General features: G+C 60.2%; 1 protein-coding gene, 1 long non-coding RNA gene and 1 other non-coding gene across 8 annotated transcripts; 1 reads left to right on the top strand and 2 right to left on the bottom strand.

Annotated features, from left to right (window-relative positions):
- Nucleotides 1-18,165: 18,165 nt before the first annotated feature.
- Nucleotides 18,166-39,420, bottom strand: LOC129622651 (uncharacterized). The gene is made up of 3 exons (XR_008700102.1): nt 38,523-39,420; nt 33,979-34,051; nt 18,166-18,398 (listed from the first exon to the last, which is right to left on the bottom strand). It is a non-coding gene; the product is annotated as an uncharacterized LOC129622651 (long non-coding RNA).
- LOC129623932 (U6atac minor spliceosomal RNA) lies at nt 39,264-39,389 on the top strand. The gene has a single exon (XR_008700681.1). It is a non-coding gene; the product is annotated as a U6atac minor spliceosomal RNA (small nuclear RNA).
- Nucleotides 39,421-42,623: 3,203 nt separating the features above from the next.
- Nucleotides 42,624-58,789, bottom strand: WDR5 (WD repeat domain 5). 6 transcript variants are annotated; one of them, XM_055541599.1, is made up of 17 exons: nt 58,641-58,789; nt 57,898-57,973; nt 55,708-55,854; nt 55,366-55,525; nt 54,598-54,706; nt 54,362-54,435; nt 53,929-54,018; nt 53,707-53,796; nt 53,498-53,581; nt 49,939-49,994; nt 47,122-47,168; nt 45,969-46,034; nt 45,292-45,367; nt 44,694-44,727; nt 44,384-44,458; nt 43,899-43,986; nt 42,624-43,031 (listed from the first exon to the last, which is right to left on the bottom strand). In XM_055541599.1, exons 4-17 carry the CDS (start codon nt 55,444-55,446, stop codon nt 42,931-42,933), a joined length of 1,071 nt encoding a protein of 356 aa, XP_055397574.1. In that variant the 5' UTR covers nt 55,447-55,525; nt 55,708-55,854; nt 57,898-57,973; nt 58,641-58,789; the 3' UTR covers nt 42,624-42,930. The 6 variants fall into 6 exon arrangements, with proteins under 6 accessions (XP_055397574.1, XP_055397575.1, XP_055397577.1 ...); XM_055541600.1 differs by lacking the exon at nt 55,708-55,854; XM_055541602.1 differs by lacking the exon at nt 45,969-46,034 and having other exon boundaries at nt 58,641-58,787.
- Nucleotides 58,790-69,039: the final 10,250 nt, after the last annotated feature.

Genomic DNA, 69,039 nt, shown 5'->3' with positions numbered 1-69,039 from the left:
CCGCCAGGGGGTTGATAGCATGCTGGTGCCCAGGCCCCGGGGCGGGGAAGCTGGCGCAGCTGGTCTGGGAAGCGGGGGGCAGGGGAGCGCCTAAGAAGTGCCCAGTGCCAGCCTGGGTGGGTTCCCTGTGCTCCTCCAGCCTCAGCTTTCTCATCTGAGATGAGAACGTCCCAGACACAGAGCCGAGCACCAGGACTCAGGAACACGGCGGTCCCTTCCCTCCTCACGTCCCAGGAGCTATGTTCTGCAGCACAGAATGCCCTGTTGGGGGCTGTCAGGAGAGGGGAGAGATGGAGAGGCCGTGGTCTTGCCCGAGAGGAGACAGGGAGAGGGACAAACCCCTCCCCGTTGTGCTCAGACGTGTCCGATTCTGTGTGACCCCCTGGGTTGTAGTCCGCCAGGCTCCTCTGTCCATTGGATTCTCCAGGCAAGAAGACTGGAGTGGGTTGCCACTTCCTTCTCCAGGGAATTGTCCTGACCCAGGGATCGAACCTGCATCTCTGGAATCTCCTGCACTGGCAGATGGCTCCTCCTTACCAGCTGAGCCACCTAGGAAGCCCCCATACAACATTTGATCTTAGCCAAAAAGCTGAGAAGGGTCAATTAAACAGGAGCAAAGGGGAGCCCCCTCCCCAAGAGAGCTCCTGAGGCTTCATTACCATGTTACCTTCCCCACCATCTGATCGGAAAGAAAACCCAGGAGCTGAGTGGCTTTCAGACCCCATCCCAGCTCTGCCCACCCTTTCCCACTCCTGGACTCCTCTGGACTCCTCTGGTCTGTCTGCCTGTTTGCTGAAATTCGAGGGTGCTGCTTTTGCAGGAGGAAAGCATGTCCCCAGAAGAGCCCCGCCTTCTGTCTCCCGGAGACCCCTCTCTCCCAGACTGTGGTGGAACCAGACACTGGGAGGCGGGCCACTGAGGCCCATTCCCGCTGCCCTGGCAGCCAGGCCACCTTCGCCCCAGGGGCCCTCCCAGCCTCACAAGGAGCAGCGGCTCCGGGCCCAGAGCGGGGACCCAGGGGCGAACAGCACAGGCCCTGCTCTGGTGTGGCTGGTTTCCTAGCAGGGTGTCCCGCCTGTACCCACCCCGGGTGCCGACTGTGTCTGGTACAGGGGAAGGGAGCTTTCTTGTCGTTCGGTTTGGGTATAATTTACAGGCAGAGAAACGCGCCCTTTCCTGTGCACCCTTCTGAGAGCCGGGATGCGTCCATGCGGCCGTGTAAGCGTCCAGATCTAGCCCCAACCAGCACCCACACGCCCCCACTGCGCCCTTGACTGTCAGCCCGCCCCACCCCAGCTGCTGGCGGTGGGTCACCGCCCTCTGTGCCCGGCAGGCAGCCCACTGAGTGGAACCGGACAGTGCCTGGTCCTTGGGGCCCAGCCGGCACCAGAGTCTGGGCCCGGCCCTGCAGCCTCTTCGCTGCTCGGAGACGCTCCCCACTGGCCTGGCCTCCGGCGATCTGTTCCCCAGACACGGACATTCTGGCTGTTGCTAGCTTTTGCTTAGCCAAGATCTACAACTGTTTCTCAGCCCAGAACAGGCTTCATGGCCCCCGGCTCCAGCCCCTTGCACATGGGCTGCTGTGCGCTGACATGTGGGCCGCCATGAGAATCCCTGGGGTGGTCAGCAAGGCTCGGGGACCCCGAGTCTCCTGCTGGGGGGCTGTAGGACCCCCACCCCTGCACGCTCCTTTACCTGGCAGGCTGCGGTGGCGACGGGACCACCTAGAATCCCAGCCCTTTTGTAAAGGAGGTGATGGGACCCCAGGTCCTGAGGAGGCCTAAGGGCAGGCCGCGGCCCCCTCGGCGCCCCCCACGCCCCCCACCACCTCGGGTGGGCAGCATGCAGGGGTTGTGCCTGCCCTGGCCCAGGCCTTCCAGCCAGAAGAGGATGGAATGAATGATGTTTCCCAGCAGCCAATGAACTGAGCGCGAACTCGGCCAGGGGACGGGGGGAGCACAGCGGGGAGAGGCCCCTTTCTTAGCCCCTCGGCCGACCAGCAGCCCACGAGCATCCCTTTGCTCCCCAGGGAGGGCTGCCCGCGGGGAGATCACTCAGGCCCCGATACCATCGCTGCTGGACAGGCGGAGATTGGAGTGTCCCGGGTGCCTGATCGCGCCAGCAGCCGCTGCCTCAAAGACATTCGAGGCCAGCGTAATGGCCCGCATTCAGCTCCCTTGGCAGCCCCGTGACCTTGGCAGCTCGGAGCCGGTGGCTGTTTTAATGAAAAATCAAAGAGTTGGGGAATGGCTGTGGCTTGCAGCGGGGGAGAGGGGAGGGCCCTGTGCGGTGGCCCTCCGTCCATCTGTCCACACCGGCTGCAGGCCGCCCTGCCCCTACCACGGGCCAACCAGCCACGGTGGCCCCCTTGTGATGGGGGCTGGGGACCCCTGAAGGGACAGAGATCCCCATGGCCAGGGACCTTGGGTCCAAGCTGTGATGAGAGCTGGGGACATGTTTGGGGACCTCGGTGGAGCAGGGGTAGGGAGGGAGATTGAGAATAGCTGTTATATCGGGGGGTCAGGGAGCCCCACGGGGTTGTCCTCAGCGGGCCAGGGCACTCCGTCCAGCCTGGGCCAAGGTGCCCACTGGCCACCCATTCCCAGCCTCGGTTTCCCCGTCTTGAATAGCTCGGCCTCTCTGGGTCCCCCAGGAAGAACCATCAGCTTCAGTGAAGACCCACCGGTGTGCCCACTGTCCCCCCAGCAGCCCATGACCCCGGGCTGTCGACAACCCATTTTCAGATGAGGAAGCTGGAGTGACCTCCCCCCAACCGCCAGATCGCACGACAAAGGTGAGCACCGGGGTGCAGACCCTCTGCCTGGGCCGGGGCGAGAGGACCCGCTCATGCCCCAAGCTCTCCTCTAGGAGCTCAGGCTCAGCGCCAGGCCCCGCGCCCTCACCGCCATCTCTGAACCCGAACAGGCCCCTCCAGGCCGGCAGCTGCCCCGGGCAGGAGGGGGCTCTGCCCAGCCCTGCTCTGTCTGCACCCACCTCTGGGCCCACAGAGAGTCCAGACCAAGGGCAGAGCCCATCATCTTCCCTGGGGCCCCCTTTCCCCTCATGGCAGCCACACCCCTACAAGCACAGACATCCGGGCTGACCCTGGTGTGGCCCAGAGGGGCGCCCAGTACAACCTCAGGCAGGGCAGGGCCTCCAGCCGGAGCCACTGGCTGGCTGGGAGCTGGCACAGACCTAGGGCAGGAGAGGGTCCCCAGCAGGTGGGCCTGCGCCCACTCTCCTGGCTGGGCTGGGCTGGGGGGCCTTCCTCCCCTCTACGCCCCTTCCCAGAGCATCCCCGAAGGCAGACAGTATCACCAGCGCACCTGGGAAATGAGACCCTGCACTCACGTCGGGGGAGGTAGGGAGAGACAGGGGAGGGCTTTCAGACCCCACCCCCCCCACCAGACCCAGGATGGCGGCTTCTCTGGGCTGAACCCTCTCAGCCAGTATGCCCCCTCCCACCCTCCTGGGCTGATGGACCAGGCCAGCCACCTCACCGGAAGCCTTGGCTCGGCCCCTCCTGCCGCGTCTTCGTTCTGTACTCCCCCCTCCTTGGCCTCTCCCGGGATTCGGGAAAGAAGGAGCGCTCAGATGCACCTGCTCCAAGCGCAACCCAGAAGGGCCGCTGTCCTGATGGCTTGCTGCCTCCTTGTCAGCCCAAGTGACCCCACTCCCTGAGCGTGCATGCACCTGAGCGGCTTCCACGGGCCCAGTCGGTCCCACTCTGAGAGCAGAGAGGAAACAAATGTTGACTAAAAACGATGCACAACTCAAGAGTCGCGAGCCAAGTTTTATTTGGGGCAAAATGAGGGCCGCAGCCCAGGAGGCAGGGCTCCGAGAGTCTGCTCCAAAGCGGCAGTGGGGGAAGGCCAATACGCAAGGTTTTGGCCAAGGGGGAGTTTAATGCCACGAAGCACTCATTTCACCAAAGGTTAGTCATGAGGATCTGACGTCGCCATGAAGGGAGTTCGTGCTTCTCTGATATGAGGAGATGCAAGGATTGAGATCACAAAATCTGTTCCTAAAGACATCCAACTATCTAAAGACCTGTCCCACCAGATTCCCTGGAGCACAGAGCGCCTCCCTCCACCCTGAACGCCCTCGGGGTCGCTGAAGATCAACAGCTATAGCAGCCCGGAGTCCGATCTCCGCAGAGGCAGATGGCAAAGGCCTTTGTCGTTCAGTCGCTGGCAATGCTCTTGGTAAGTGCCAATTTGTAGCTGACACAAAACACCCAGTGATGACGGCCGACAGGTCCGGGTCCTCCCTGGGGGCCTGGACTCCCTAAGGGTCAGAGGTCTGTGAACACCCTGACCCGCACAGCAACCCCAGGATGCAGGGCTTATCATCAGCCCTGTTTTTCAAACCAGAACACAGAGGCACAAAGAGATAAAGCTCCTTAGCTCGAGGTCACACATCTCCCGGGGAGTGGGGCCACTTCCAGAATCCACGCCCTTGACCATCGTCACACAGGCCACGAGGGTAGACCCCTTCCACCTTCCTTTTTCCTGTGTTTCCCCAGTCCTTGAGACCAAGGCACACACCTCTAGTGCCATTCCGCTGATGGGAACACTGAGGCGTGAAGGGCTCCCTTGGCGCCCTGCCACCTGGAGGGAGCCTTCTGGATCTACACCACTCAGACTCCACACCCCGAATATCCCTGAGGACCCCCCACCCACACAGCCCGTGTGCTCACTCCCGTAAGAAGTCTCGGACGGTCCGACCTCCTCCCCCAAGGTGGTACGTCCCTGGAACCGGCATCTCTGTGGTCTCCTTTCTTTCTCCTGGAAAACGGCCTGCAGCAGGTACTCAAAAATGCTGACCTATTGGATAACTTCTGGTGTCACAGAGAGACTGCCCCCACAGGGGAGCCGGACACCAGGCACCCACACGTTCCCGGGGGCCCCAGGAGAAGGGGCAAGCAGGGCTGGGGGAGGGGAGGGAGCCATCACTCACCGGGGGGTCCCCACGGCCTGGCCGAGCCCACTGCTCGCTCTCTGTCTCCGCACAGCCTTCAGGAGCCCCGTGGCAGCTCGGAGGCAGAGGGCCTCCCCAGTTAGAGACCAGGAAAACGAGGCTCTGCTAGGTGAGACTGCTTGAGCAGAGTCTGCAGCCTGCAAGAGGCAAATTATTACTTGGCTCTCTACACCACGCTGCCCTGGCCCCAGGATACCTGACAGGTGGCAGGTTGTCAACAAGCATCAGAGGACAGAGCCCCATCGCAAACACAGCCAGGCCTGCCCCAGAGGGCAAGTCCGAGGCCAGGTGGCAAGGTTCCAGCCTCCCCGCCCCATTCAGCCAGGTCTGGAGCCCTGGGGGCTGTTAATTGTCCCCCGCACAGAGGGCAGATGTGATTTATGAAGTGGGTCTTGGACACCCTCGCCTCCATTTGGTTGATGAATGTAAGGTTTTGGCGCCTCTGCCAGGCTCCAGGGCTTCCCCAGCGGCTCCGTGGTAAAGAATCCACCTGCAATGCTGGAGCCATAGGAGACTCGGGTTCGATCCCTGGGTCGGGAAGATCCCCTGGAGGCGGGCACGGCAACCCACCCCAGTATTCCCGCCTGGAAAATCCCCATGGACAGAGGAGCCTGGCGGCCTACAGTCCATGCGGTCGCACAGAGTCAGACACGACCGAGTGAGCGCGCACGCACATCACGCTGCATGTTTGGTCCAGAAGGACTTGCCCTTGCGCTTCCTGCCGGATGCCCACAGCAGCCCACAGGGTGGACTCACCGCTTTGCCAGGGGCACACCCTTGCCCGGCCAGGCGGGGCCGTCTCTGGACCAGAGCTGGGGGACGCCGCCGCAGCAAGCTCGGGGGCGGCACTGACCCTCCAGCACCTCCTGGCCGAGCGGACTCGGGTGCGGAGCCCGCGGGCCAAGCCTCTCAGAGGAGAGCAAGGAGTGTGCCCCCCGAGCTGGGCGGAAGCAGTGGGCACGAGGCTGTCTCCACCCCTCCTGGTCTCAGAGCCCTCTCCCCAATCCAGAGCCCCATGAGCGGCAGCCCACATCCCCACCCTGGGTCACCTGCACCCCTCTGAGGACCCCCGTCCTCTCCACGTGCCTCCATGGTCACCTCTGGCGCCCTCTCTCAGGGACCACTCTCTGGCCCAGCTCCTGAGTTAGACCCTGAAGCCCAGCTTCTGCTGCAAACCCTCTAAGGCCTCCATCCACCAAGCTGGTCTTGACTCCTCCCCGCCGCCAGGCCGCCGTGGTAGCACGGACCCTTGGACTGCGCCTGGTCCAGCCCCAGCAGAGTCCAGCAAGGGTGGCCTCGGCTTGCCCACGTGGCCAGGGCGGCTTGCGGCAGCAGGGACAAGGGGCTGGGGACGGATGGACATCTCCCGTGAGCAGGACAACTTGGCTCAGACGTGGTGAGGGGAGACTCGAGAGGTCCCGGAGGGAGAGGCCCCCCACGGAGTGTACCCGAGGCCAGGCCCGAGGAACCGCAGACCTCACAGCAGGGGCTGCAGGGGTCTCTGCCCTGATTGTAAGGCGACGCCAAGTTTTTCCTTGCTGGATGAATAGCCACAGAGGGTTTTAGGAGACAGTTGGCCGAGAGTATTGGAGCTGCCTCTAAAGACAAAGACAGTGGGCAGTCAGCATTTCAGGCTTGTTTGCACCCTGGAGAGCATTTCAGGGGCCTGAACGTCAGCCTGGACTTGCTCACCGGCGACGTGCTGCTGAAACAGGGGATGGAGTCCGGGCTCAGGCTCCAAATCCACCGGGAAGGCCACCTCACTGCCGAAGGCCTTGGGGCCAAGTGCACAGCTCTGCGGCGTCGCCGGGACCGTGGGCTCCGTCGGCGGCGGCGTCGGGACCACCGCTACAGCTGTCCCGGGACCCTGGGTATCACCCCGACGCCCAGCACCTCTGTGAGGCCGGGTTAGATCCAGGGTCTCGTGAGCCCCGGTTCCCAGACTGGGCTCCGGTGGCACCAGCCTCTTCTGCCGTCAGCGACAAGCGAGAGCAGGATGCGTGGCGGGGCGTCCTCTGCTCTGACCTCATGCCGCTGTCCCTCCGTGTGGGGAGAGGTGGCCTCTGTGTCATGGACTCGTGGTGGCGGCAGCTGGAAGCCGGGTGTTTGCTCTGCTTGTTTGAGGGTCTTCACTCCGTGACGGGAGAAGCGAGCCGCTGTAGGACCCCAGGTGGCCGTCCACGCTTTGTTCTGGGAGCCCGGGGATCCCGGCCCTGGTGTGCAGCCTGTGCTGGGAATCCTGGTGTCTCACTTGCCACCACCAACACACCAGCTCCTATTGTGACGTGAGCAGAGCAGACTTGCTGCCCTCAGGAGGGAGACAGGTGGCTTCTCTGTGAATAAAGAATACTGTTTCTCGTGAGTGCGGTGGGCGTTTCACAGCAGACAAGCCAGGGAGGGAGGGGAGGAGCCGTGACAACACCCGCAAGGGGCTCCCATGGGGCACGGCAGGTGCAAAGGCCCTGGGGTGGGATGGAGGGGCAAGACGAGGCAGAGGGTGCACGGAGAACAGTGTCTGAGGGTGTCCACCAGGGCAGCAGCGTCAGCCGGGCCGGACGGAGGAGGACACTGGTGTTTAAGGAACGGATGGACGTGGGGGAGACAGCAGGCTTCGGTTTGGACAGGCTGCTAGGTAATCTCACAGTCAAGGTTGTGAGAGGCTGACACTATCGGGGAGCGGACTGGGTGGTTGGATCTTAGGGTGGACTGGAGCCCAGGAGCCTTCTCCACGCGGATGGCATTTAAAGGGCTGGTGGAGGGGCGTGATGGGGCTGAGCCCGGTGCTCCTAGCAGGAAAGAGACAGAAGGATCACACAGGAAAGGCCCTGCCCAGAGGGAGGAGGACGGTGGAGCAAGGGCGGAGAACGCAGAGCCTCCCTGATGAGGGGCTGGTTGACGGAAGTGAGCAGGGGTAGTTTGAAGACATGGGGGGAAGGGGGCAGGGTTGTAGGTTGTTCAGTCAGAGCCCACAGGGAGGGCAGCTGATGGCCAGGCAAGAACAAGGTGGCTTTGGAGCTATGAAAGGGAGTCGCTCAGTCATGTCCGACTCTTCGAGAATCCATGGACTGCAGCCCGCCAGGCCTCCCTGTCCATCACCAACTCCCGGAGTTTACTCTAACTCGTGTCCATGGAGTCGGTGATGCCATCCAACCATCTCATCCTCTGTCGTCCCCTTCTCCTCCCACCTTCAATCTTTCCCAGCTGCTGCTACTGCTAAGTTGCTTCAGTTGTGTCTGACTCTGTGCAACCCCAGAGACAGCAGCCCACCAAGCTCCCCCGTCCCTGGGATTCTCCAGGCAAGAACACTGGAGTGGGTTGCCATTTCCTTCTCCAGTGCATGAAAGTGAAAAATGAAAGTGAAGTCGCTCAGTCGTGTCCGACTCTTTGTGACCCCATGGACTGCAGCCCACCAGGCTCCTCTGTCCATGGCATTTTCCAGGCAAGAGTACTGGAGTGGGGTGCCATTGCCTTCTCTGTCAATCTTTCCCGGCATCAGGAAAAATCTTTCCCAGTCTTTTCCAATGAGTCAGCTCTTCACATTAGGTGGCCAAAGTATTGGAGTTTCAGCTTCAACATCAGTCCTTCCAATGAACTGGAATGGGTAGCCTTCCCTTTCTACAGGGGATCTTCCCAACCCAGGGATTGAACCCAGGTCTCCCTCATTGCAGGCAGATTCTTTACCAGCTGAGTTGCCAGGGAAGCCCAAAAATAATGGAGTGGGTAGCCTATCCCTTCTCCAGCAGATCTTTCTGACCCAGGAATTAAACCGGGGTCTCCTGCATTGCAGGCGGATTCTTTACCAACTGAGCTACCAGGGAAGCCCTGTCTGGGGCCCAGATCTTGAGATCAGGTGCACTTCAGTGCCTGGAGCTACCCACAGCGAGTTTCACACCGCCGCCCCTGGAGCAAGCCGATTTTCAGGTTGGATGGAGACGTGGCCCTCCCCTGCTAAAGCCGCTGTGGCTCCCCGGTGCCCTTAGGTGAAGTCCAGAGCCCGCCCGCCTGCCCTGGGAGACCCACACTCTGGTCGTGACCTCCTAAAGCTCCTCCAGGAAGCTCGCCCCCTCCCACTGGGAGGAGGTAGGTCAGGCTCACGCCTCACTGGGGTCCACTCACCTCTGCCGCCTGCCAGACCTCCAGCTCCCAGAGGCCTCGACCACATGGCCGGCCTGGCTGGAAGTGAGCGCGGAGACGCCGCCACAGGACCAGAGCACAGCACAGCCAGGAGAGACTGCTGGGGTCAGCCAGGCCAACCGCGTGCCCCTAACCCCTCCGCCTCTCTGCTCTGACTGTCCAGCTTCCCCTTGGATGCCCCCCATGACGGGGTGCTCAGCACCACTCATGGCACCGTGTCTCTGCTCTGGTTATTCCCTCCTGGTGTTGGCTCTAAGCTAGAGCAGGGAACCAGGGCCAGCAGGGCCAGGGGTGGGGCGCACACCCCCGCTGGGGGACTCCATCCCTCTACGCCCCCCCAGGCTGGGCGCACGTCTAGCTGCCTGTTCACGGGCAGGAGGTGGACCCGCCGTTGCCCGAGCTCTCAGACACATGCAGTGACACACGTCTCTTCACTTGGACCCCTTACTGTAAACCGCTGGAAATAAAGCGTCTACTGCGCAAAGAAAGAGGCTCACAGGTGTTCCCAAATTCCCTTTCTGCGCGGCCCTCCGAAGCCCGCCCCCCATTCATACCCATCATCTGGGAGAAAAATAATGTCGTTTCTATAATGCACAGCCTCTCCACGGAGACGCTATAAATATGCAGAGATGACATCGTGGGCAGCGTGGCTGCGTGAGTGATGTCATCGTGGGGGTTGCCTAGCAACCGACAACGTTTGGGAGGCGCTAATTCTCGAGCAGAGTAAAGTCACATTTCTGCGTTCAGTTAATCAGCTTCCTGGCAACTCCGCCGAGGTGATCTCATTTTATTCATGATTATTTGATGCGAAATGCACTTTTAGCTCTAAGAGAACACAAAGATTTAATTCAAAACTCTCTATTGCTTTCTGTTTCCAGGGTGTCATTAACACGGCGTCCACGCAAATAACCATGGCAACACATGGGTAATTAGTGCATACGGCACGCGGTGTTAACACGGAGCCGGGGCCAGCTCCCAATCAGCGGGGATTACGGCACGTTATTACTGGAGTAATTACCTGCAGTAACACACAAATTGAACTAAATGGTCAATTGAAGTAAAGTGAATGGCTTTTTATTCTAGTCCCTAAATAATGTGTCTGCTTGCCTGAGTAGTTCAAGGTAAATAAAACTCGCAGATTGATGGTCTCTCCCCGCCCCCCACCCCGGGTAGAGAACTGAGCTCCCTTCCAGACAGGTATTCCTGGGTGCCCCCTGCCGACCCACCAGCTCCCCGCCTCCTAAAGGGCACCCCCCCACCCAGAGAGGGGGACCCCCAGCCCCTGGCTCTGCAGGGCTCTGGCCATTATTTTAAAAGTCCTAAGGCTTCTCGCAGCTGTGTTACTCACCCCGCCGCCCCCGCCACCCCGGGGAGAGAGCACAGAACTTTCCAGATAGAGGATGGGGTGAAAAGGCAACGGCCTTCCTCCCAGGGATGTGTTCTTGCCCTCTGGTAGGTGGGGCAGAATCACTGCTTCCTGTCACAGGATGTGAGGGGGGGAGGGGGTCAAAGGTTGCTTCTGCCTTTATTAACAGAGCGTTTCTCAAATTCCATAAACTTTGCAGATCTTCAAACAGGAAGTCACCCTGGACCCCTGAAAGAGCCCTTCGGGGCGTGCGCCAGAGTGGAGCTGCCTCAGCCTCCCCTCCGAGGGGCAGAGAGGGCAGGCCTGTGAGCGGTCCCCAGAGAAGGAGACCGCGCAGCCAGAGGCCCGGTCGAGGTTACAAGAACGCAAATCAGCAGTCCCAGCCAGTTCTCACCCACAGAGGTAGCGCCCGAGGACGGCGAGGAGGCGGGGGAGCCCGGGCCTGGACTGTCCAGACTCCTGCCAGAGAGATGCGCTGTGTTCCTGCAGCAGGACGGGCAGGGGCCAGCCTTCCCGACTAGCGCCGCCTCCCTGCAGGTTGACCCAGAGCCCGCAAGGCCCCCAGGTGCCATCAAGGCCAAACCAGGGCCAAGGCGGGGCATGGAGGGCGGGAGTATGAAGGGGCCAATCTGGCGGGGGGGAGGGCTTCTCTCAGGAGCGATGTCTGAGCTGAAGCTGGGAGGGCGAGGGGCTTCATGGGGGTGGAGGACAGGGAGAGGAAGGCTGCGGTCAGAGAGGGGCCAGGAGGCCCTGAGTCTGAGCGAAGCTGAAAGAGGCCCCGATCTTATCACCGCCTCCACATGCCACCCGTGCAGAACCGCGTCAGAGGAGACACACGAAGAGGGAAGGAAAACATGAGCTGGGAGCCCACGGCCGCGTCTGCATCCCGGGGTGGTGGGGCCGATTCACCCCATGGGGCAAGACCACCTCCTCTACTCCAACTTGCAGAAACTAAGACAGACACGAGCCGGCTGCATCCCAGAACAAGGGCGCACCCAGCTCTCAGGAGGACCCTTCTCCTGTCCGCCGCTCCAGTGATAAAAGCCACGTGATGAACCCAACAGGCATGGTGGGACGGAAAACGCGGGAACCTCCAGAGATGAGGAACAGAAGGCTGCGGGTGCTGGGAGCCTGGACTCCTGGCGCTTGCTGTGGGGAACAGGTACCTGAGTCCAGGTGGGGCACAGGTCCATAAAAGGAGACAAGAACAGAGCACCGCAGCCCCCACACCAAGGGTCCTTCAGAGGGGCGGCCCCCCGCGGAGGTGGGGACAGAGAGGCTGACACCAGGCAGCAAAGCGAGGAGCCAAGCTGCCTGCTGCCTCCAGGTCTGGGTCTGCTTGATCCCCAGCATCCATGGACACACCTCGGACCTGTCTCTGGGCTGGGGGCATGGGGCTGGCAGTTCAGTTCAGCTGCTCACTGCCGCACGCCAGGCCTCCCCGTCCATCACCAACTCCCGGACTTCACTCAAACTCATGTCCATCGAGTCGGTGATGCCATCCACCAATCTCATCCTCTGTTGTCCCCTTCTCCTCCCGCCTTCGATCTTTCCCAGCATCAGGGTCTTTTCCAATGACTCAGCTCCTCACATCAGGCAGCCAAATTACTGGAGTTTCAGCTTCAACATCAGTCCTTCCAATGAACACCCAGGACTGATCTCCTTTCGGATGGACTGGTTGGATCTCCTTCCAATCCAAGGGACTCTCAAGAGTCTTCTCCAACACCACAGTTCAAAAGCATCAATTCTTTGGCGCTCAGCCTTCTTCACAGTCCAACTCTCACATCCATACGTGACCACTGGAAAAACCATAGCCGTGACTAGACGGACCTTTGTTGGCAAAGTAATGTCTCTGCTTTTCAATATGCTATCTAGGTTGGTCATAACTTTCCTTCCAAGGAGTAAGCGTCTTTTAATGTCATGGCTGCAGTCACCATCTGCAGTGATTTTGGAGCCCAGAAAAATAAAGTCACCCACTGTTTCCACTGTTTCCCCATCTATCTGCCATAAAGTGATGGGACCAGATGCCATGATCTTAGTTTTCTGAATGTTGAGCTTTAAGCCAACTTTTTCACTCTCCTCTTTCACTTTCATCAAGACGCTCTTTAGTTTTTCTTCACTTTCTGCCATAAGGGTGGTGTCATCTGCATATCTGAGGTTATTGATATTTCTCCCAGCAATCTTGACTCCAGCCTGTGCTTCATCCAGCCCAGTGTTTCTCATGATGTACTTTTCATACAAGTTAAATAAGCAGGGTGACAATATACAGTCTTGATGAACTCCTTTTCCTATTTGGAATCAGTCTATTGTTCTATGTCCAGTTCTACCTGTTGCTTCCTGACCTGCATACAGATTTCTCAAGAGGCAGGTCAGATGGTCTGGTATTCCCATCTCTTTCAGAATTTTCCACAGTTTATGGTGATCCACACAGTCAAAGGCTTTGGCATAGTCAATAAAGCAGAAATAGATGTTTTTCTGGAACTCTCTTGCTTTTTTGATGATCCAGCGGATGTTGGCAATTTGACCTCTGGTTCCTCTGCCTTTTCTAAAACCAGCTTGAACATCTGGAAGTTCACAGTTCATGTATTGCTGAAGCCTGGCTTGGAGACTTTTGAGTGTTACTTTGCTAGCATGGGAGATGAGTGCAATTGTGTGGTAGTTTGAGCATTCTTTGGCATTGCCTTTCTTTGGGATTGGAATGAAAACTGACCTTTTCTAGTCCTGTGGCCACTGCTGAATTTTCCAAATTAGCTGGCATATTGAGTGCAGCACTTTCACATCATCATCTTTCAGGATTTGAAATAGCTCAACTGGAATTCCATCACCTCCACCAGCTTTGTTTGTAGTGATGCTTTCTAAGGCCCACTTGACTTCACATTCCAGGATGTCTGGCTCTAGGTGAGTGATCACACCATCGTGATTATCTGGGTTGTGAAGATCTTTTTTGTATAGTTCTTCTGTGTATTCTTGCCACCTCTTCTTAATATCTTCTGCTTCTGTTAGGTCCATACCATTTCTGTCCTTTATCGAGCCCATCTTTGCATGAAATGTTCCCTTGGTATCTCTAATTTTCTTGAAGAGATCTCTTGTCTTTCCCATTCTATTGTTTTCTTCTATTTCTTTGCATTGATCGCTGAGGAAGGCTTTCTTATCTCTCTTTGCTATTCTTTGGAACTCTGCATTCAGATGGGTATATCTTTCCTTTTCTCCTTTGCTTTTCGCTTCTCTTCTTTTCACAGCTATTTGTAAGGCCTCCCCAGACAGCCTTTTTGCATTTCTTTTCTATGGGGATGGTCTTGCTCCCTGTCTCCTGTACAATGTCACGAACCTCATTCCATAGTTCATCAGGCACTCTATCTATCAGATCTAGGCCCTTAAATCCATGTCTCACTTCCACTGTATAATCGTTAGGGATTTGATTTAGGTCATACCTGAATGGTCTAATGGTTTTCCCCACTTCCTTCAATTTAAGTCTGAATTTGGCAATAAGGAGTTCATGATCTGAGCCACAGTCAGCTCCTGGTCTTGTTTTTGTTGACTGTATAGAGCTTCTCCATCTTTGGCTGCAAAGAATATAATCAACCTGATTTCAGTGTTGACCATCTGGTGATGTCCATGTATAGAGTCTTCTCTTGTGTTGTTGGAAGAGGGTGTTTGCTATGACCAGTGCGTTCTCTTGGCAAAACTCTATTAGCCTTTGCCCTGCTTCATTCTGTATTCCAAGGCCAAATTTGCCTGTTACTCCAGGTGTTTCTTGACTTCCTACTTTTGCATTCCAGTCCCCTATAATGAAAAGGACATCTTTTAGGGTGTTAGTCCTAGAAGGTCTTGTAGGTCTTTATAGAACCATTCCACTTCAGCTTCTTCAGCATTACTGGTTGGATTACTGTGATATTGAATGGTTTGCCTTGGAAACGAACAGAGATCATTCTGTCGTTTTTGAGATTGCATCTAACTGCTGCATTTCGGACTCTTTTGTTGACCATGATGGCCACTCCATTTCTTCTGAGGGATTCCTGCCCACTGTAGTAGATATAATGGTCATCTGAGTTAAATTCACCCATTCCAGTCCATTTTAGTTCGCTGATTCCTAGAATGTCGACGGTCACTCTTGTCATCTCCTGTTTGACCACTTCCAATTTGCCTTGATTCATGGACCTAACATTCCAGGTTCCTATGCAGTATTGCTCTTTACAGCTTCAGACCTTGCTTCCATCACCAGTCCCATCTACAACTGGGTGTTGTTTTTGCTTTGGCTCCATCTCTTCATTCTTTCTGGAGTTATTTCTCCACTGATCTCCAGGAGCATATTGGGCACCTACCGACCTGGGGAGTTCCTCTTTCAGTATCCTATCGTTTTGCCTTTTCATACTGTTCGTGGGGTTCTCAAGGCAAGAATACTGAAGTGGTTTGCCATTCCCTTCTCCAGTGGACCACATTCTGTCAGACCTCTCCACCATGACCTGTCCATCTTGGGTGGCCTCACGTGGCATGGCTTAGTTTTGAGTTAGACCAGGCTGTGGTCCATGTGATCAGATTGGCCTGTTGTCTGTGATTGTGGTTCCAGTCTGTCTGCCCTCTGATGCCCTCTCTTAGCGCCTACTGTCTTACTTGGGTTTCTCTTACCTTGGACGTGGGGCATCTCCTCTTGGCCGCTCCTGCACCTGTAACAATTACATGGATTTAATCAGTAAAAACAAAACAAAAAACCACCTTCCTAAATAGAGAAACTCAGGTCACGTTGAATGTAAAAAGAAGCAGTTTTATGTCTTCCTTGCCCAACTCTTTTTTTCTTCACTTGCCTCAGTCCACTGGCAGTACTTATCCTAGAACAGTACTGACAGGAATAATGTCACTGCGTGTCCTGACTTTGGTCCTGATCTTGTGTGCAGGCATGCCAAGTCACTTCATTCATGTCTGACTCTTTGTGACCCTGTGGACTGTGGCCCACCAGGCTCCTCTGTCCATGGGATTCTCCAGCCAAAAATACTGGAGTGGATCGCCATGCCCTCTTCCAGGGGATCTTCCCAACCCAGAGATCAAACCCACGTCTCCTGCAGCTCCTCTGTTGCAGGCAAATTCTTTGCCGCTGAGCCACCTGGAAAGCCCAGTCCTGATCTTAGGGGACCATTAACTTCATTAACTTTCTTCATGACCATTTCTTCATTAACTATTCAGTATTTTATACTAATTATGACATTAACCATAGGTTTTTTGTAGACACCTTTTATAAGATTGAGAAAATTGCCTTCTCTTTCCGATTTGCTAAAATTTTTTTTCATGAATAGATGTCAAATTTAGCAAATGTGGTTTTTTGTATCTATGTAAGTGATGTGGTTTTTCTTCTTTAATCTGTTGATATGATGAATTATATTGATTAATGTTTTGACTATTGAAACAGATTTGCCTTCCCAGGACACGTCTCATTGGTCAGGATGGATTTTCCCTTTGGAATACTGCTGGATTTAATTTGCTAATATTTCACTAGAATTTTTATGTCCAAGTTCATGAGGGATATGGGCTTGTTTTATAGTTTTCTTGTAATGTTTTTGTCAAGTTTTGGTATCAGGGTAACGCTGACCTCACAGAAAGAGTTGATAATTGTTCCCTCCTTTTCTATTTTCTGAAAGAGAAAATATTATTGGTCTTATTTGTCCTAAGTGTTTGTTAGGATTTGCCAGAAAAGTCCTCTAACTCTAGAGGTGGTTGTTGTTGGAGGTTTTTAACATCTAACTGTTTAGTATATATGGGAGATAGATAGATAGATAGAGATATATATATATGCTTCCCAGGTGGCTTTACTGGTAAAGAACCCACCTGTCAATGCAGGAGATGTAGAGATGCTGGTTCAATCCTTGGGTTGGGAAGAGCCCCTGGGGGAGGAAATGACAACCCACTCCAGTGTTCTTGACGGAAGAATCCCTGGGGCAGAGGAGCCTAGTGGGCTACAGTCCATAGGGTTGCAAAGAGTCAGACATAACTGAAGCGCTTTAGCATGTACTCACATGTATGAGACTTTTTCTTGTGTGACCTCTGATTGCTTATGTCTTTCAAGGAATTTGCCTGCTCTGTCTAAGCTGCAGAATGTAGGGCATAAAGTTGCTTGCCATGTTCTTCCTTGCGCCTTTAATGTCTATAGGGCCTGTAGTGATGCGGCCTTTTCTGTTCCTGAACTTTGTGCCTGGTCATTTGTGCCTTCTCTCTCTCTCTTCCCCTGGGTCAGTCTATCTGACTACAGATTTGTCACTTATGCATAATCCTTCTTGTAGAGGCAATTTTGGTTTCATGAATTATTTCTCCCATTTCCTGTCTTCCGTCCTGTTGATTTCTTCTTCCTGATTTCTGCTCATTGTTTCCTTCCTTCTCTTTGCTTTGACTTTGCCTCTTCTTCTAGTTTCTTAGGGTGAAAGCTTAGATCACTGGTTTTTGTTTTTTTTTTTTCCAATGTAAGCATTTAGCTCTAAAATTTCCTTTAAGTTTGTTCTACCTAAAATTTCCTTAAGCAAATTCAAGCTGTAAATTTTTCCCTTAAATATCATTTTACCCACATCACACAAAGCTGCTATGTTGGGTTTTCATTTTCATTTGATCCAAAATGATTGGTACTCCCCCTGGCCCTTTACCCAGCCCTCTAGACTAGCTGTGTGGCCCTGGGCCAATGGGATGACCAGGAGTTTGGGGTGTGTGCCGGGGGACACTTAAGCACAGTAGCACCATCTGGGACTCTGGGATCCCACGTCCAGTATCCAGGCTAAGACTCTACGCTGCCCCAGGCCAATCCCCAAAGTGCTGTTCACTGGGGAGAAAATGGGCTGGATTCCTCGGGCCGTCTCGGACACCCGGCTTCTGCGCTTCCCTTCTCAGGCACCCCCATCTTTGCACATCACAGCCGCAGCCTTCCCGATGCGCTTGCAGCACGTGGCACCCAAGGGCCACTTGACCCGTGCTCCAGGGGGACTTCTCACCTCTGTGGCTCCTTATCCACCAGCTCGGGCAAACACGATGCCAGCAGCCAAGGAGCCCTCCCTTTACCCCAGGACGGCAGGCTGGCCAAGCCTGAGTCTGCGGTGTTCCTTTCAAGGTAGAGTGAGTGTGGTTCCTCCTACTCCACACTCCTTGTGGTCCCCAGGCCAGCAGGGCCCTGGGCTAGAGCAGAAGCCGCAGGTGTGCCTGTGCAGCTCATGGAGATCTCCCGAGACCGTCCGGTTCATTCCCCGGCACGGCTCAGAAGCACCCTGCCCACCAGCACCCTATTTCTTTCCTTCCAGTCTAGAACCTGGGTGGGTGTTGAAGTTGAACTCAAGGGCATGGACGTTTTTCAGCAGAAAAGCTAAGTCCTGAATGGGCAGCTTCACCCTGCAGCCAGCTGGGGCCTGAGCACAGGCGCAGACGCCCACCCGGAGGGCCAGCCCCTCCGGGGGTAGGGGGATCACACACCAGGCTCAGCTCCAGGGCCCCAAGGTTGCTCCTCGTGCAAGGCAGGTGTTAGCAAACAGGGTTCTTGACCTCCCCTAACCTACAGAAGGTGACTAGAGGTCAGACAAGAAATCCAGGCGAGGCTTTATTGGGGCCCCTGCTGCAACCGGGGGTGGGGTGGGGGGTGAGGACAAACAGTAGGAGGAGGAGGAGGGGGCTCCTTGTACGGGCTGAGGCCGAGGGTGGGTCCAGCGGTCCGCGGGAGGTACCCGGCTCTGGGGTGTTGTGTGCAGGGGGCAGGCACCGCTCCAGCGGTCGGTGGGAGGTGCCCCGGCTCTGGGGTGTCCTGTGCAGGGGGCGGGCACCGCTCCTGCTTTGGCTCCCGGTTGTTCAGAAGTGGACACTGGGCGTTGGGTCTCTCTGTATCTTGTTGTCCGCAATTTGCTCCAACTGTGCCTGCGCGGTTATTTCTGGTTCCTTATAGTTTCTTTGCGTTTTGTTGCTGGAGGAGATGCGTTTCCAGGTGCAAGCACTGCAGCGAGGGTCCCAAGGACCCTCAGAGGGAAGAGTGGGAGAGAGAAGCAGAGCGTGAGCACGCGGGACCCGCCCCGGGCACAGGCCACGGGCAGACACTGCCTCTAGCGCTGGCTGCAGGCAGCCCAGCCCGGCGCCCGGGGGGGCGTGGCTGCGGAGGCCCGGGCCCTCCGTCCACCCGCACGCAGAGCAGACCCGGTGCACAGCAGCCCCTCCGTGCCGCCCCCAGCGCCCCCCGCTTGCTGTGCCTGAGCACCCCTCACAATGTTCCCGGCTTCTCCAAGATGCAGGAATCGCGAGCAGCGTCCGTGTTCTTGAACCAAATTAGCCACACTTAACTCAAGTGCCTGCCGCCCGCCCGCCTGCCGGCCCACACGCCACGCCCGCAGCAGGCCTGACTCATTCACCTGCGCCCCTGCAAGTTCACAAGCAGCGGTGGCCCTTGCCTCCACCCACACTCGAGGCAACCAGGCCTGGCCCAGCTGAGCTGCTGTGTGACTCGGGGGCAGTGTGCGTCCCCTCCTGGGCCCGCTCCTGCTCCGTGAAGCCAGGGTTTGGGGCAAACCAGACCTCTTGAGCACAGACGTGACACAGCAACCCGGAGCCCCCCTGCCCGTCGTCTCCCCAGCCCCCTTGCGGCGAGACCCCTGCCCGCCTGGCCAGCAGCTCCCCTCCTACAGAGCGGCTGTCCTCACCCCGATGGCACTGAGCTAGTGGCAGGAGTCCCGCTGCTTGGGGCCAAGCCACAGAGAGAGGGTGGATGTAAGGCAACAGGTTCGGGGGTTTGGGGAGAAGACCTGCCCAGGCTCAGTTCTGCGCCCCATCCCGCCGGCTGTTTGTCCGGGAGCAAGTCCCTTGCCCTCGCTGAGCTTCAGTTTCCTCTTCTGCCACAGGGGCACAACAGTCCCCACACCGCCGGGTATTAGAGTCGCTGCGTCTAACGGAGGCGGCCCAGTGCCTGGCACCACCACGGGCTCCGGGTGTTTCTTGAATGACTGAATGAAGGAACGGACGTGGGCAGGCTGACAGGGCTCTGCATGCCCCGGGCAATGGCGCTGTCGGCCCCGGTCACCAGGGCGCCTCCCGGGGAAGGGACCCGAGACCCAGCACACTGGCTCAGGGAGCACTGGACTGTGAGTCCAGAGCCCAAGTCTGGTCTCCTCCCGCCCGTGACTCCTGCTTCTCTGAGTCTGCTCCTCACCGGTTCACCCTGATTCTCACTGCCGGTAAGGACAGCCGTGCGGGGACGGGGGCCAAGTTCTCAGCCAAGGGGGGCTAGTCCGGAGTGTTCCTACCTTCCTACCTGGCAGAGCGGAGATGACTCAGGCTCTTCTAAAATCTGTTTGAAAAATTATACTAGAAAACGTGTAAAGTCTCACAGAGCTTAGCACTTGTGCCCACTGGACAAAAATCCATCCCTACAGGAACAAGTGAACATTTTTCTTCATTGGATTTCCATTCCCAGGGCAGGCACTAGTGTCCGAGGGCCTCGGGGAGGCAGGTTCAGCACGGGTGGCTCACGGGGGCTGGGAACACGTACATCCTGGGTCACCTTGGGTTGTTCCCACTGTGGGATGTCAGGGACTTAGAGGCGCTGCTCCGGCAGGAAGCTCAGCGCTTCCAGGACCCAGAAAGCCCCGGGGACAGGTGCAGGCAGGCAGGGCCGGGGGGCGGGGTGCGGGGGGCGCCAGCTCAGGAAGGAGCCAGGTGGCAGCCTGGGAGCCTTCCCTCCCCTTGCGGGCAGCTCTTCACCGTTGTGAGCCTGTTCTTTGTTTATTATGCCAAGGGAGGACTTCCCTGGATTAGAATCCTCCCGCCAATGCAGGGGACACAGGTTTGATCCCCGGTCCAGGAAGATTCCAAGAGAAGCCGCCACAACGAGAAGCCCGCACACCGCAACTAGAGGGAAGCCCACGCATCGCAACAAAGACGCAGCACAACCAAAACTTCAGAAAAAAACAGAAAGCATTCTCTGCTCAGGCAGCCCCTCGGGGCCAAGGGGACGTAACAGGGACCCTCAGGTTCTTGGGCCACAGGCTCCCTGATTCCAGGAAGCCCCCAGAAGCCCCTGAAGAGCGAAGGCGCATCATCCGAGGTTCTGGGCTCGCCACCCGCTGGGGACTCTCAAGAGCCCACTGACCTCAATTATAACGGAAAACCAACAGCAGAAGCTGCCCTGGGTCCTCAGGGGGCGGTCACCAAGGACTCAAGTCCTCTTGGTCCCTGGCCCTTCTCTTCAGCTAAGAGCAGAGTGGGGGTGGGGGGTAGGCTTCAAGGTGCCTCGGGACAAGGGAAAAGAGAGACAGGGAGACGGCCGGAAGGTTTTCTCTCCGAAGGTTCAGCCCGCGGGGCACACAATGAGGGGCTCCACAAGGGGCAGAGGAAGCTCTGGCCCCCTTCACGCCGTTCCCCTCGCGGGCCAGCCCCCTGCCTCCGAGCATTCCTCCAGCTTGCCCTCCTCCTGCCTCCTCCTCGCCGTGGTCCAGGCCACGCCCTCTTGGGCGTCCACCCCTGTGGCCTCCGGTCCCCCATCCACTGGCCTGCAGCCCCAGTCCCCTCGCTTCTCACCTGTGAGTTCCTGGGCCTGATTCCTTCCCCCACGTAACGCACACTCAACCCCCAGGAGTCACCTCCTCCAGGAAGCCTGCCAGGATGCTCCACAGACCTAGCCCTTACACGAGCTCGGCCCTCACTCAGTCCTGTCCTGACAGCTACCTTGGGCACAGCCAACACACATGTCCCCTCGACGCAGGTCAGTCCTCAGGACGCATCTGGGGAGTGGGAGGGCGAGGTGGGGAGGGCATGGACTTCCAGTAGTAAGCTCCCCTGCCCGCCTGCATCCCTTCTCACACTTTCTAACTCGAGTCGAGATTCCCAGCTCCTTGGATTCCTGATGGGCAGGTAATCCTGTAGCTCCCGACATGCAGGGGCCAAGCAGGCAGGTCCTGGGGGAACCCAGGGGGCCCCACCTGTCAGCAGAAAAGGGCCTCTGGGAGGAAGGCAGGACCCCCAGATCTCAAGCTCCCAGGGCACCCCCAGCGCCCAGTGCGCCCTCACCAAACGTCACCAGACTGTTAGGAAGCCAGGTCCTGAGGGGACAGCAAGGAGCCGGCCTTTGGAGCGGGAGGGACAGCCTACAGGTGAGACGGAGGCCAAGCCACCCCTCAGGATCTAGGCGGTGAGGGGAGGGCCTCGAGCTCTACTTGAGGGGGCTGGGGCCCACCTGGGGGATTCCAGGTGGATTCCAACAGCAGCAACAAAATAACCACGACAAAATAAACATAACCCAACCCCGACACCCGGCCGCCAGCCCTGCTGTCCGTCCCTCCAAGGACCCAGGGCCCCCGGCTGCCAGCCCTGCTCTCCGTCCCTCCAACCACCCCCGACACCCAGCTGCCAGCCCTGCTCTCCGTCCCTCCAAGGACCCAGGGCCCCCGGCTGCCAGCCCTGCTCTCCGTCCCTCCAACCACCCCCGACACCCGGCTGCCAGCCCTGCTCTCCGTCCCTCCAAGGACCCAGGGCCCCCGGCCGCCAGCCCTGCTCTCCGTCCCTCCAAGGACCCAGGGCCCCCGGCCGCCAGCCCTGCTCTCCGTCCCTCCAAGGACCCAGGGCCCCCGGCCGCCAGCCCTGCTCTCCGTCCCTCCAAGGACCCAGGGCCCCCAAGGCTGGGGCCGGCCTGGAGCTGACCAGAGACGGGATTCCAACTTTGAACTTGGGTTCTCCCCGCACAAGCCTCCTACCTTCCCTCAACAACAGACTTGCCCCCACCCTCACCAAGCCGGGATTGGGCCCGCCCCTCGCCTGCGAAGCTCCCTGACCTGCCGTCGCCAGGACCAAGCGGGGCGCGCTCTCTTGAGAGGCCAGGGCCAGGGCCAGAGCCGCAGCGTCCACCATGGCCCTCGCCATGCTGGCCACTGAGCGCCCGTCATGGGCTGGCCGGGAGGAGGACGCCAGGCAGGAGGCAAAGCCCGACCTGCCCAAAGACCAAGTCTGAACAACCGGCGCTCCAGTCGCCGTTTCCGAGTTATCACAGGCTGAAAACGTGCTGAGATGCCGTCCACGGGCGACGCGTGCGGCTTGGTCGCATCTGACTCTGTGCGGCCCCCTGGACTGCAGCCCGCCAGGCTCCTCCGTCCATGGGATTCTCCAGGCAAGAGTACTGGAGAGGGTTGCCACTTCCTCCTCCAGGGAGGTCTCCCCGACCCAGGGATCGAACCGGAGTCTCCTGCGTCTCCTGCATTGGCAGGCAAATTCCTTACCACTGTGCCACTTGGGAAGATGAGGTAACTCAGGTTACATAAAACATGTTATTGAAGCTAATGTCACCAGCTTTTTTTTGTTTTTCATGCAGCTCCTGGAAATCTAAAATCACATTTGCAACTCCCATGCTGGGTCCCGTGGTGTCTCCACCGCAGGGACAAGGAGCCCAGAAACTTGGAGCAGACTGGGGACCAGGCTGGAGTGAGAGGGCACGCCTGGGGGCGGGGGCACTAAACAGCGGGAAGGAGCTTCCCAGGCTCTGGGTCTTCAACCCCACTGCCCGAGGGGCAGGGCCCATGCCTGGGCTCCCGCTCCCAGGCTCCCTGCTGCAACTGAGGCCTCCTGGCTCATGAGGCTCAAGCTAAGTCTGGCCAGGACTTAGGGCCCTGTGCTCCTGGGCCCAGCCCACGGTTCAGAAGGCCTGCTTTGTGGGGGGTGCAGGAAGCAGGGAGGGCGCGGGAGCCCAGTGCCATTGTCCTGGCCACCCCACCAGTGACTGCAAGGCCAGAGCGCCCCTTGGGGCTGCCACCCCCCGCAGGGCAGACTGCCAGAAGCCAACAAACGGCATTTCCCGCCCAACCCACGACCCCAACTTACGACCCCGACTTACGACCCCAATGTACGACCCGGACCCACGACCCCGACGCACGACCCCGTCACACCTCCTGGGTTTTGCCCGCTCCTGAGCGCCCCTCCCCTCCCCTCCCTCCCCACTCCTCTCCCCGCCACCCTGCACCCCCTCCAACCTGCAGTAACAGCCGCCTGCGAGGGCACAGCGGCGGGGGCAGCCACAAATCCTCCACTCTACACCCTCTCCTGTATTTACACCGGGCACACAGTAGCAATTCAATCTGAAAAAGTGCCGTGTTTTCGGAGGCGTGCAGACCGAGAAATTGATGTTTGTGTTAATCAATCTTGTAGGAGCCTGCGGGGCTCAGAGAGGTGCGACAGCAGAGAATTCTTCTATTGATTAATTGGACTCCGAGCAGGGAGGGGAGGGGAGCGGGGGAATCAAGCACTCCAAGCGCCTGAGAGCTTTGCAGACGGGCGGGGTCCTGTCCGCCCCCATCCCTGCCAGCCCGAGGAGCATCTGGGGGGCCTGGGCTCGGGGGCCCTCTCACTGCCTCCAGCACCAGCTGGGAGCCAGGACTCCTGACTCCCTGGAGGACTTTGGGGTGACCCCCTTCCTGTCTGAGAAGGCTGGACCAGGGCACATCTCTGCCGCACACTGCGCCCTCCACTGCCCACCTGGCTGGGTCTGACCCCGCTGGAGGTCCAGGCCACCACGCCAAGGGGTCGGCATGTGGTCCCATGGCCAGTGCCGACAGGGCCTCCACCCAGCACCCTCACCAGAGAGCCTCGGGGCTGGCCTGGGGCTGCCCGTCCGCTGTCTGGGCTGTTAGGAACGAGGCAGGCACTCGGGTCTCAGAGCCAGTCTGCGCCCATTCGAGATGGCCGGCCGTAAATCCTAAGGGCTCACCTTCTGGGTCCAGCGGTCCAAGTACCAGGCTCTCTGATGTTCCAGGAGCATCAGTTGACCTCTGGGGCCCGGGAGAACCAGGAAGTGGCAGGTGGGATGTGCAGGGAAGTGACCGGACACTCTGCGTCTGTAAGGCTGATGCAGACACCGAGTCTGCCTGCCTCTCACTGATGGGGAGAGCTGCAGACCCATCTTACAGAAGAGAAGACTGAGGCTGGAGAAGGCATGCCAGGACCAGAAAGCGGTCTCAGGACCCCAGGGCCAGGGCTCTGTCCTGAGGCCGCTGGTCCCCAGGAGTCCAGGGCCATGACGTCCTCCCCCTCATCACCCAGGGAAACCGTGGGGACACACCAGGTAGGGCCACTCCCAGGCCTCCTGGGGAGGTCGGCCATCTGACCTTCCCGGGTGGCTGAAGATTTGTTCGGGAGGCAGGGTATGTGTCCCAGCAGGCCCATCACGAGACCATGACTTCATCCCTTCCTGCCCAGGCCGGGGCCTCAGGGACATCACTCACATGAAAACAGCCACAGTGGAAAGCGCGTTCGACCCCTTCCTCCTCTGTCATCACAGCACCTGCCATTTGCCAGCTGCTCTATTCTCAGCTCTGAGGGGATCTTTGCGAACAAGGCCCTAGCCTGGAGGCATCTGCCCCGTGTCTCCCAGAGGCAAAACCACAGCTGAGCAGCAAGAGGGTGTCTGCCTCCTGAACAGTCATCCCCAGGCCTCAGCTTCCCCATCTGTGAAGTGGGTGTGGAGAGAAACCCAGGCAGTGGCCACCACCCAGGGCACTGTGCTGGGAAGCCTGCCAGCCAGGATAGGCTTTGTCTGGAGCAAATGCGACCTCTACCCACTTGATGCAATGTGCTGGAAAGGGCGCGAGGACTCTTGTCCTCGCCTGCCTTTGGGGAGCCCCCGGGTGCTGGGGGAAGCCTGGATGCCTTAGACGCCCATGGCTGCCCTCAGTCAACCCTCCCCTGGCTGGCTGCCTCCCCGTCCAGGGGCTCCCCCATGACTCGGGAGGGCTCTGGGCTCCGGGAATGGCCAGGCCATGCTCTATGCTGAAAAGGAAGTGGAGTTTTAAGACTGGGCAAAGGGCGTTTTTTAAAACTTGCTAATTGGGTAAGTCTTGCCCCATTTCCCTACACAGGCTCGCACGCACACACCCATTCACATATCTCTGATTTTCCCACAAACAAACAAAATGTAATCTCTGTTACTGCACAGAATGTCCTGTTTAGGTTGACGTGAGCCAAGAGGGATGACCCCAGACTGTCCCACCACGAAATGCTCTTCCAGGAAGAGCTTGATGACACAGGGGCGTCCTCCCACTCGCTGAAAGCCCCCAGTAAGCACTATTGAGGAGAGAGCCACTTGAGTGGGTCCAGAAACATTAACGCTCAAACACAGACAAGTTATAGACAAACCCAAAGGACAAAAGAAAAACAAACTTGGAGAAATATTTGCTGCGTGTACAGCCGGAAAGGATTCTCCATTATTAGAACAGAAGAGGTCCTAGGGACTTCCCTGGTGGTCCAGTGGTTAAGACTCTGGGCTTCCAATGTAGAGGGCACAGGTTCAATCCCTGGTCAGGGAACTAAGATCCCACAGGCTTCCCAGCATGGCCGAAAAATAACTAAATACAAAAACAAAATGCACACTCCAGTTCATTAAAAAAAATTGAAAGAAAAAAAGGGTCCTACAAGCACATAATGAGGACGGTTATCCCATCAGGGAAAAGTGGGCAAAGGGCCTGAATACCTATCCGCTTACAGTCAACAAGCATTTCAAACTGTTTAAGTTCGCAAGATACAAATGTTAAAAAAGACATCTCTTGATGAAAGTGAAAGTGGAGAGTGAAAAAGTTGGCTTAAAGCTCAACATTCAGAAAACGAAGATCATGGCATCCGGTCCCATCACTTCATGGCAAATAGATGGAGAAACAGTGGAAACAGTGTCAGGCTTTATTTTTATAGGCTCCAAAATCACTGCAGATGGTGACTGCAGCCATGAAATTAAAAGACGCTTACTCCTTGAAAGGAAAGTTATGACCAACCTAGATAGCATATTCACAAGCAGAGACTTTACTTTGCCAACAAAGGTCCGTCTAGTCAAGGCTACGGTTTTTCCTGTGGTCATGTATGGATGTGAGAGTTGGGCTGTGAAGAAGGCTGAGCGCCGAAGCATTGATGCTTTTGAACTGTGGTGTTGGAGAAGACTCTTGAGAGTCCCTTGGACTGCAAGGAGATCCAACCAGTCCATTCTGAAGGAGATCAGCCCTGGCATTTCTTTGGAAGGAATGATGCTAAAGCTGAAACTCCAGTACTTTGGCCACCTCATGCAAAGAGTTGACTCATTGGAAAAGACTCTGATGCTGGGAGGGATTGAGGGCAGGAGGAAAAGCGGACGACAGAGGATGAGATGGCTGGATGGCATCACTGACTCGATGGACATGAGTCTGAGTGAACTCCGGGGGTTGGTGCTGGACAGGGAGGCCTGGCGTGCTGCGATTCATGGGGTCGCAAAGAGTCGGACACGACTGAGCGGCTGAACTGAACTGAACTTACCCCTCCCAAATCAGCATGACTGTTAACACCTAAAACTAATAAGACGGAGGGAAAAGGCACTCCGTTTTCCTATTTATTGTCCTGGAAGGAAACAGGGCAATTTTCACACACACACACACCATCTCACTAACACACACACACATGCACACACACCAGCACACACATGCACACAGTCACGCGTGGGCACCTGCTGACTTAGGCACCTCACTTCTGGCTTGCTCCATGGAGTGGGTCCTTAGGCTATTTGAATGAATTCTGGCTTTTGTTATGGAAAAACAGTCAAACCGAGGGCTGGGGCAGGGTAAATAAATTATGGTGTTTTTATGTAATGTGACGGTGATGACGGTTTAGTCGCTCAGTCGTGTCCGTCTCTGCGACCCCGTGGACTGTAGCCCGCCAGGCTCCTCTGTCCATGGGATTCTCCAGGCTAGAATACTGGAGTGGGTTGCCATGCCCTGCAGGGATCTTCCCAACCCAGGGATCAAACCCACATCTCCTGCATCGGCAGGATTCTTTACTGCAAAGCCAGTAGGGAAGCTGTATAATGTGACACCTCATGGTTATTTAAAGGCCTGTGGTAGAGCTCATCATGGATACAAGGAACACAAGACGGACATCGTAGAGAGGCACGATCCTAACGACACTTCGGTGCGGATACGTCTCACACACACACACACACACACACACGGGAAAGGCATAAACACCTGTGCCACAGGCCATGCTCTCTGGGTGGCAAAATCGCTTTTTTCCTCACTTTTCTCTTCTTTCGGTTCTATCTCTTGCACACTGAACCTGAGTTTTTTCCCACAACCAAACTCCAAAACTTGCTTCTTTCCAAAGCTCTCCATGGAACCCAGGAAGGAGCCGCAGAAGGTCCCCTGGCCTGCAGCTGACCGCTTGAACTTCATAGGTCGCTGGCCTCAGATGGCACCTGGGGAGGGGGTGACACCTGACCCCCCTGCTCGGGGTCTGAGGGTGAAACTGGAGCATGGCTATGACTTGGTCTCCCAGAGCAGAGGCCGCATCGCCAGCTCAGTTACAGGCGGTGGACTCTGAAACCTCCAGGTGACCGAGTGGCTTCTCAGCGCCTGAACGGGCCGCCAGGGAGGGCCTGGGGCTGGACCGCACGTGTCACCCCGCCACGCGGGCAGCGGGGGAGGGCTTCATGGGCACGTGGGTCCAGGGCCGAGGGCGGCGAGAGGACCCTGGATACGCGGAACAGCAGGGCAGGGCGACAGGCAGAGCGGCAGGAGGACAGCGTTCCGGGTGCGACCGAGCCATGAAGGGGGGGACGCCGCCGGGGGAGGCAGCCTGATGGGGCGGCCGTCAGCCAGCAGACCCCACAGGAGTGACCCGGGCAGGGCGCGGGGCAGGGCCACCCGGTGGCAAGAGGGAAGCAGGCACACGGGCCCCTCCAACCTTCACCCTGGACTGAGAAGCTGAGCGGGGCAAGTGAGGGCCAGTGAGATGGACGGACTCAGGGCCACACGGCAGACATCAGGCCTGGGGACAGCAGCTCCCAACTCCCCGCTCCAGCCTCGGCCTCTGTCCCTCCGGCAAGCTCACCCCCTGCAGGGCCTTGGCAAGCGCCGGCCGGGATCTGGATTTGCTTTCTCCAGGGCCCTGATGTCTGGCTCCGCCCTCACCTCCAGATGGAAGCTAAACCCTAAGATGCCTTCCCTGACCTCCCACCTGAAGTCGGCCCCCGACACCACCTGTCCCGTGTCCCTGCCTCCTCTGTCCCCGTGTTATGACTGGCCTCCTCCTCCTAGAAGCTGACGCACCCACCCACACCAGTTGTCCACTCACCCTAAGAGCTCCCAGCTGAAGGCCCACCCGTGCCCCAGATCCTGAGACGCACTCTCACTCCCACAGAAGCGCCTGCACACTCGGGATCACGCCTCCTTGCACACATCCGGTGGGGTCATCCCCTCTCACAGAGGAGTGCCCAGCCACGCTCAGTCCATGCTCTGCTGGCGGCCGTGGTCAGCCCAGGGCCGTGTGTTCGGGTCCCCCGGGCCCACTCTGGCCACCAGCCCAGAATGGAAGGAGAGAACTGGGCCCAGCATCCCAAGGTCATGGGCCAAGTGCGGAGGATGCTGCTCCCCAGTTGAGCAGAGGCAACACCGGGGTTACTCCAGGCTAAATAAACAAGAGGACGGGGCAGAAGGGATGCATGGACACAGCACGTCAGCCAGCCGACCAGTGGGCGCAGCAGCTGGGCCTGCAGGGATGTGGGCAGAACCGTGGGGTTCGCCTGGCCAAGGAGCTGCGGGCTGGGGGAGCTGCCCGCCTGCAAGCACAAGGCCCACGGTAACCCCCTTGGGGCCAAGGGGCCCTGGGGGAGGCCTGCCTGGCCCCAGCCCCGCCCGTCCTGCCCTCAGACCAGAAGATGGACCCTCGGGCGGCATCTGCCCTCTTCTCCAGGCGCGGCCTTTCGGAGGGGCAGCGGGGCTGCAGCTGGCCTGGGGCAGATGGGGCTGGGGGGCCAGCTGCCCTCACAGCCTCTCCAGCCTCCACGTGTCCTTCTGGGCCCGACGGAAAGCACAAAATAACCCAGATTCTGCAGAACTTTGCACCCCCGGAACCGGAAACATAACTCCATTCTTCTGGGAAACAGGCTTGTCTCAGAGTCTGAAAGGCCTCTGACACCAACGCCCAGCGGGAACCTCGTGGTCTCAAAGATGCAGGAGCAGCTTCCCCAAGGTCCAGAGGGGACAGAGCAGGGCCAAAGCCCAGGTCCAGACCCCCGCGGAGAAGCTGCTTCCCCAGAGGGTCCGGGCTCTGCTCAGCCCCACCCAGGCTTCAAGAGGGGCCCATTCACAGACACAGAAACCGAGGCTGGAGAGGGCAGTGGGCTTCCTGACGGCCCCAGAGATGTGTCCCTGGAATCCTGGAGACATACGCGATCTTATCGGGGGAAGGGTCTTGGCAGATGTAATTACTTACCTTAAGAATCTCAAAATGAATCATCCTGGATTTCCGGGGGGATGGGGGGAGGGAGGGGGGCTACAACCAGTGACCGGGTCCTCATGAGAGACAAGAGGAGGGGCCGCGTGGAGATGGAGGAGGAGATGCGGCCACAAGCCAGGGGCACCTGCAGCCGCCAGCAGCTGGAAGAGGTGGGAAGGACCCTGCCCGGGAGCCCCCGGAGGAGCGATGCCCTGTGACACCGGATCTCAGACCTCAGGCCTCCAGGACCCGGAGAGGGTACGCGTCGGTGGTGTTCAGGCCCCTGGTCTGTGGGGTCTTGTTACAGCAGCTGCCGGAGCCCAGGCAGACAGCTTCGCTTGCCCCCAAGGACAAAACGGAGATTCAGGACGGCGGGTGGGACCTCAGAGTCTGAGCTGAAGGCAGCCATGCGCCGCCCTGGACAGATAGCCCCAGAGAGAAGGACCTGGCCCGCCTGCCTTTACTTAGGCTCCGAACACCCTCTAGCGTCCGGCCCAGCTAAGCGGGAGGTACCCAGGGACCACCTCCCTGTCTTTGCAGAAAGCCCAGGGGCCCAGTGTGGCTCTCGTCGCCTCTGCGGGCAGCAGGCTGAGTGTGGAGCCTGCAGGGAACCAGGGACGTGACAAGGCCGAGGCTCAGAGAGGCCGGAAATAGCAGAGGCCGCTGGGGCAAGGGCAGGGTCGTTGGGTCAGGGCAGGAAGCTTCAGGGAGCCAGGCTGGGGCCAGCAGCATCCAGGAGCCCCCCACCACCGCCCCCCACCCCAGCCCCCGTGGGACCTCCTCAGTCACGCCTGCCTCTGGGGCTGAGCCCTCACTGTGCATGCGAAGTCCAGGCCGGGGCACGTGACCCCAAGGATGACACCCACCCCTGCTCTACCATGACTCCCCTCTCTGGTGCTTGCTTCCTCATCCTCAAAGGGGAGGCCACCCCGACCTCGGGGTTCTGGGGAGGCCTGAGATGGCACAGAGCTGACCCCATACATGGACACTGCCGTTTCCACCCCAGGCTGGGCGGAGGGAGATGCCGGAAGTGGGGCGAGGCAACAGCGGTAACCTCCCCACCTCCGTCTCCTGGGGCGACCCCAGGAGACGCCTCGTGCTCATCACCCAGGGGACCCCCCAGCCCCCTCCAAGCCAGGCACCGTGGTGGCCCAAGCCTGGGCCCCGCCATCCAGCGTGCATACCCAGAGCTGCGAGTCCAAATTTCTGACGTACGCTTCTCTCCAGTGCAGCATCTCCCACGTCTGGGCCAGTGGGGTCCACTGGGAGGAGCGGGCTCTGGGCTGGCCCTTCCCCCGGAGACACACAGGCAGAGCTCACGCCAGCCTCCGTAAGTGCAGCACCTGGAGCCCTGGACAAGGACGGACGGAGGACGGAGGGACAGGGCAGGGGCTGTGAGACCTGGGAGGAGCTCTGAGGCGGAGAGGCTGCTCTTCGCAGTCAGGCCAGCCCCGCATCCCACCTGATGGCTGCAGTCACCCTGGGGGCCACGTCCTCCACGCTGCCCACTTATGCCCTGAGAATCCAACCCAGCCCCCGCCCCTCCCCAATGCCTCTGCAGCCGCCCGGACTCCATCTCTGGGTCTTCCTGAGTGTGTCTCCTCCCTCCCGGTCCTGCCGGGCCCTGGTCCTTCCTGCCCCAGGGCCTTTGCACAGGCTGTGTCTTCTTCCTAGAGCACACTCCTTCTTTCCTGGGCAAACTCTGACTCCAACTCCAGGTCTTGTCCTTCCCTGCCCACTCCCTAGACAAGCTCCCTCAGCCCCCGAGGCTCTCCTGAACCTAACCCAGGAATCATCTGTTCACTGCCGGCTCCCTGGCCCCCACCCAGGCCTGGAGCTCCAGAGTGTGGGGCCACATGTGTTTGAGGAATGTCTTCTTGTGGGGCTGGGTCAGGGAAGACACACAGCGGATCTTCAGCAAGCACTGACCCCCTGAATGAAGGGTGAGGGCTTCCCCTGTGTTTCCACCCACAGCTGAGAAGAGAGGTTAGAGAGGGGACGGTCTCGCCCTGAACTCCTTACAGGACAGGGCTGGACATTCTGGGGCAACTCCCCTGGTGGTCCCAGCGCAACACCCGTCCTCACTGGCCTGCTGGGGGACGGACCTGCAGGCAGGAGAGACCGGTGCACTCAACCTTCCTCCTCCACAGGGCAGCACTTCTCAAAGTGCGTGTCTCCCTAACCCTAACCCACGGGGGCTGCGGGCGCCACTCCAGGGGATGGGGCTTTGCGAAGTGCCGGATGGGTGAAGGCGTTAGTTGCTCAGTCGTGTCCAACTCTTTGCAACCCCACGAACTATAGCCCACCGGGCTCCGCTGTCCATGGAGGTCTCCAGGCAAGAATACTGGAGTGGGTTGCCATGCCCTTCTCCAGGGAACCTTCCCGACCCAGGGATTGAACCTGGGTCTGTTGCAGGCAGAGTCTCCACTGGGTGGGTGAAGGGGGAGCGGAATTCTTTCCCACAGGACCTAGAGCTTTTAGGCCCTCTGCTCACCGGCCCGCGGGGAGAACCGTAAGCAGAACTTCGCACGGGGGTGTTTCTGCACCCCCATGGAGGGCCGCCTCGGTTCCCTGGCAGACGGCAGGGGCTGACCTGGACTGTGCAGTTACCCAAGCGTGTTAGTCGCTCAGTCATGTCCGGCTCTGCGAGCCCCTGGCCTGTATGCAGCCCACCAGGCTCCTCTGCCCATGGGATTCTCCAGGCAAGAATACTGCAGTGAGTAGCCACTTCCTTTTCCAGGGGATCTTCCCGACTCAGTGACTGAACCCAGGTCTCCTGCATTGCCAGCGGATTCTCTACCATCTGAGCCACCAGGGAAGCCCAAAGCTGGCTTCAAACCCCTGAATCTCAGCTTTCTCCTCTGTCACCTGGAGAGAGCAAAGCCCAGGTCCCAGGGCAGAAATCCTCCATGTACCCCCTCCCCTGGTCACAGCTGCACGCAGAGGCGAGGGCGGCTTCGATGGGCCTGAGAAGGAGAGCGGCAGGGAGCAGGTGCCCTCCCCTACGCCTGGCTCAGCCTTGCTCTGTCTGGCAGCCTTTTTTTTAAAACTAAATTCTTTCCAGTCTCACTTACAGGGTGAGTTTTGGTGCCCCCACGCAACGGGTGTGTAGATGTTTCATCATTTTGAGTCCCCCAGAATCCCTGCCAAACTGGACCCACCAGGGCCAAGAACGAGGAGGGCTGTGTTCCCTCCCAGGCTCCAGGGCCACACCCCTGCAGCCTCTGGGGAGGAGCCGGGTGCCCAGGGCCGCGGGGGGTGGCCGCGGGGCCCAGGGGGGACGGAGGCAGTAGGTCGGCGCGTGGACCCGTGAGAAGACAAGGCGCAGCACCCAGCGCGGCGGGAACCGGACAAGGGCGCCCACACGGCCGCTCGTTGGACAGGCTGGCCTGGCAGTGACTTGTGTGAACGTTTGTCTCCCCCTTCTGGAGCCGAGGGCTCGGGCCCGGATGCAGAGGACGCGAGACACAGACACCCCCGTCACAGCCTCCCTGTCCCCCCAGCCACGGGCAGGACTCCTGGGAGGTGGCACCGTCCCCCCTTCTGTCCCACGGACGACTGAGGAGAAGCAAGGCAGAGCTGGCGGCAGCCTCGGAAAGCTCTGGAGCGGCCATGAGCCGGCCCGCGGAGAGCAGATGACCTGTGTCCGGGTCCCGCCTGGTTCCCCCCTCGGGGCCTCAGGACGCTCGCAGGGAGCTGGTCCTGGGATATTTATATCTGGGAGGAAGGGCAGCCCCACACTTGGTCCACAAGGAGCTTCCTGTCCATCGGGGCCATGGGGGCCAGGGCGGGACCAGAGAGCCCGAGAGGCCAGCCAGTCACGCACGAAAGGCCTCGGGCCAAGCGCCAGCCCTGGGAACGCGCGGTCCCCTCCACCATCCGCACGTCCGGGGTCAGCGGTCACTTTATTCATAGCAGCCCCCAACAAGAGGTCACCCGCCCCCTGGACCGGCATCACCCTTCCTGCGGGCTCGGCCGAGCGACCTGGGGGCATCCCCGGGAGGGACGGCCAGGGGACACGGCCACCCTGCCTGCCCGGGGCTCTGGACCCAGCAGAGGGAAAAGCAGGGTTCCTCCTTCCCACCATCAACGGCAAGACGGCAGCAATTTCGTAACAGCTCTTGGGGGGGCAGAAAGAAACTGCACCAACTCTGTACTGTGGCTGAGCGACACGCCCCATCCTCAGAAACACGACGCTGAGCGACAGGGTCTCAGAACCACACAGGACATCCTGTCTGAAAGCATCTGGGCCATTAACACTCAGAGAAAACCCTGGAAAGTCAGCCACTCACCTGGACCTTCCCTCCTCCCCTGCACAGCAAACCTCTAGATGAGTCCTCTACTGCCAGGAAAAGTCGTGAGAAACTGAAATTCACACAAAAAAATAAATAATTACTGCTGGTCCTGCCCCGGGCACCCCCCAAGTCACTGAGAGGCCATTTCACGTGCAGCAATTAATAGGAAATATGAAATCAGCAAAAATGCAAGAAAGTGTGCTGATCAGAGTGGATGGTTGGCAAGAGTAGGGTTACTTTGCTCCTGTGTGGTTTTAAATGCACAGGCAATGAGGAGGTTTTCCATGTATTATGAAAAAAAAGCGGACTTTTTGAAAGAATTAACTCCAGGAAAAGCGTCCAGGCTACACCTGGGTAGAGATTTTGTGTCAGGAACCCCACAAATCTGATGCCTCCCCCACCGGCACGGCCACCAGCCCCCAGCATCCTCTGGTACCTCCTGGCGTCTCTGGGGCCCAGGAGCCTGGGCTCCAGACCCTGCTGCCCACAGCAGCTGGGGTGCCCCCTGCAGGCACTCTCGAAACGCCCTGAACCTCCGTCTGTCTATCTGGCAAAGGGGACAGTAACAGTCACCCACTACTGAGCCCTCCCTGGGAACCAAACTCTGAACTCCAGTCCCGTCGGGGAGGAAACTGAGGCTTGGCCATTAGGTGACCTACGTACAGGGTCCCCGAGACCCAGACTGGACAAGCAAGAAGGCTCCGCTTCTCAGGTTTACAGGAGGTGGGACACAGGCCCTCCGCAGCAGAGAGGAGGAGACAGCCCGCGCCCCCTCCTCCTGGCGCTCCCTGCAGACAGCAAAGCGCAGGCAAGGGGCTGGAGCCCCCACCCAGGGACGACCCGCCAGCCACTCCAAGGCCAGCAGGATGCGAGCCAGCCAACAGGGCCCTCCACTGGCTGGGGCCTGCTGGGTCCCGAAGGCCCCTGCTCCGAGGGGTGGCGGTGAGCAAAGGCCTTGAAGCCGACCCTCGGAACCCCAGCACTGCCTCTGAAACACTCGTGATGGCCCCAGGAGGTTCCCGGGTCACCAAGGCCTTCCGTCCCAAAAGAGCAATGGGTCCTTGGCACCTGTCGCCGTTGCTGGGAATGTCACCGCTCTCCACTGCCCAACCGAGGACCTCCCAGGAAACTGGAAGGGCCGCAGGGGCCAGCTGGTCAGCAGACAGATGGAGGTCTGGGAGCTGGAAGGGAGGGGGTCAGAGGCTAGGCCAGCCCATGGCCGTCGGCCCGGCCCCAGGCAGCCCGCCGATGTCTCCAAGACCAGTCCTGAGTCCAGCCTGAGTTCTCGTCCCACCAAGGCCCGGCCTCTGTGGGATGGGGCTAGGGGAGGGAAGAGTGCCCCCACCTATGGACCTGCCCCACCTGCAGGGGCCTAGAACCCCAAGCTGTGAGACACGCGGAGCCGCCACACCGAGGGCTTCCCGGGAAAGGGAGACGGCTGCTTCGGGGGCCCAAGCTGGCCTCCGGCTTCTTCCAGCCACCTGGCTCCTGACTCTGACGTTCCCCAGCCCAAGTGCAGGCCTCACCAGAGGGCGGGACAACTGAGGCTGTCCAGAGCTCCTGGCCCGCAGGGAAGGCACTGCAGCCAGGGCAGCAGCAGGGCTGAGGCTCCCACCCAGCCTGAGGTGGTCCTCAGTCCCTGCGGTGGAGTGCTTCCGGGGACCATAAGTGGACTCGGAGACCGGGGCGTGCCCAGCGTGGACGCCAGCTGGTCCGGGTGGGCCCGAGGGCTGCTGAGGCCCTGGCCTCCTCTCCTCTGTCCTTGGCCCTTCTCCCCCACTTTCTCCCCTCCCCTGAACCTTCTCTTCCGCGACCTGCAGAACCGCTGTGGATGACTCAGTGCCCACCTCCGCCCCCGACAAGCCCTCGTGTTCACAAACTCCATGGCCCCCCCGCAGGCTTTCCTTTCAAAGAGGGTGGGGAAGCATTCTGCAACTTTGTTCAACACACATGTGCTGTGTGTGCATGCTAAGTTGCTTCAGTCATGTCTGACTCTGCAACGCTATAGACTGTAGCCTGCCAGGCTCCTCTGTCCATGGGATTCTCCATGTAAAAATACTGGAGTAGGTTGCCATGCCCTTCTCCAGGGGATTTTCCCGACTCAGGGATCAAACCTCCATCTCTTGTGTCTTCCTCACTGGTAGGCACGTTCTTTACCTCTAGCGCCTCCTGGGAAGCCCTTGTTCAACACAGAAGTGCCCAAACAAGCTCCTTCCTTGTTCCCACAGGGCATCCCAAGGACTAGAGTCACTAAAACACGTTGGAAGGTGCTTCGTTCCTGGGCAGATAACAAGAGCCCCCCTCCCCTGTTCCTGCAGTTGCCAAATGTAGCAAGGAAAACCCAGGGCAGTATCACAGAAACAATAAATACGCCATGTCCTAAAAAATGTTTGAGGCATCCTTACACTTTTAAATCCTCATCTTTTATCTGAGATTCCAATCCAACCGGAGTCCGGTATTTAATCTAGCAATTCCATCAGGACATTTGCAGAGCAAAGACTCATAGGGGCCCCAGGCTTCACCAGGGCTGGAGGGGACCCCACACTTCTCACCCTCCTCCCAACAACCCAGGCAACAACAGGTGGAGGGGGTGGAGCACACTCCGCAAGCCACGTCTCTCCCGCAGCTTGAGAAACAGGCAGGACTGGGTGATCTCACCCTCTCTTACTTCTGGGACTTTTCTGGGCTTAGCCCCTGATTCCATGCGGGGGCCTTTAGGGATGACCGCTGGGGATGGTCTAGTGAGTTCATTCCTAGGGAACTCAGGTCCGCTGAGGGATGGGCGTGCTGGAGGCACCGGCAGGCCCCAGGAGAAACAGCCGCAGTAAATGCAGTCCGGGAACCCCGGTCTGCACCAGTCCCAGGAGGAAGCTGCTGCCTCCAGGGTCCTCCCCGGTTGGTCCTCGAGACCCTGTGAAGACCCTCTGGCGCCTGCCCTCACAGGCAGCCTTCACTTATTCTGAAGTTTTCCCCGGTCAGTGTCATCACCTCCAAGTCCTTTACATGAGGTGGAGTGACCCAGTCTCCACCCAGAGCAAAGGTAGGCTGTCAAGACGGGGGTGAGTGGGGTGCCCGAAAGGCTTTGTGAATGCAGATTCCTAGGCCTGACCCTGGACCCCCCAGAGTCAGACTCTACCCAGGAATCTGCACGCAGTCAGCTGCCTGTGGGGACCAGGAACCTGGCAATGGGGAGAAGCTGACGTCACCGGGGCTCTGGACCACTTTGGATGGAGCCTCCCATGTGCCCAGACCCGAGGGTCCCAGGAGGCCCAAGGCTGGGGGGTCGTGTGCAGAAGCCCTGGCTGTGGAGCAAGACCGTCTGGCACCAACAGACGCCCCCAACCTCTCACCCTGCAGCCTGGCTGGAAGCCCTCTGCTGCCCACTGGAGGGCTGATGTCCATGTTACACACCTCTGCCCATGTCGTCAGCTAGACATGCGGGTGCTGATGGCACCATCCTCGCGGGAGGTCAGTGGTGTGGGGCCACCAGGGCCTCAACACACAGCGGGTGCTGAGTGAACACAGCGGCTCCTCTCCAGCGGGCACTCGCCCTGCCCTGAAATGCCCCCCAGGCAGGGGGCATCCAGGTTGGGCAGGGGCGGCACCCAGACAAGCCTGGAATACAGAGGAATAGAAGGCGTTCTAACACAGCCAAGGTTTGGAGAAGCGGCCCAGGGCCCTTCAGGTAGTAAGTGACAGCAGCGTGCTGGGTCTGGAAGGAAAATGCTAAGGCGCGGCAGGCTGCCCGTAAGAGCCGCGGAACGCTGCTGAGCATGGCTGGCAGTGGTCTGACGGTGGGTACGAGTCACAGCCCCCGAGGTCTGGAACTAAGGGGGCCCGGCCGCTGGGACTGCGCGGGCAGGTGGACAAAGCACTGACCCAGACAGGGCTGATGCCTCTTGCAGCTGCCCACGGTCCTGATCGGCTCCAGAGTGACAGCCAGGCCTCAAGCTGCACCTGGGGAATGCAGACACGGGGCATCACACCCGCTCCCAGCTGACCCAGTTCCCAGTGGCTGCCCGCCTGTCTCCTGGTCACGGTCTAGGCTATTTTCTCCCAGGATAATTTGCAAACTGGGTACAGCTGTCCCCTGAGGACCCGGTGAGCTCTCCACCTGGAACTAACGGGATCTTCCCGGGCGGTGCTAGTGGTAAAGAACCTGCCTGCCAAAGAAGATTTAAGAGACGGGGGTGAATCCTTGGGTCGGAGGATCCCCTGGAGGAGGGCATGGAAACCCATTTCAGTATTCTTGCCTGGAGAATTCCAGGGACGGAGGAGCTCTAAGGAAACCGGCCAACCTGAAACTTCTCAAGGGGCGGCTGGCTGGCGGGACGCGGCTGGCGTCCTGCAGGCCGAATCCACCCCAGACCGCTCGGTGTCCCCAGGCTGGACCCACCGGCCACACCTCGGGTGCTGTCTCCGCGCACACACACGACGTTGACACAGCGCGCGTGTGGGCGCCGAGGCGCGCGTAGAAACTGGACACGCGGGCGTGTCTGCACGCACGTGCACCCGTGCACACGCACAAATACGTGATTTACCGGAGGCTCGCCTCCCGCGCACACGCGGCCCCGCGCCTGCAGCCTCGGGCCGGGAGCCGCATAGACCGCCGTCTGCACTCCGGGGACGGCCAGCACCCGAAGCTGCAGAACTGTATCTTAAAGCTACAGGCTAAGGGGGGACAGGAAGGGCAGAAGCCGGCACCGTGTAGACCCCAGCGAGCAGCCGGCAACCGACCATCTGCCTTTCGACCCTGAGCATGCGCGGAAGCCGACGGCCGTACCCCGAGAGCATGCGCACAGCGCGCCCCGACACGCCCACACCCACAGTTCCAAGCGCGCGGCCACGTCCGGAAGTTCGTGCGGCGGGCCCTTCCTTCCTCGCCCTCTGATTGGCTACAAACCACTTCCGTTTCCGCAGACGGTTTCGCGCCGTCTCCTGACGGGCCGCGAGGCGTGTCGCGGTAGGAAGTGCGCGCCCGCCCTGTTTTGTTTCCGGGGGAATCTCTTTTCTTTGCGGGACGCTGGGCTTCCGGGTATTCCTCTCAGCTTCTGATTGGCTGCTTTTATGAATATATTAGAGCAAGAAGGCTTTTTTAATTTTTCTCCCTTTTTCGGAAGCAGTCTTTTTTCTTCACGCTACAATAAGTAGAAGTTTAGGATGGGCTTCATCGTGCCTCCATGTTGGATTCAGCCGCCTCCAGCGGCTCGAACGTCAGTCACCATATCCGTAAAGTGGCTGTGCTACAGGGCTTTAAATATGGAGCGCGCAGAGGTTGAGTCGTGTTGTATGAAAGGAGAGAAGGTTAGCACTCCCCTTGACAAGGATGGAAGAGGCTTTCGGGCCTGACAACACGCATACGGTTAAGGCATTGCCACCTACTTCGTGGCATCTAACCACTGTTTTTTTTTCAGTTTGTTTGCACGGCTCGTGGCTGTGCACACAAGGGCGCGTGGTGCGCGTGGGTACACGGCGTGTGCGGCACGCGACTGCACCGCGACAGCGCAGTCAGAGCGTGTAACTCGAGGCTGTGGTACACGTGTGTGCCACGGGGACAGGCACCTATGCGACTGCACTCCCTCCGCTCTTGGAGCTGCTTGGCTTTTTTTCATAATACAAAGCGGCCCACGGCTCTCGTGTACCTGGAGCAGGTGTGTCCCACCTCATCCCCACCCAGCCACAGAGTCGGGGGCACGGCCAGGGACGGACACCGGGCATCAGGACACCCAGGTGGCTTCCATTTCCCGTCAGTACGTCTGAGCATGGGCGCAGGCGCAGGGGCGGGGAGGCTAGGCAGGAGGCCCGGGGGGTCAGAGCGGGTCCTGCAGGTGGCTGTGGTCGGCGACTCTTGTGGCTTCTCTCTCTGTGGCTCCACTCGTAAAGAATCCGCCCGCAATGCGGGAGACCTGGGTTCGATTCCTGGGTTGGAAGATCCCCCGCAGAAGGGAACGGCTACCCAGTCCAGTATTCTGGCCTGGAGAACTCCATGGACTGTATAGTCCGCGGTCGCCAAGAGCCGGACACCACTTTCACTTTCCCTTCAGCATCACAGACATTCAAGGAACAAATAGTAACTGAGCAGCCCCGCTCTTTGGGGAACGGTCCAGGCAGGAGAGGACCCCAGCTCCAGGAGCTCACATCCTAGACCATTCCAGAGTCTTAGTGGACACTTAAGTGGGGCAAGCAGAGCAGGCGACAGTGGTTGGGAAGGTGGGGCCCAAGACAACCCGGGATCAGGACTGAAGGGAGGCACTGAGGAGCCACGGGGGCTTCTGGGAGGATGGTCCAGACCAGGAGAGCCCAGTGCAGAGGCTTTGGCCTGCCCAGCCAGCGTGGCTGCAGAGTGGGGTCAGAGGGCAAGGGCTATTGGCCAGGGTACCGGGGAGCAGCAGAGGGTTTCCCACAGCTGAGGGACAGGGCCTGGCGGCTCGGAGGGCAGGGTGGGAGAAGGCAGGGGGCTGGTCCAGGTGACGAGGAGTGGTCATTTGGGACACATATGATGTCTGTGGGACTTGCTAACAGTGACGGTCGGGCGCAGGAGGAGCAGGTTTGGGGAGCTGGGGGGCTGTGACTCAGCCTGGACTCCAGGAAGAGGGTCTGGCCTGTGGACCTAACGCTGTAACTCGTCAGCACACGGGCCATGTTTAAAGCCATGAGGCTGGTAAGGCCACTCAGAAGGAGAGCGTGGACAGAGGCCAGTGAGGCCTGAGGCCTGGCGGGGCCGTCTCCGCAGTCTCTCGGGGGGTCAGTCTGCTCCCCCCCACCAGCCCCTGCTCTCTGGCCCTCCCACCATCTCCCGAAGGCCTCACCTCCAACCTCCTTGCTCCCCTGCTCCCCAACCTTTTGATGAACAGGTATAATGTCAGGAAAACACATGTGACCTTGAAACAGGCCAAAGCAAGATGGCCAGGTGTCCGGTCCAGAGTGCCATGCAGAGGTCCCCACTGTGGTCTTAGGGCCGTTTCACGACCATCATCGCAGGCTGTCCACAGACCCTTATCCTCAGAAACGCCAAACTGTGCCCCGTGGGATGTCCACATTAGTGTCCTATGGATTGTTACCAGTTTTGAATCCCTCTGCAAATCCACGTCCTGTTGCCTGTGTAGAAATATCCTCTGAACCCGTCGTTGCCTCGTTCAGTTTCCTCCCTGACTTGAGTAAAGCCCCCGCCGAGGGTGCGCTGGTTGAGTGGTCGTTTGCCTTTGTGCCACCCCTGCCCCCTCACACCCCGGTAACAGCTACATGTTAAGAAGGGTAAGTGCTTCTTTGGGAACAAAATTACAAGACAGGAAATTCTTTATTTTCAAAAAGAGAATGCATTTTTACATAATTCTACAACAGAGAATTCAAATGTAGAAAAAATAAACTATATTCAAGGACACAGCACTCTGCACACATGCCCCTGCCCTGGGGCAAGTCTGACACCAGAACCAACAAAACCCAAAGAACCTCAACCTTGGTCCAGGGAAAACCAAGGCCGCCACTGCCATGGGGCCTCAGCATCTCCCGCCCAGACGCTCAGGCGCTGCAGGCTCGGGGGTCCCTGCGCTGGAGCGGTTCACTCCTATGACAGCCAAGCCATCGGCATCTCTGCTTCGGAAGGGGAGGCTGGGGGAGCAGCGCCGGGCTGTCCCGACACCTGTGGCTGTACGTGCTGCCTCAGCAGCCGCCGGGCGGCGCCTCCCGCTTCCCCACCTGCAGGGCTCCCTGGAGGCCAAGCACTGGCCTCGCCACCTGGGCCCAGGCAGGGGACACGCCTCCACCGCAGAGGCCTCGGGACGCCAGGTGAACCCGCTGCAGAGAGGGGCCCCCGTGGACGGCAGCAGCTGCCTGACCGCGCTGCCCTGCAGTCTGCGCCCCCAACTCCCACGGTTCCACTGGCAGGAAGAGGCCCCCGATCAGAGCCTAGGTGGGCAAGGCGGGTGGATGACACCATCTCCCTGTGAGGAGCCGGCTCCTGAGCCCACCCGTCCTGAGGCTGGTGGCGGGTGGACCAGACCAGGGCTCTCCGCCCCTGCCCTCGCCAGCGTCTGCCATAGACCACGAGACACCGCAGGGACCTGGGCGTCTCTGCAACAAGGAACCCTACTGCCTGCCTGCAGCCCCACACCTGCGCGCCGCGAGCCGGCAGGGCACTGGCTAGTCCTCTGTGGTCCTGGGCTCCGCGGGATGGAGTGGACACGTCATTTGGGAGATCTGTCAAGAATCCTTTCAACCTCCTGCCGACTGTGAGACTTCTTGTAAAAGAGCCACACAGAGAAGAGCGCCAGGTGAGAACTCGGCTGCCACGCGTTCACACACGTGCTTGGCTGCCTTCAGCACGGCTCAGGGTGCTGCTTGTCGTGTGACCAGCCGTGGGACCAAAGGAAGCACTGAGGGTGGTCCCCACGCCAGCATCACGGGGGCAACGACCCCAAAGCACAGGCTTTTCCATGGCCATCACACAGTGAGTGCTCTGTGCTCCCCAGACAGACTCAGGACACGTGGTCACAGGCAGGACGCTGTCGCCAGAGCATCACTGAACACACGCAAGGGGCGGCCTCCGAGGCTGGCAGCCAGGACCCGTGGTGGCGACGGCACAGCGCTGGCGATAAAATCGCAAAAACGGTGCAGAATAGTTACCAGAAAAAACACAACTCATGATAAATTGAACTTCACCTTTTTGTAATAAAAAATTAAAAATCTCTGTGGACTCTGAACACAATATTTCTGTGGACTCTGAACACAATACAGACTAGGAACTCTTCCCCAGACGGTGAGAAAGGGATTGGCAGAAACGTCACCAGCAACCTCCAGACCCTCAAGTGGGAGACACGCCCCAGCCAAGTTTCTTCAGAGGCAGCTCAGGGCCAAGCCCCACAGGTCCCCGGGCTTGGACCGGGAGCCCCTCCAAGAGCCGCGCTCCCATGAGTCCGGGTGGACTTTCCGGCAGCGCCCGGCACCTTGGGCCTAGCAGTCGCTCTTCCAGAGCTTGATGGTCTTGTCGTTCTCCAGGGCAGCCGAGGCAATGATGTTCTCCGTGGGGTGACACGCCGTTGAGATGACGACGTCTGCAAACAGATGGTCGACGTCCGTTCCCCCCTTGGGCCCGGCCCTCTGCACGGGGCTGCCCACCCCGCGCTCAGCACACAGAGCCGGGGTTCAGGGCGGGAGGACAGCAGGGGGCCCCACCCAGACCCTGGCGAGGCAAGGGGTGCCCCACAGGCCAGGGGCGTGCCGGGGCTGCCGTCAAGCTTGCAGTGCGGAGGTCGCACCCCCCACCTGGACCAGAGCTGCACTGCCCCCCACCCTGGCATGGGCCCTGATGCCCTGTGGGGCCCGCTCTGCAAGTCCACCCAGGGCGGGCACAGCAGATCCCGTTTTGAGCTGGCCCCAGCATCAGGCAAGTCAGTGCGTTTATAGCTTTTCAGGAAACGGAGCCCCAGCATTTCCCCTCTGGCTGGGGCGGCTTCAAGTGAGCCTCTGAGTGTCCCGGCCACGCAGCAGAAGCCACAAGCTGACAGTGGAGGCCAAAGGTGGGGGGCAGGGGCAGGCCCTGCTCCCAGGGGACTTGCGTTCTTAGGGAGAGGGTGTCGCCCCAGGCAGCTAAGGGCTCTACACTGCTGGCCCCTGAGCGCTGGGGAGAGGAGCATGGTGCGGGGGCCCGGGAGGAGCCCAGGTCAACGGAACCACCTCCACATGGGCCCCGGCCACTCCCGGGAGGCCACGGGCCACAGGGACTTTAGAGCTGGGCAGCCAGCTGCCGGGAATGAGCGGTTAAAGCTGAGGCCAGACCGTCCCCCCACAGCCCTGCAAGGGGAGGCGTCACACCATCCCCCGACAGCCCTGAATCCGGAGGCACTGCCCTGGCACCTGCAGACGAGGAGGGGCTCCCAGAGCAGCTGAGAAGTGACGGCAGCAGCAGACGCCCCGCTCACCTGTGTGGCCCTGAAGCTTCTGCACGATCTCCTTGGTCTGCAGGTTCCAGATGTAGACCAAGTTATCCTCCGAGCCCGACACGATCCACTGGGTACAGCATGGGGCAGGGGCGCGGGGACAGAGCCAGGTCAGGCACCCGTGCGGCCGGACCATGGTCTGCGCCCACGGCCCCGGCAGGGCATGCAGCCCCCAAACTACCCCCATCCAGACGCCGTCCCACCGCCTGCCGCTCGCCTCGGGGCGGCTTCTGGGACGCTGGCCGTCAGTCACGGCCCAGCTGCTCATCACAAGGCTCCTGCCTGAGCCTGAGGGTCGGGAGAGTGCCAGTGGGGCCCAGGCAGAGGGAGCAGGACGTTCCCAAACCAGCAGTCTGCAGAGGGGGCCTTCACACCAGTAACATCCAGAAAGCTCCCGCCTGTTCTGTGGCTCAGGACCGGGCCACCTGCAGGAGGGGCCGGGGAGCCACGGGGGGCAGATGACTCACCTTCCCACCGGTGACAGAGAAGTTGGCGAATATACAGTACTTCTCATTCTTGTGGCCCGTGTACGTCTTCAAGCACTGAAACAGCCATGGCCGCCACTCACTCAGGGCCGCCCTCGCCGCTGGTGACCCCCCAGCCACGACGGACAGCTCTGTGAGCACCGTGAGCCCCACCCACAGCCCACCCAGGCCCAGTTTAACCCACATCGTGGGGACATTTGCGCCAAACCAACTCCACAAAGTCACACTCTGTGCCCTGCGGCCACAGCCCAGGACCCTCAGGAGCCCAGGGACCCTTGCTCTGGTCACCCACCTTGCCTTTGCTGTAGTCCCAGAGCTTCAGCGTGCTGCAAGGCAGAGGGGCCGGGTCAGCACATGGTGGGCAGGGGCCCCGCGAAGCGGCCGGGGGTGAGGACACCCGAGCGGACCGTGGGAGCCCCAGGCACGCCAGTAAGGGGTCCTCAGGGCCCCTGAGAAGGGCAGGGGAAGCCCGTCCAGCACAGGTGTCAGCTACGGTCCTTCTTCCTCCCGGGGCGGACCCTGAGAGCCCACCTGCGGGCAGCCCTCTGTGCACAGGAGGCCAAGCCCCAACAACCCCCAGGAGGGCAGCTGACGGGCGGTGACACCTGCCCCCATCTTGTCAGGGAGAAGCAGAAGCAGTGCCCAGTGGAAGTGGGAGCAGTGCCCAGGGGAAGCGGGAGCAGTGCCCACCACCCCTCTCTTAGAGCGCCCAGTGGGAGTAGGAGCAGTGCCCACCACCCCTCGGACAGGAGGGTCCCCGGTAACCATGGAGCCGAGGATCTGAGCCCCGGCTGCACAGATGGGCCTCCGGCGTGGCCCCGGCAGGGAGGGACGGTCTCGGGCTGGGGCCTGGCCACACACCCACCCCGGGCGGGCACGGCAGCGCTTACTTGTCCAAGGTGGCGGCCAGGATGTACTTGCCGTTCGGAGAGAACTTCACGAAGGACACGGGGGGGTTGTCGTCATCTGCATGGAGCACAGACGTGGCTGCCGGGGGGCCCTGACTGCCGGGGGGGCTCCCCCACCACCGCCCAGTGAGGCCACCGCCACGCGTGCCCACGCTGCCACCACCCACCACTCATGCAGCGTGAGAGCCGCTCCGCCCCGTGACCCCCGGGCAGGAGAGCTTCAGGAACAAAGGTCCTGTGGCCACTCGGCCTCAGGAGGCCGGGCCTTCAGCCGCCCCCGGGCTGCTTCCACTCAGGGCACAGAGAAGGCCTCGGGGTGGCCGTCTCGCACGGGGCTTGCCCAACCCAGCTGCCCTGAGGACACGGCCGGCCCGCTGAATCGTGGCGGCCATTCTCCTGAAGGTTTCGCTGGGTCAGCGCAGGTTCTCCCTGGAAACCACCTAGTGATGCCATGCCCACACCCCCGCTCCTGACACTCGGGGTGCAACGCGCCCGGGGGCCCTGGGGAGGCGGGGCGGAGCTGCTGGCTGGGCAGGGCCGGCCTGGGAGGCATGTGGCCCGGTGACCGCGCCGCCCCCGCCTGGGGAGGAGCCCGAGTGCACCCTGGTGAGGGGCCACGTGGCCCTGGGTCCCGAGCACCGGGGTGGCCCACCCATTACCACCTCGGGGGGCCCAGGCCTGCGCCCCGCACGCGGGGGGCCGCTGCTCCCTCTGCTGGGCGGACGCTGGAAAGGCACATGGGGGGGCGCATGAGGGCCGCCCCGCAGCTGGGACAGGCTCGTCCGAGGACGGCCTAAGGGCCTGACGCCCCAGAGTTGAGGTCAGACGGGGCGGGATGCAGCTGCAGCTGCCTGTAATCTTGGGCCTCGGCTCCCGCCCAGCCGCGGGGCGGCCACGAGCTCAGCTAGGAGCCCTCATTCAGCCACGGGCACGAGGACACAGCACCGGTGGGGGCGCCCAGACCCAGGGGACGGTGCCACAGGACACACAGGGCAACGTCTCAGTCAGAGCGCGCAGAGCGAGAAAACCTCCAAGGCCACCGGGGGCCCACCCCGCCCTCCTGGCCTAAGCCTGGCCGCGCAGACCGCGCCTCAGAGGCAGGTTACGTCAGATGAGGCAGCTGGGCGGGCTGCGGGGGCCAAGCCGATCTGACCAGCGTCCTGTGACCTGCAGGAGGAGGTGAGGACGCCCACAGAGGGCTCGCGGGGAAGGCCACAGAGAGGGCCCAGGCGGAGCCAGCCCTGCCCATGCCCTGACCATGGACTCCAGCCTCCAGACGTGGGCACAGGTTTCTGCTGTTGAAGCCACCCACCTGGCCTGCAGACTCCTGTGATGGTGGCCAGAGCAGACCCTCAGAGCCACGCCTGCTCCCATGACAGCCCAGGGCAGGAGGCAAGCCTGGCCCATGGAGCCCGCCAACTCACCCGACACAGCAGAGGCCTTCCATCAGGACTCAGAGATTGGCCTCCCTGACAGTAAACCCTCCCCACCCCTGTCAGCCTCCCAGGCCTGAGGCCCTGGGGGCCCCTCAGCCACCCTCTGGCCACACACACACCCTGCCCGGCGGCGCCTCTGGCCACACACAGCACGCTGCCTTCCCACGGTGCCACCACCCCCGGCACAGCCCCACACCGTCTGCGGAGACCCTGGAGTCCCCAGCCCTAGCAGACAGGGCTCACTGAGGGCCCCAGCCAGGCTGGACGACAGAGCTGAGCAGGAAGGAGCGGGAGAGGAGGGACGGCAGCAGAGAAGGAGCCCCTGCGGGAGAAAGGGTGTCTGTGCAGGACGCGGCCACAGGCCGCCCCCACTCACCGATGAGCGTCTTCAGGCACTGGCCCGAGGCGGTGTCCCAGATCCGACTGCAAAGCAACAGGCAGAGCGGTGACCAGGGGGCCCGGGCCCGCTTCCCGTCCTGACGCCTCGCTCACTCGCTCAGTCTCTCTCAGCGCCACGGGGAGACAGTGGAGGACGGCATGGCCGGCCCGCTCCGCACCCATGGCCACCGGCCCGACCTGCCCCACCACAGGCTCTCCAGGCACCGGCACGCCAAGCACGCAGCCCCGGGGGCAGCGCTTCTCACACAAACAGCGTTATCATGGCACTCGTCTGGATGGCCTCTGGTTCAGGGACAAGAGAGCCTGTTCTAAGAGCCGATACTCCCCGGCTGGACATGCAGGCGTCACGCCAATCCAGCCTCGGTGCGTGTGCGGTTTCTGCCAGCACGACACCCCATGACCTAGAGATCAGCCTCGATCCACTTCTCACGCGATGACCTTCTCATCACGTTAGCTGGAAATCCCAAGTTGCACTGAGTGATGAAGGAAACGGGGACATGCGGACTGTCCACAGGCCACACGCGACTCCTCACACGCAGCACACACACAGCCTGCGGCACGGTCAGCCCTGCCGCGCCCCGGGAGCCCTACTGCAGAGCCGCCGCCGGCTGAGCGTGCTCACACACACCGGGTCCCGCGTGGCCAGGCCCTGGCGCAGCCCCGGCCGGTCCTGACCCCCTTGGCCTCCTGCAGCTCCACCTGCTCACCCCGGCTCAGCCCCCGTCTCTGCCCGGCCCACCCACCCTTCTCTCCCAAGCCTGGACCGACGCGCCCTGTTTCAGGTGTGTTTCTTGAAAACAAGCGGTCAGAGGGCTTTGACCCACACTTGACAGCTTCTCCTGCGGGGCGCAGCCAGGCCCAATGGCACGCAGCGCACGCGGCGCGCTCCGGTGCTGCCACGGTTTCTTACGCACATCACTTTGTTACTCTAGCTTCTCTGTTATTGGCACTAAGCGTGGACAGATTTCTCAGGCCGCTCTCTCCCTCGTGGCTGGAGGTCCCCTGCGGGCCCGGGTCTGGCCAGTGGCTGCTGTGACAGCAGCCTGCGCCCAGCCCGCCCCGACGCTCCGCACGCACGCGCTGCGCCCAGCCCGCCCGGCGCTCCGCACTCACGCGCTGCGCCCCGCACGTCCCGACGCTCCGCACGCACGCGCTGCGCCCAGCCCGCCCCGGCGCTCCGCACGCACGCGCTGCGCCCCGCACGTCCCGACGCTCCGCACGCACGCGCTGCGCCCAGCCCGCCCCGGCGCTCCGCACGCACGCGCTGCGCCCAGCCCGCCCGGCGCTCCGCACTCAGGCGCTGCGCCCAGCCCGCCCGGCGCTCCGCACTCAGGCGCTGCGCCCAGCCCGCCCCGACGCTCCGCACGCACGCGCTGCGCCCAGCCCGCCCCGACGCTCCGCACGCACGCGCTGCGCCCAGCCCGCCCGGCGCTCCGCACTCAGGCGCTGCGCCCCGCACGTCCCGACGCTCCGCACGCACGCGCTGCGCCCAGCCCGCCCCGGCGCTCCGCACGCACGCGCTGCGCCCCGCACGTCCCGACGCTCCGCACGCACGCGCTGCGCCCAGCCCGCCCCGGCGCTCCGCACGCACGCGCTGCGCCCCGCACGTCCCGACGCTCCGCACGCACGCGCTGCGCCCAGCCCGCCCCGGCGCTCCGCACGCACGCGCTGCGCCCCGCACGTCCCGACGCTCCGCACGCACGCGCTGCGCCCAGCCCGCCCCGACGCTCCGCACGCACGCGCTGCGCCCAGCCCGCCCGGCGCTCCGCACTCAGGCGCTGCGCCCCGCACGTCCCGACGCTCCGCACGCACGCGCTGCGCCCAGCCCGCCCCGGCGCTCCGCACGCACGCGCTGCGCCCCGCACGTCCCGACGCTCCGCACGCACGCGCTGCGCCCAGCCCGCCCCGGCGCTCCGCACGCACGCGCTGCGCCCCGCACGTCCCGACGCTCCGCACGCACGCGCTGCGCCCAGCCCGCCCCGGCGCTCCGCACGCACGCGCTGCGCCCAGCCCGCCCCGGCGCTCCGCACGCACGCGCTGCGCCCAGCCCGCCCCGGCGCTCCGCACGCACGCGCTGCGCCCAGCCCGCCCGGCGCTCCGCACTCAGGCGCTGCGCCCAGCACGTCCCGACGCTCCGCACTCACGCGCTGCGCCCAGCACGCCCCGACGCTCCGCACGCACGCGCTGCGCCCAGCCCGCCCCGGCGCTCCGCACTCACGCGCTGCGCCCAGCACGCCCCGGCGCTCCGCACTCACGCGCTGCGCCCCGCACGCCCCGGCGCTCCGCACTCACGCGCTGCGCCCAGCACGTCCCGACGCTCCGCACTCACGCGCTGAGCTCAGACACGTCCCGACCCTCCGCACTCACGCGCTGAGCTCAGCTCAAAACACTCTCCCTACAGCTCCCCGCACGTCTCACAGCGTCCACACAGCACTTCCACTCCAAGCGTCAAGGCCACGGGCCTGACCTCAGACAGCATGCTCTCGAGACAGTGCCCCACCTCCCCTCCCCCACCCGCCCCCTGGGACGGACCTGGGCTCTCAGCACCTGCTCAGGACCAACAGGGCACTCGAGGATGCGCACGTTGGCACACCTTTCCTCCACCACGCCCCTTACCGGGGCCACAAGCTTAGGACGCCCACCCTCCAGGGCCCACAAGGAGCCACGTCTGGGACAGCTGCGCCTCCCCGACCCCACCTGCCCCACAGCCCCCGCTGGACGCCGAGAGGCACAAACGGTGCAAGGAAAGGCCTTTAAATGCTCACTGGCTCAGTCAAGTAAGACTGTTACTTACCAGAGACCATCGTAGCTACTGGAAACTATCAGGGATCCGTCTCGGTTAAAGTGAACCTGAGGACGAAGGAGAGGGAGGGGGAGACGCACTCTGAGGTCAACACAGACGCGATCATCAACGCCGACTCCCGCACTCCAACCCCACAACAGACACACACACGGAGCAGCTCTTAACTCCCCCGACTTCCTGAGCCTCTAAGAGACGCACAAGCAACAGGGATGAAGTGATCGTTCTCACCTGGCGTCTCAAGCAAGCCTGTTTCATGACGGAAGACTGAACCACACAAAACCAACCCTGAAACGTCTGGGGTCTTTCAATCGTGGACTACAAAACGCCCGGGGAAAACTACAAACGTCCAACCCAGATGCCCTGCTCCGCAGGGAGAGGCCCAGCTGGCCGGAGCCTGTCTGTGGATGTAGACGTGACGGTGGTCTGACCACGGCCTCCATCCAGAGGGAAAAGTCAGGAGAGAGGCCCACCTATTCAGACACTCGCGAGTGTCACTCATGGGCGTACCCCTGCCCGCCGAGCACCCCCCAGAACCACAAGACACCCAGATCGGCTGCTCCGAGTGCCCAGACACCGAACCCCGGGATGCCCGAGCCAGCATGAGCTTTCCAGACAAGGCGGGAACACGACCCAGGCTACTCCAAACCACGTGGCTGGGGAGAGGCAGAGCCCCCAGGTGGGAGGCGGCCGGTGCCATCTCCACACCAGAGACTCTGCCTGAATGCCTGACCCTGCCCACGATGGGGACAGGCGAGACACATCTGATAAGCAAGGGCCACCGGACCAGCCCCGACTCCCAACTGGTGGGTCTTTGGTTCATCCTCTTTCTTTTTTCTGACTGACTCTCTGCTTGAGCGGCAAGAGCAATCCATGTCAGAAGTTCAAGTCCTGGGCAGGACAAGCCGTTTCACAACAAGTGACCCCGGGGGAAACACCATGCTTGCTGCCGCACGCTGTGCCTGCCCTGCGCGAGGGTCCCGAGAGCCTGCGTCTCTCCCACGCTGCCAGCAGAGGCCGGTCCGGGCCCACAGCTGGGAGAACTGCCGTCCACACGGCCCAGGGCCCGTGACGGGGCCGCGTGCGCCCCTTCCGCCCCTTCCACCTCTCAGCCGCTGCGCAGGGCAGTAACAGGTGAAACGAGCCCCAGGTATTTCATTTCACCCAGTGTCCCCTGGAGGACATGGCAGCCCATGCCAGCGTTCTCGCCTGGAGAATCCCATGGACAGAGGAGCCTGGGGGCTACAGTCCGTGGGGGTGCAGAGTCAGACATGACTGAAGCGGCTGAGCACACACACGCCTGCATTTGACACACTTCAGCACACACCAGGGTTAGAAACCACCAGCAGCACCTGACTCTCCCTTTGGTGCACGGAGTCCTGGAAACCTGAGAGGCTCGCTTTCTCACACTCCCTCACACCTCAGTCGGGACGCTGCCCCGGGTGGCCGGGGGCCTCCGTGTGGACGACGTGGCCCCTGAGGAGCCCTGGTCGCTGGCCCCGCCCGGCTCCCACCACGATCTCCTCAGCCTCCCAAACCGACTTTCTCTCAAACTCGCAGCACCTGAGCTCATCACACTCAACCCTTTGAACCTGTGAACTGTGATCTGATGGAAACCCCTTGCAGGTGATGCTGAGCGGGCCCAAAGCCCGCACGGCGCTCCGCCCTGCTCCTGACCACGTTCAGAGGGCACAGCCAGCAAACGCAGCGAGGTGTCCCTCTGCACCAGCGCTGGGTGAGGGCACGACAGCCACAGTGCGGGCCACACACCAAGCGGCATGCAGGCCCGGGCTCTGCCAACACCTGCCCAGGGGCGCCGCGGCACGAGCGTGCCGACCTGGGCTGCACCCCTCTCCATGGAGTGAGAGCCACCAGTCAGTGCCCGTCGGGGGGACCAGCACAAAGTGTCGGCCACCGGCAGGCACAGAGCTGGAAGGAGCCCCAGACCCTCACCCCAGCAGGCAGAGCTGGAGCAGAGCAGGGGTGCACTGGAGAACATGTAGTTAAAAACTGCAGTGGGCACCCTCCTTGCAGCCCCAGGCACGGGTCACGACATGGGGCCAGCAGGGCCATGCCCGAGGGCCAGCACCATGCCAGGAGCTTCAAACAGCTCATCCAATTCAGTTGCTCAGTCGTGTCCGACTCTGCGACCCCATGGACCGCAGCATGCCAGGCCTCCCTATCCATCACCAACTCCTGGAGCTTGCTCGAACTCATGTCCATTGAGTCGGTGATGCCATCCAACCATCTCATCCTCTGTCATCCCCTTCTCCTCCTGCCTTCAATCTCTCCCAGCATCAGGGTCTTTTCCAATGAGTCAGCTCTTTGCATCAGGTGGCCAAAGTATTGGAGTTTCAGCCTTAGCATCAGTCCTTCCAATAAATATTCAGGACTGATTTCCTTTAGGATGGACTGGTTGGATCTCCTTGCAGTCCAAGGGACTCTCAAGAGTCTTCTCCAACACCACAGTTCAAAAGCATCAATTCTTTGGCGCTCAGCTTTCTTTTATAGTCCAACTCTCACATCCATACATGACTACTGGAAAAACTATAACCTTGACTAGACGGACCTTTGTTGGAAAAGTCATGTCTCTGCTCTTTAATATGCTATCTAAGTTGGTCACAGTTTTTCTTCCAAGGACCAAGCGTCTTTTAATTTCATGGCTGCAATCACCATCTGCAGTGATTCTGGAGCCCAAAAAAATAAAGTCTGTCACTGTTTCCACTGTTTCCCCATCTGTTTGCCATGAAGTGATGGGACTGGATGCCATGATCTTAGTTTTCTGAATGCTGAGTTTTAAGCCAACTTTTTCACTCTCCTCTTTCACTTTCATCAAGAGGCTCTTTAGTTCTTCTTCACTTTTTGCCATAAGGGTGGTGTCATCTGCATATCTGAGGTTACTGATATTTCTCCCAGCAATTTTGATTCCAGCTTGTGCTTCATCCAGCCCCGAGTTTCTCGTGATGCACACTGCATGTTAAGTTAAATAAGCACAGTGACAATAACTAGCTCATTATGTGTCCCCAAAAGGTCAAGCCCTGAGCACAGCATCAGCAGGACATGGCTAAGAACGCTTAAAATCGCTCAGCTACAGGACTTCAGAACCTGAAAAGGACCAACCATTTGGTAACAACAGACAACCTGTTTATACATGACTCCTTCTACTTTTCAAAAGGTAAACTTGGCTAAAAAACCATTTCTGGCTCCTTGTTGACAAAGAGACACTTTGCCTCATTTGTACATTGGGCAGTTTATGACACGTGAGTAGTTTAACACTTGCACACTCACCCCGCACACGGGGGTGCCCAGAACAGTCACTGTGGACCACGCAGGGAGGATACCTTCCCCCCGTCTCCCCACGACTGGCCACCACGACCCGGGATGCTCTACCCACTACAGTCACCCCCGTGCCACACTCCCCGCACCAGTGGTCACACCTGCGCCGCTCAGCCCTTGCAGACCCGCTCCCTGCCTGCCCTGTGAGACCCCCCCCACCCCCCGGGCACAGGTCCCCGAGCATGGCCTCTGCCGCCAGGGCGGCGGCGGGACTCACGGCCGAGACAGGATCTGAGTGGGCCGGCAAGGTCTTGAGGCACTTCCCTGTCTTCACGTCCCATATGCGCACGCTCTCGTCAAACTGAAGGCAAAGGGGCAAGTGACGGCGGCTCTGCTGGGCGGAACAGGGGGCAACCCCCCAGCCCCGAGCCCCTCAGCGAGCAGCCTGGGGGCCCCCACCCCCGCCCAGGGGAGCCGCACACTTACGGAGCCCGAGACAATGAGGTTGGACTGGGGGTTGAAGTTACAGCAAAAGACGTAATTGCTGTGTCCCTTCAGGGTTTTCAGACACTTTCCCTAAAATAACATCGTTCCTGGGGATTATTTCCCCAAATATCGGTGTCAGGGCGACCCCGCCTCACCCAACTCACGACAGTGGCCAAGCGCCTGGCGACACGCCGCCGCTCGGCAGCCACGCCCGGAGCTTACCGAGCTCACGTCCCAGATCTTCAGGGTCTTGTCATCTGAGGCGGAAACAAGGAGGTTAGAATCTGACGACCAGGCCACGTCGGATATGCCCTGCGGGAGGAGACACACGGTCATTGCTTTGACAAAACGGGACCAGCCAGCCAAAGTCAGACCCCCAACGTCCAACTGAAGATAACCGGACATCATGCCCTCAGCTCGGGAGGACCGCACAGATGGACACACAGGCCAGGCCCAGAAGCCTGTTCCCTGGGGCTCTGCCAGGCCTGCAGCCAGGCACAAACGCACCTGAGGAGGTCAAAGCTGGGAGGCAAATCCCCACCTAAAAAACTGGGGAGGAGGCCCGAGCGGGGGGCTCCGACCCGAACCTGACAGGCCTGGGAGTTGGGCCCCCCACGCCCAGCAGAGCTTCAGTCGGGGCGGGGCAGAGACCTACCAGCTTGTGACCAGAGATGGTTTTCTCAAATTTCCCATCATATGCTCCCCAAATCTTAATGAGTTTATCTGCAGCTGAAATAAAGGAATGAAAGGCAGTCAAGGTCTCCAGTCAACACCTGGGCTGCCCACAGCCGCACCCGAGGAGCCGCGTCCTCAGCACCTGTCACCAGGCTCCCCCGCCCCGGCCCGTCTCTGCAGAGTCTCAACCAGCAGTCACAGGGCGGGGGCACCTACACGAACTCGCCAGCCACTCCCCGTTGGGGCTGAACTTCACAGAGGACACAGCTTTCGTGTGGCCGGCCAGGGTGAATTTAAGAGCATAGTTTGGTTTCACCGGTGTGGGCTGTTAAAGAGAGAGTACTGGTCAGCCAACAGTTATCCCACTGCCCACTGATCGCCAGTCTGGATGTGATGCCCAAGGTGTAAGGTCAAGCTCTGGACAATGCCTCCGAGAGCCCTCATCCGGCTGAACACACATGCCTAACCCTGAGCCCGGACTTCCCACACCAGCCCTGCTTCTCCCGTGCTCTGCCATCCAGACTAGAAACACGGGGATCCCTCCCGGAAGCACCTGCCCCCGCACCGTGCAGCTGGGAGCCCCAGCAGCACCAGCCCTGCTTCAGCAGCCCCCACCCGTGCCAAGCTCCGCCCCCCACAACCTCCCCTGAATCCTGCGCCCCTGGGCAGACCTGCCTGTTGCCTGCGGGCTACCTCCACAGGGAAGGGTGGGACCAGAGTTGGGGAGCTTAACAAGAGACGTTGTCTGAGTCCCACAGAGACTCTTACGATCAAGACCAAGGGCTGACAAAGCCCCCTCACCAGGTGACAGGGCGGGCATCCCCAACATGGCCCATAAAAGCACTGGCCGGGGATGTGGTCTGGAGTAAAAGCCGGCACTGTTTCAGTGGGGAGGAAGAACAGGCTTACGCACTTGAAATACCATTTCCGAGCATCTCGCATCCTCCATGCCCTGGCCGTTCCCTGGGGCCCCCAGGGACACACCTTGCTCTGTGTGGCCGAGGATGACGGGGTGGGCTGTGCTCGGGCGGCCTCCGTCTCCGGCTTCTTCTCCTCCGTCGCCATGGCTCTGCAGCACCCCGGGCAGAGAGGTCACAGCCCCAAGTGGAGAACGTGCCGTGGGAGGGCGTCTGCTGGTCCAAGCCTGCAGCGGGGGACGGGCCAACACACAAACCACGCTGCAAAGATGGGTGCCCTCCAGGGACCCGCCGGGGGTGCCAGAGTTAAGAGTCTGCTTTTCCACGCCTGGGGCCACGGGTTTAATCCCTGATCGGGGAACAAAGACCCCATATGCTGCATGGTCCAGCCAAAAATAAATAAACTTACAAATAAAATATATTAGACAGTTAGTGTCCAGGAAAGAGAACAAACAGCGCTGGCCTTCCTGAGCCCTGCAGCGGGCGCTGGTCCAGGCTGGGGTCTGCTCCGCCCCTCCTCGCTAGTCCTTTTCAGACACCGCTGCTCTCGCCCCACCTGTGGATCAGAGCCCAGGACCCACCTTCAGCGGCGTTTCCTGCTTTGTTACCCACACATCTGCAGAAACACAGCAAAGTCCAGGCAGACAAAAGGCAATTCTCTTCAAAGATCCCCTGATACACTTAAAACAAATCAGGGCTTCCCTGGTAGCTCAGTGGTAAAGAATCCGTCTGCCAATAAGGAGTCACAGGTTCGATCCCTGGTCCGGGAAGATCCCACGTGCTGCGGAACAACAAAGCCTGCGCACCACAACTACTGGGCCTGCTCTGGAGCCCGGGAACCGCAACGACTGAGTTCACGTGCGGCAGCGACTGAAGCCAACCACTGAAGCACCCTAGAGCCACGCTCTGCTACAAGAGAAAGCTCATGCAGCAAGACTCAGCAGTGCTAAAAATAAACAAATGTATTAGTAATAATAAAAGTAGCCAAGGATCTCTTGATCAGGGAACAAACATGCCAAGTGACAGGAGCTGAGCTGCAGGAACACATCCAAGCCCCCAACAGCACCCCAGTGGCGCAACAGGGCCCACAGCAGGAGCGCAGCCCCCGCGGCCCTCCTCCCGGCTCCAGGGCTGCCGAGTGCAGGCTGCAGACACATGGCCCCTTGAAGAACGCTAACAGCGAGAGACTCTCTGTCCCCGGTGAGGCAGTGACCAGGCAGCCGTAAAGCACAGCCCGGAGCTGGCCCTGCCATGGAGTCCCCACCGCCCGGCCTTCCTAGAAGCCTTCGCCTGAAGCACACCCAGACACCTTGCAAGCCAGCTCGCTGCAGAGGATGGAGAGACTGCAACATGCAAACGGGAACCTGGGGAACACCGTGTGGCAAGAGCCTGGCTTCCCCTATCACAGGAGGACATGCCGTTACTGGGATACATAGCCCAGAAGCCAGGTGACTCTGAAATCAAGGGAAGGCATTATTCCAGAGCAGAGCCACCGAGACATCCCACAAGCATCGCGGGCCATCCAAGTCCAGAAGCTGGCACCACCATGAGCCAAGGAGTTTACACACTCTAAGTTGTAGCTCGGCATTGAAAACTGCAGTCACCCCGAGGCGGAGTGGACGGAAGCCATCCACAAGAGCACGTCCCCGGTCTCCTCCAGGAGGAGGGGAGAGGACCCATCTCGCAACATGGCAGTGCAGAGCACCCGGCCGGCCACCTGCTGTGAGGGTCGCGGCCTAGGGACAGAGGTGGGGCACCCAGAATGGGGCAGGGGAGGCCAGGGGCTGGTTGGCAAACCTGCCCGGGGGCAAGGTGCGGGCACAAAGCTGCGGCTCAGGAAGCGCTGGCTACTCAGTGAATACCTTTAGTGCGACCAGGCCCCGCCAATGGACCCAAGCGCTGCCTTCCCCTGGGTGGGCGGCACACTGGGTGGGCAGAGGAGCAAAGGCCCAGAGCTGGAGGGTCTGTTTCACAGAAGCCGACCCCTGAGGGAGCCAGACCACAGCTAGGGCTGACAGAGGGGAAGCCCGAGGCGTGTCCACGCCAAACGCAAGTGGGAACAGAAGAGGCTCCGTTCGGGATGGGACGGCAGCTCTGAGGCCTGAGCAGCTCCTGTTAGCATAAAAGCCAAGACCACCAGGTGAGGTGAGGCTCGACTCCTGCAAACCTGCTGCCCTCGGGTGAGGAGCAGGGATACACAGGGGGTCTCACAGAGAAGGTGCCCGACTCCTCCCAGATCAACCCTTGCCCTACCCTTCCGCCAGCAAATCATTAACTGCACAAAACATCAGCGCACGGAAATCCAGCCCAGCTCTTGCAAATACAATCGCTTGACTCTTTACGTGTGGAGCCAGCCTCCAGAGCAATTAACAACAGACCCCTCTTGGCACCCAGGTGAGCCTGGCCACCCAAGGCTGAGCCAACCGACTTGGGGGGTGGGGAGTGCTCTTGGTCAACCGGTAAAACGCAAAACGCTCGGGGCTCCACCCCAGAGACTGGGCCCCCGCCCGTGGGAAGAGAGAGGGGCCACGAGCCGCCGGAGAGTCTGGGACCCCCCGCTCCCGGCACTCCATCCGGGTTCTCAGACGCGCCAGCTTACCTCTCTGCCTCCTATGCAGCCTCGCCAAGCGCGGAGGCACTGTCTCGCTCAGGACCCGCCAGCGTCGACAGGGAACCTGAGCGGGAAGAAACGGGGTGAGCGGGCTCCGGGGAGCACCTTCCACACCCCCAGAACGGCTCTCGCAGGCCAGGCTGCAAGGGGTCTGAGGCTCCACTGCGGGAGCGCGGTGCGCTGTCCGTGGCCGCGGGCAGCCCCGCGATCCCCGGAGCCCCGGGCCCTCCGGGGAGCAGGGAGCCCGGCTGCCTTGGGCAGGGGGGCGGGAGGGCGGCAGGCTGAGGTGGGGGCGTCTGTGCGGCTGAGGGCACCCAGGCGCGGGCTGGCCCGGTGGGTCGGGGGTCTCTCTCTCTGGAAGCAAAGGGGGCGCCGCGCTCGGCTGCGCTGGGGGCCGTAGTCCCGGGGCCGGGGGCTCGTCACCTGACCGCCGAGGGCGGGGAGGCCCCCAGGGTCCGGCGGCCCGGGCGGGCCCGTTCGCGGCGGGCTCGCGTCAGGGCAGAGGGCCGCCGGGGGCCCGGCGTCCGGCAGGCAGGAGGCGCGCGGCGCGGGCGCCCAGAGGCGAGGCGGCCGGCGCGGGGCGTCCGCGCTGCGAGGCCCGGCGGGGCTGGACCCGGGCCGGGCCCGGGCCGCCGGAACACGTGCGGCGGCCGGGGGCGCGGGGGCCGCCGGCGTCCGGCCGGCCCCGCGCCCCCCGGGACGTGCCCGCCGGCTCGGCGGCCCCCGCTTACCTGCCCGGGGCGGTGAAGGGACTGAGGTGGGCGCTCCGGGCGTCGCGTCGGCCGCCGCCTGGGCGGGAGCCGGGCCGAGCTTGACTAGGCGGCTGGGCGGCAGTGCGCGTGCGCGTGCGCGGGGGGCGGAGGCGGACGGGGCGGGGCAAACGCACAAAGCCGGCCTCTCGGAGGCGAGCTACGGGAGGCGACGAGGGACAGAACGCCTCGGCCTGGCTCACCGCCTTAAAGGGACAGTGTGCCGCGCGCGCCCCCTGCTTTAAGGCGTTAACCCTAGTAGTGGCTCGTTGGCAAAGACCGTGATGCTGGGAGAGATTGACGGCGGGAGGAGAAGGGCGCGACAGAGGATGAGATGGTGGGATGGCATCGCCGACTCAATGGACGTGAGCAAGCTCTGGGAGATGGAGAAGGACAGGGCCTGGCGTGCTGCAGTCCATTGGGTCACAAAAAACCGAACACGACTGAGCGACTGAACTGAACTGGGATTGGCGAGTTCAGGTCCTTCTGCACCTTCTAAATACTTAAGTATGGTGATGCCTACAGGAAGTACTTGCGCGCCCCTTGAGTGTTCACATCTTGAGCGCGCCCTGCAGCGGCGCCCCAGGGAGGAGCCGAGCTCTCCGTCTCCGGGATTAGCGGGGCGCTGGAGGGGTCGCGTCTCTCCACAGCCGCGCAAGCCGGGGAGCGGCGGCGGCCGCGTCCACAGCCCCCGGCCGGCCTAGGCGGTTCTCCGCGTGGCATCTCCATTAATTTCGGGACACCCCTGTGAGGGGCCCTGGCCTGCCAACTTGTAAGAGAGAGGAGCCTTGAGCTTCGAAAGGTTCAGAACCTGGACTCTGGGAGCTGCGCCCACCGGCTACCCCGCAGGACCTGCGGCGGAGTCGGCGGGGCCTTCCCGCCCCTGGGTCAAGAGAGTTGTCTCCTGAGTCCCCAGCGCGGAGATGCGAACTGTCGCTGCGTGCGGGCTACTCTGGGGTCTGCGGGGTTATAGCCCAGACAGGTATTATTATCTCCTCTGGTTACAGATGGGGAAGGGGAGGCCCGGAGCGGAGGGATCAGCGGCCCAAGGAGAACCCGGAGCCGGTGTTCTGGCCCCAAATCCTGTGCATTCTCACCCCCACTGCCCTGCTTCTGCTACCCACTGGGTCTTAGAATCGCGGATGGTCTCCGGAGCCCTATGGCCCCTCCCTGGGCCCTTGGATAGAATTTCGTGCAGTCTCTTATTTCCCAACTAAAAATGGGAACTCCGAATATGACACAGGAACCCGTGCAAACAAAAGGACAGAGCATTTGAAATGGAAATGCCCAGGGAATATAAGTTGTGTGGTTGTCATAGATACAGGAGCCCAAACTGGCAGCTGGCTGGAGTCCAGCCCCTCCCAAGGAGGATGCCAGGGCCGGTAAAGTCCCTGTCTGACCCTGCCTGGCAAGGAGGCTGTGGCTACCAAAGGTAACAAAACCAGCTCTGGATGAAGACGGGTATCTGCATCCACCTGGCTGCCTCGGCCCAAAACGGAGCCCATTAGGAATACCCCTCTGTCCCTGCTCAGACAGCTCTCCTAGCCGTCAACTTCCCTGCCTCCATACTCCACTGCTGCCTCCCAGCTGGCTTTTTCCAAACCTCTCTGAAACACAGTCTGAACTAAACTCTTGGGTCCAAATCGGGTCCAAATCCAGTCTCTGCTGGCTGGGGTGCCCAGACTGGTCTCCATCCTGTAGCCTAGAGCCACCCCCAAACTGTGCACCCCAGATTCCAGCCCCAAGCCGAAAGTACTTCTAACTCTAGAACTCAGACTCAAACCAGGTTCCCAAGTAAATGGGTCTTGCATTCCTCCTCTCCCCACTGGCACCCTACCAACAACCCCCCCCCACCTCCCAGATACAGCCTTCCAGTGAAAATGAGAAAACTAATCTTCTAGATCTCTCAAGTGTTTTTGCAGTCCATCCTGTGGTCATAGCTAAAATCCTGAAGCCAAATAGCGTATTGATAGCAGGTAAAGCAATTTAACGGAGAAGGCAATGGCAACCCACTCCAGTACCTTTTCTTGCCTGGGAAATCCCATGGGCGGAGGAGCCTGGTAGGCTGCAGTCCATGGGATCGCTAAGAGTTGGACACGACTGAGCGACTTCACTTTCACTTTTCACTTTCATGCATTGGAGAAAGAAATGGCAACCCACTCCAGTGTTCTTGCCTGGAGAATCCCAGGGAGGGCGGAGCCTCGTGGGCTGCCGTCTATGGGGTAGCACAGAGTCGGACACGACTGAAGCAATGCAGCAGCAGCAGCAAAGCAATTTAAACAAAGCAGGTGATCTGTTTATTGTCTCAACTTTTAAATCCTTTGCTGCTGCTGCTAAGTCACTTCAATTGTGTCCGACTCTGTGCGACCCCATAGACAGCAGCCACCAGGCTCTTCTGTCCCCGGGATTCTCCAGGCAAGAATACTGGAGTGGGTTGCCATTTCCTTCTCCAAAATCCTTTTCCACCCCTCCCCAAATATGGTCAGACTCAGGAAAATCACAAGTGGAAATGGAAGAGAGGGATAAAAGAGAAGGAGAAAACATTTTGGAGCTTTGTTTCTTTTTTAGAACATTAACTGTGCTTTGGCCAGCAGGAACTAACTGGCCAATGAACTTGTTTCCATAAACATTTTTTATAAATACAGCATATCTCCGGGCTGTCCCCTCAGCCTGAAAACACGAGCATGTCCGGGCACCCTCTCCACTCACCTAGGTCCCTCCACCAGGCTCTCCTGCTCCCCAGGGCGCCCTTACCTCCCCACACAGCCAAAGCCAGTCCACCGGGGCTTCCTCCCCTGACCCTCAAACCTAGTGAGTCTTCTAGCTGTGTTTTCAACGCTCCCAGCTCCTTCCCAGTGGAAACACTCATCTTTCCTTGTAATGCCTAGTTCAGTGTCTCCTGGCTGAGCTGAGTTGGGTTCCTTATCACAGCACTCTGGGGAAGTAGCCCAGATAAGAGGAGGGGATACACTTGAGCACTTAAGTCTTTAGTAAGTTTGTTACATATGTTGCCTCTCTGCACGTTCCAAGCAAGCCACAAGCAAGTTGCTTTCTGGCTTTTCACAGCAGAAACTGAGGTTGAGAATAAGAGAGGCTGAGAAACCGCCCAAGGACATAGACAATTGGCACAACCACGGAAGTCAGGACTGGGAAGGCAGAGGCTGCACTCCCACCCACCAGACTACAGAATGCACACTTAGCGGTGCTTATCAGATGGATGGAAGGGTGGGCAGATGGTGGATGGTTGGGTGGATATGGCTGGTTAGATGGACGTGGTGCTTGGATGGATGTGGGTGGCTGGATGGATGGTGGGCGGTTGGATGGATGTGGGTGCTTGGATGGATGTGGGTGGTTGGATGGATGGTGGGTGGTTGGATGGACGTGGGTGGCTGGATGGATGATGGGTGGTTGGATGGATGTGGGTGGCTGGATGGATGGTGGGTGGTTGGATGGACGTGGGTGGCTGGATGGATGGTGGGCAGTTGGATGGACATGGGTGCTTGGATGGATGTGGGTGGTTGGATGGATGATGGGCGGTTGGATGGACATGGGTGGCTGGATGGATGTGGGTGGCTGGATGGATGATAGGTGGCTGGATGGATGATGGGTGGCTGGATGGACGTGGGTGCTTGGATGGATGTGGGTGGTTGGATGGATGATGGGCGGTTGGATGGACGTGGGTGGCTGGATGGATGTGGGTGGCTGGATGGATGATGGGTGGCTGGATGGACGTGGGTGGCTGGATGGATGGTGGGCGGTTGGATGGACGTGGGTGCTTGGATGGATGTGGATGGTTGGATGGATGGTGGGCGGTTGGATGGACGTGGGTGGCTGGATGGATGATGGGTGGTTGGACGGATGTGGGTGGCTGGATGGATGGTGGGCGGTTGGATGGACGTGGGTGGCTGGATGGATGTGGGTGCTTGGATGGATGTGGGTGGCTGGATGGATGGTGGGCGGTTGGATGGATGTGGGTGGCTGGATGGATGTGGATGCTTGGATGGATGTGGGTGGCTGGATGGATGGTGGGCGGTTGGATGGATGTGGGTGGCTGGATGGATGATGGGCAGTTGGATGGATGTGGGTGGCTGGATGGATGGTGGGCAGTTGGATGGACGTGGGTGGCTGGATGGATGGTGGGTGGTTGGATGGACGTGGGTGCTTGGATGGATATGGGTGGTTGGATGGATGGTGGGCGGTTGGATGGACGTGGGTGGCTGGATGGATGATGGGTGGTTGGATGGATGGTGGGCGGCTGGATGGACGTGGGTGGCTGGATGGATGATGGGTGGTTGGATGGATGTGGGTGGCTGGATGGATGGTGGGTGGTTGGATGGATGGTGGGCGGTTGGATGGACGTGGGTGGCTGGATGGATGATGGGTGGTTGGATGGACGTGGGTGGCTGGATGGATGGTGGGCGGTTGGACGGACGTGGGTGGCTGGATGGATGATGGGTGGTTGGACGGACGTGGGTGGCTGGATGGATGGTGGGCGGTTGGATGGACGTGGGTGGCTGGATGGATGGTGGGTGGTTGGATGGACGTGGGTGCTTGGATGGATGTGGGTGGTTGGATGGATGGTGGGCGGTTGGATGGACGTGGGTGGCTGGATGGATGATGGGTGGTTGGATGGATGGTGGGCGGCTGGATGGACGTGGGTGGCTGGATGGATGATGGGTGGTTGGATGGATGTGGGTGGCTGGATGGATGGTGGGTGGTTGGATGGATGGTGGGCGGCTGGATGGACGTGGGTGGCTGGATGGATGATGGGTGGTTGGATGGATGTGGGTGGCTGGATGGATGGTGGGTGGTTGGATGGATGGTGGGTGGTTGGATGGACGTGGGTGGCTGGATGGATGATGGGCGGTTGGATGGACGTGGGTGGCTGGATGGATGGTGGGCGGTTGGATGGACGTGGGTGGCTGGATGGATGGTGGGTGGTTGGATGGACGTGGGTGCTTGGATGGATGTGGGTGGTTGGATGGATGGTGGGCGGTTGGATGGACGTGGGTGGCTGGATGGATAATGGGTGGTTGGATGGATGTGGGTGGCTGGATGGATGGTGGGCGGTTGGATGGACGTGGGTGCTTGGATGGATGTGGGTGGCTGGATGGACGTGGGTGGCTGGATAGACATGGGTGCTTGGATGGACATGGGTGCTTCGATGGATATGGGTAGCTGGATGGATGATGGGTGGCCAGATGGATGGTGGGCGGTTGGATGGACGTGGGTGGCTGGATGGATGGTGGGCGGTTGGATGGACGTGGGTGCTTGGATGGATGTGGGTGGCTGGATGGATGATGGGTGGCTGGATGGACGTGGGTGGCTGGATGGATGGTGGGCGGTTGGATGGACGTGGGTGCTTGGATGGATGTGGGTGGTTGGATGGATGGTGGGCGGTTGGATGGACGTGGGTGGCTGGATGGATGATGGGTGGTTGGATGGATGTGGGTGGCTAGATGGATGGTGGGCAGTTGGATGGACGTAGGTGCTTGGATGGATGATGGGTGGCTGGATGGACGTGGGTGGCTGGATGGACATGGGTGGCTGGATGGATGGGTGGTGCCTGGTAGGCCTGCAGCTCTCAACCCTGGTCTCCAAAAGCCATTCCTAGTCCTAACTGTGCCACCTTCTGCTTCCTCCCTGGAAGTTCTTCTTCCTCAGTTCCCAGGTGCAGAAAGGGCAGGTAAGACAGGAAGCTGCCAGCTCTGGACCTGGACTGTGGGGTTTCTCTTGATGTCTAATGTCAAGTTCCCTCCTTCCAAAGGCCTTTGCCCAGCTTGGACCCCGACTCCACATCCCGTCCCTTGGCTCCTTCCCTCAACCCCTGCCCCCAGCTAGGAAGCATCCCTTCATCACCTGCCCTCCAGGTGCCATCCTCCCAAAGGTCAGGCTTGTATCTTGTCCGCTCTGAGGAGACTGGCTGTCCAGTTTGCCTGGCTCCACCTGTGTTAGAACCGAGAGCCCTCATCACCAGCACCCCCTCCGTCCCAGGGGAGCTGGGACCGTCACCTGAACCCCACCTCTGCCACTCCTATGGGCTCATAGGAGCAGGGAAGCCCAGCTGGGCTGAGACGCCTACTGGGAGGGGGTATACTACATGCTAGCCCCTCCAACCAATGCTTTCGCTTTCACTTCCTGTCGGATTTAAACACCCACCCCCCGCTGCCCACCCCCCTGCCCCGAGCTCAGGCTTCCCTGCTGGCTCAGAGGGTAAAGCGTCTGCCTACAATGCGGGAGACCCGGGTTTGATCCCTGGGTCAGGAAGATCCCCTGGAGAAGGCAATGGCAACCCACCCCAGTACTCTTGCCTGGAAAATCCTATGGACTGAGAAGCCTGGTAGGCTACAGTCCAAGGGGTCCCAAAGAGTTGGACACGACTGAGCGACTTAACTTTCACTTTCTTTTCAGCTAGTTTGGCTCAGCTGGTAAAGAATCTGCCTGCAATGTGGGAGACCTGGGTTCGACTCCTGGGTTGGGAAGATCCCCTGGCGAAGGGAAAAGCCACCGACTCCAGTATTCTGGCCTGGAGAATTCCATGGACTGTATAGCCCATGGGGTCGCAAGGAGTCGGACACCACTGAGTGGAATAAGTAGTTTGAAAGTCCCCAGTGCAAAGCCCTCGGCCCTGAGCCTCCACCTGGCTCCAGGCCTGGGTGTCTCTGGGCGGGCCCTCTGCAGGTGGAGCGGGGCGCTGCTGGCATCTGTCTGGCCTGGAGCCGGCTGGGCGGGTCGCCCGCAGGAATCCCAGGAATGCAGCGCCTGGTTCCACAACCAGGCCCCACCTGTTCCAGTCTGCAAAAGGTCTGCACACCCGCTCCCCCCACCTCTTGGCCCGCAGAGCTCCCCCTGCGGAGAGAGGTTCCCAGCCAGTGAGAAAGAAGCAGCTCCTGTGACAGAAGAGATGGAAATCAGAGACCCAAAGAGCCGGGGGATTTTTTCAAAGGCTTTAGAGTATTTTTCCGGGTTGGCAGGGGGTGGGGGGTTGGGGGTGGCGGGGAGCGGGTGTGGATTGTGCAACAGCGGCATACGGGGCCACTTTTAAGGAATAGAAGTCTGGCTGCTGGTTTCCCACCTGTTTCCCTGTCTTGTCAAACTATTTCCATTTGTCCGTGTTGTAAACCCCACTGCAGCTGCCCTTCCTGAGCGCCTACTGTATGCCTGTCTGAGTCCTCCTGGTCTGAGAATCATAAGCACAGTCTCCTGAAACCCCGAACGTGGTGGTAAACTGTTCTGATTTTCACAGATGAGGAAGACGGAGGTTCAGAGAGTCCCAAGGCCAAAGTGGACGGCAGAGCTGGGGCTCGACCCGCCCTCAGCCTGGAGTCTACGGCATGTCTCTCTTCCCCGCAGATTTGATTTCCCCGTGGGTGGGCCCACAGTCAGCTTGCAGCCAGCCCCCCTGCGAGGCGCCTGTCTCGGGCTTCTCCCGCGTCACCCCACAAGGCACCCGCGATCCAGTTCCCACAGCCGCCGTGAGCCCTCGGCTGCGAGCTTGGGTCGTTGCCAAGGTTTCATGTCTGCAGATTGTTTCCGTGGGCTAAGATCCAGGATCCCAGTTGGGTCGCAAGATGGGAACATTCTCAGTGGGACACATAACCCAGGAGAAGGGTGCCCTTCGTGTGGGTGAGCGAGAGTGCCAACCCGAGGTGTCTCACCTGGGGTCTCGCCCGGGGGCTGGAGGGGACCCAGGGCTGCGGCAGGGCGCGCAGAAGCCAGGCAGACCCAGCACCCGCCTCGCCGGGGTTCCCACGGCTCGCTGAGAATTCCCTGACGAGGAGCAGTCGGCCTAAAATAGAAAAGCTGACACAGGGGAAACGCCAGGGGCCAAAGTCTGTGCCCAGGCGGTCTTGCTGCAGCCGCTCTCCCAGAGAGCCTGTCCGCTTGCCTCCATCCTCAGGGTCTTTAAATCCCCCCGCAAACAGCTAAGGGCCTGGCATTTGCAGGGACCAGGGACGTGGACAAGACTGGCCAGCCTTTGCATTTCCTCACGCCTGTCTTCTTCTGTGAGTCTGGCCTCAGGGATGAAACCGGAGGCAGAGAGGGCTGCCTGGCCACGCCCAGACCCTTTGCAAGAGCTTCCAGCCCCCAGCGGACAGGACAGGCGTTCCCCAGCTGTGGGCTTGCTCTGGGAAGTTGGAGCGGGCTGGAAACTGGGGCCGTCTGGTTCTGTCTGGGGCAGAGGAAGCGGGGTGTGGATGCTCTGGCTAGCTCTAATCCCAGACCGTAACTTATGTAGAAGCTGTCTGGGGACCAAGGAGGCGGGACTGCAAGGGTAGGGGTGCCGTTTAAATAAGAGAAGCAGTGACTCCGAAAGCTCCAATGAAGAATGGACCTCGGTGCCACGTGAGTGCACAGGCCCCTTCCTGGAATCATGCTCTCCGAAACAGCTGCAGGAGTCTCAGGCTGCCAGAGGATGTTCACGAAAACGTTTTTTTTTTTTTCTGTTTTGGCTGTGTGGCTTTCGAGATCTTAGTTCTCTGACCAGGGATCCAACCTGAGCCCCCTGCAGTAGAAGTGCAGAGTCCTTCCACTGGACCACCAAGGAAGTCCCACAACAACGTTATTTACAAAGATGAAATACCTGGAGACGACACAAACACCCAGCTCTGAGGGAAGAGGCGGATCAGGCACCTCGTGGTTCACTTGCTAAACTGTGTCCGACTCTTTGCGACCCTGTGGACTGCAGCACGCCAGGCCTCCCTGTCCTTCCCCATCCCCTGGAGCTTGCTCAAACTCATGTCCATCGAGTCAGTGATGCCATCCAACCATCTTCATCCTCTGTCGTCCCCTACTCCTCCTGCCTCAATCTTTCTCAGCATCAGGGTCTTTTCCAATAAGCGGGCTCTTCACATCAGGTGGCCAAAGTATTGGAGCTTCAGCTTCAGCATCAGTCCTTCCGATGAATATTCAGGGTTGATTTCCTTTAGGACGGACTGATTTGAGCTCCTTGCTGTCCAAGGGACTCTCAAGAGTCTTCTCCAGAGTACACTGCTTCCTGGAATATTCTGTAGACTCCAAAGGACTGCGGTAGCTGGGGCGTCATGCCTGGGGGATAGCCACACACGTGCAGAAAGAGAACGCATAGGAGACAACACAGAGCTGTGCGAGGAGAAACTGGGGAAGGGCGGGCGCCAGCTCTGGCGGACTCTTGCCTGCGACAGGCGCCTGGGGCGAGGGGACGAGGTAGCATCCTTCCGTTTCCCTTTTATGCCCCTGAGATTCTCCCAACTGATGCCCTTTGCAATTAAACAGAGTAATAATGGGTCTTGTTCATTTCCACAATAGGAGACTGATGCATGGTTCAGCTGCTGCTGCTGCTAAGCCACTTTAGTCGTGTCTGACTTTGTGCGACCCCATAGACGGCAGCCCACCAGGCTCCGCCCTCCCTGGGATTCTCCAGGCAAGAACACTGGAGTGGGTTGCCATTTCCTTCTCCAATGCATGAAAGTGAAAAGTGAAAGGGAAGTTGCTCAGTTCTGTCCGACCCTCAGCGACCCCATGGACTGTAGCCCACCAGGCTCCTCCATCCATGGGATTTTCCAGGCAAGAGTACTGGAGTGGGATTGCCTTCTCTGATGGTTCAGCTAGGCCACTGCAAACATCTCTCCCTCCATCCAGCCTATTCCCTGGCCCCCTCTCACCCACCAGCACCCCTGAAATAGACCCATGTACCCCGTGCTGCCAGGAGCCATGGACGTGAAGCTGTCCCCACAGGGCCCCTGCTCTGAGCCCGCCAGGCCAGACCCACAGGCCACTGGTCCCAGAACGTGGTTCCGGATTCTAGACTAGGCTTCTTGTGGGTTGGTGGAAAGTCAAGGAGGCCTTTCCAGATGGTGTGGCTGCCCTGCAACCAGGATGCAGGCTTGGGAGCCAGGGGGCAACGGGGGCAGGGCGTGGTGAACAGGCCACAAAAACAAAGGCCAGTGACATGGAGGCACAAAGGGCCGATGCTGGAGTGGGGAGTAGGGCCCGGCCGCAAGCCGCGGAGAGCTGGGACCTCGGAGGCAGAGGGGACGAACTCAGAGCCTCCTGCAGCTCAAGGTCGGGAGGCCAGCCTGCAGCCCTCACACCTGGGGTCACTCCAGGCCCGCAGAAGGTCCCGAAGACAAAAGGATGACAGAAACCATGCCTCCAGGGGCAGCAGCAGGAATGGGGCTGAGAGCAGGGCTCCAGGCTCAGGCCATGGCCCCACAGGCTGGCTGGGCTGCCCAGAGTAGCCTGGACAACCACCCTGTGGGCTCTGCCTCCTCTCCTGAAAATGGGGCCAGACTCACCTCGCAGGGCTGCTGCGTGAACAGAGCCACTGTGAGCTTGAGGCGGCTGCCTGGCCCCCAGCCTGGCAGGGAGAAGGAGGCGGGCCTGGGCCGCGCCTGCTGGT

The sequence above is a fragment of the Bubalus kerabau genome, chromosome 11 (assembly GCF_029407905.1).
Source record: "Bubalus kerabau isolate K-KA32 ecotype Philippines breed swamp buffalo chromosome 11, PCC_UOA_SB_1v2, whole genome shotgun sequence".
Lineage (NCBI taxonomy): Eukaryota > Metazoa > Chordata > Mammalia > Artiodactyla > Bovidae > Bubalus > Bubalus kerabau.
The sequence above is the reverse complement of the archived record's forward strand: the minus strand, read 5'-3'. Positions and strand labels throughout refer to the sequence as shown.

Excerpts from the sequence above, each read along its gene's own strand:
- WDR5 (XM_055541599.1), bottom strand. The coding sequence starts at position 55,446 with ATGGCGACGGAGGAGAAGAAGCCGGAGACGGAGGCCGCCCGAGCACAG. Across the intron at positions 46,035-47,121 it reads GTGCCTGAAGACGCTCATCG|CGTCCGCCCAGCAGAGGGAG; the intron begins GTGAGTGGGGGC and ends GTGCCTTTCCAG. Across the intron at positions 44,459-44,693 it reads GGGACTACAGCAAAGGCAAG|TGCTTGAAGACGTACACGGG; the intron begins GTGGGTGACCAG and ends TGGCTGTTTCAG.